Here is a 72,089-nt window from a genome sequence, read left to right as displayed (position 1 = left end):
GACTTACCAAGGACGCAAAAAAATTGCCAGCGTGGGATAGTAACCTGTCTGAATAATAATAAGTGCATATTTGAATTTCCATGCTAAAGGTAGCCAATCTCGTGAAAGCCAGAAAAGAGTATCGGATAAACTTCTGTCTATTGGTAACACATTCCAATCTATGGTTCTCAGATCCTGATCCATTGCTGAACCATTCCAATCTATTGTTCTCAGATTCTGATGCATTATTGAAACATTCCAATCTATTGTTCTCAGATTCTGATCTCTCCTTCCCTTCTCTCTGAAGTCGTTGACCTATGTTAGTATCGGCGGTGTTGGTCCCACTGACACTACTGGAACACACGTTGAATGCAACCCCTTATTAACAGAAGATAGAAAACCTCCAGTGACACAATTGGAATCCATGGAGACTGACATGAGTTACAACCACTTAACAAACAAGTTCAGTTAACCCCTTTCATTTCAACAGTTATTTCACAATATAGTAGAAAATTTACCCGGCCTCGATGGGATGTATGGGGGTCACTGAAAAAAAAGAATGCTGGAAATAGCAGTGGTGTAGAACATAATCTTTCAATCCTCATTGGATTTTTCAGCGATGTCAGAAAATTGGAGGCTTATTAATGTTGCACCTGTCTTCAAAAATATGAGATGAATAAAATCTATTGCTACAGATCAGTCAGATTGATTGCAGTGAAACAATGGGGAAACTTATAAATTCTATTGTCAGAGGAAATAATGTGTGCCTTGAAAATCCATGTGTTTCCAAATTACTAGCAAGACAAATATTGTAACTGGAATTCATGTCAGTTAAGCATGATGGACTCATTTGATGATGTAATGGACAGCGCTGATGAGAGAGTGCTTTTGAAGTTATAGATATGGATTTTCAAACAGTGTGTTTTCAAATGTAATTTAATGGAGTTGTTATTAAAACTGCCCCCATGGATTAAAGGAACAGTGACAGTGTGGATATGGTAGTAGCTAAAACAGAGAAAGCAGAGAGAAGTGGCAAACGATTACTAATCAGACTGCTGAGTTTTATAAAGAGATAGTCCTCATTTGTCAATATTAAGGCCACTATTCTTAATGATGCAAATTTAAAACAAAGAATTTTACATAAATAAGAATATTTCAAGAACTAGTTGCTCAGTACAAAGAGGAATTATCCAATTAGAAGGCAGCTGATAGAAATTATTTCTTCTGAGATGGTTGTGCAAATGTTTAACTCTGCATCAGAAGGCAGTGGAGGCTTGGTCACTGAATTACTTTTAGGCAGAGATTGGCAGATTCTCTTTAGCCAAGGGAATCAAAGTTAATCGGGTTAAATGGGGGTGTAGAATTTAAAACAAAAAACAGATCATCCATGACCTAATTTAATAGCGGAGCGGGTTGAGGCATTGAATGGGCTTTTGAGGTACAATGTCATATGTTCTTAATAGCAGAAACAGGAAGTCCGGACCGTTAAGAGTTACGAAAATAGTTCTAAGTTTCAGAAGGTTATGCACAGATTGTTGATCTGGAGTGAAACGGGGAATGGAAATTTAATTAAGAGAAGTGTGAAGGATATTTTTGAAGGATAATGAGGAGGATCGATATATCGTTAAATGCGACAATATTAACCAGTGCACAGGAACAGGGAAGATACACATTCATTATTTATAGCATAAGGTCAATGCGCTAAGATTGTTAAAATACATAGAGGAGGTTTGAGCTTATAAATAAAATCAGCACAGAAACAAATAATTGTCTTAGTATTTCATATGTCATGGTTCCTCCTCAGCTGCGAAATTGTTCGTAACTCTGTTCACAACATGTTAGAAATTATATATTGTTTATTCCTTCATGAAATGTGGTCCTCTCTGGCTAGACAAGCATTTATTGTTCATCTGTAATTACCCTAGAGAAATTGTCGCTAAGCTCCCTCCTTGAAAACCTGCAGTCCATGTGCTGTGTGTGCACCAACAGCGTAGTGAGTAAGGGAGTTCCAGGATTTTAACCGAACCACAACGACGGAATGGCAACATATTTCTAAGTCAGGATGATGAGTGACTAGGAGGGGAAATTCCAGCTGCTTGCGATCCCATGTGCATCCATCACTTGTCCTTCTTGGAGACAGTACAGCAGAGAATTACTGGAATGGTGTCAGGGAAAACTGGTTTCAGTTTCAGTGGTTGGACCAGGAAAGCTGATATTGTGTTCCCTCAGTCAATCTCGTAAAGTGGAACAGAAAAGCGTTTTCCAAATTAACCTGGAATTTAGTTAGAGTAAGTACAAGCTTATTCGACTGGAACACGGACATAATCGTTTTACTTTTCTATATTTCCATTGCACTGTGTATTTAAAACGGCAATGGCTGCACTACTGGAATAGGATAAAAGATATGTTTTGGTCCAGGTAAAGTATGCACCAAGATAGGCAGGATAGTGCCAGAAATTTGCCCTGGCCCAAGCGGGGTGCGTGACAAGAGCTGGTGTATCGCTCCTCAGCAGGTGACCATAGCTCGGTCTTTTCAGTGCAGCATAAAATGCTGGCCTGCAAAAACAAAACATCTAAATTCTATTATCCTCATGTATCCACAAACTGCTCTCGGTTTGAGGAAAGCACCGTCAAAAGAAAAAGATGAAACGGGATATTAGAAACAGTGAAAAGCATGTTCTCAGCTAATAAAATAAACACTGAAATTGTTGGAAGACCACCTCTTGTTATGAACAAGGAACTGAAAGGAAATTAGAAAACATTGATCAAAATCAACTGTTTGAATTCCGTACTTTGGGTTGATACTGTTTTATCCCTTTGCTAAATTCCATGTTTTGTGGGTACATTGTGCCGTGCGTGCGTGTGTCTCTGTATTAGTATTTAAAAGGATGGTAGAGTATAATTTATAGTGTTATAAAGTAGCAGATATATCGTTCTTTTGCTCCTGGTTAAAGACAATGTTGTCAATTAACAGTTTTTAACTTATCAAACTTACCAATCTCCGCCCGTATTTTGTTAACCTTAACGAAACATTTACGTAGAATTCGGGCAATCTCGTGGTTTGTTCAAACATTTCACACTTGCCGTGACTCGGGGAACAGTGGGGCTCGATATTGGAGCACGCTTTCCCCTTGGAAGCCCTGACAACAATAAATAGGTTCACAGCAATTGTTGAAAGAATCTCAGCTGAATAAAATTAGCATCTTTTTAATGCAGAGCTGTTAGTATCTGGAATACGCTGCTGTAAGATATGGTGGAAGATGCTTCAATAGTGAGTCTCAAAAAGAGAACTGGTTAACTACTGATATGGGGGATTTGCAGAGCCATGGACAACGAGCAGGGAAAGGGAAAATATAGACTCATTTCTTAAATAACGCAAATACACGAGGCACAAAATGTATTCAATGCAAGCTGAATGATTCCCCGATTCTGTCATTAAATAATCCATTGATTCCGTGTTTCCTGTGAACTATAGACATTCTGCAGTTCTTCAGTCTGAGATTGATCGTTGCTTCTTCTCTGATAAAAGTGTCAGTGGATCAGCAAGGCAAGGAGTTGGTGCGGCAACGTCTGTTGGCAATACGTTCAGTGGAGAATGACGTTCCCTCTGATCACATAACTCACCTGTTGTCATTCAGTGAAATTTAAACTCATTGATGCCATTCATGTTTCCGGTCTTACTGTTCTCAGGATATGGGTCACATTGACGAGGATGTCTTTTCGATAGACTCTTACCGAGGTCTCAGTTGCCTGGTTGGGCTGAATGAGAGGAAATAATGACACTATTTCGGAGAAGAGCCAAGAACAGATTGGAGAATGGAAAATGTAACCGAAACATATTTATAAAAGAAGGACGGAACGAGAAAACATCAGATTACAGTCCAGTTAAACTAACATCAATATTAGGGGTAAAACTGAATTCAATTGTGAAGGATGTGAAAATAGGGCACTTAGTTAATATCAATAGGGTTCGTCAGAATCAAAGTGGATTTATGAAAGCAAAATCATATTTGACAAACATAATGTAGCACTTTGGGCTAGCAGAATAGATCAGGGATAACCAGTGGGTGTGTTGTATTTGGATGTCCAGATAGCGTTCGATCAAGTTACTATTATGGCACAATGGATGGGAATGCCGAGATGCTCAATTGTAGAGGAAGACTTGAAACAGATGCCAAACAGCATGTGATAAATTTACATAAAAATGTACACTTTTTTAAAAGTATAAAGAATAAAACAAACAGATGAACTTTAACACAAAATTGCCTTCAGACGGAAAACAGTATTTTATAACAGTTCCACAAGATCTTAATTTAACTACCCTCAGAACCAATCGTCCCCTTTTCTGTTCAGCATCAATCCTTATAGAAATAAAATCTATATAATTCCACTTATTTTAAAACAGAGTGCCTTATTCTCTGGTCTGTCCGTCAAGACTGACAGATAATTGGTTCCTCCAATCTGGCCTTCTTCACACAGTATTCTAGATAACTGGCGAGCTACCCTTTGTATTCTGGGAGATCTGGCATGCTTCCCCACGTCTTATAGGGGATCTGACCAGCTACCCTCTCACATAAGCCTTATTAATAACTCAAATGCGCTCATTCATTTTGTAATTTCAATTGTCTCAACAAGTACCTTTAGTTATGTTTTCTTTCCAGGCTCGAGGAGACCGTTCACTTGTTTAGTTCTTAGGTTTTTTGGGGGTTTTTTTGCGTATTGCAAACCTATCCTAACTTGAAACTTCTTTCCTGACAACTTTTTTGCAGACTGCATATATCTCCCTTTACATAAAACAACTTAAATGAAAAATATTTCTGCTATTTTGTTTTTTTAAGCTCTGATTGAAGGTCTTCTTGGATCAATAACATATCAAACCCACTTCTTACTGTTGGATTTAGGGCCTTGTAGTTATTCCAGCGCGAACTGCCAAGTATTACTGTTATATCCAAAAACAGCCTGAATTCGATATCACACGTAGAAACAATGAAATATATTACAGTTCCTTGTTTTCTTGACATTCCCCTATAAGGGGTTTGTGTGGTAAAATTGAAGAACGAGGAATTGGTGTGTACTATATTCAAATGGATAAAAAAATGTATAGCAGCCAGTGGGACTAGACAGGCTTTTTTCATAGTGTGAGGCGGTGGCTAGACGGATACCGCAGGGTTCAGAGATTGGGGTCCAACAATTTGCCTTATTTATCAATGATTTGGATGAGGGGACGACATATAATAGTTCCAAGTTTGCTGCCGACACAAAGCTTGCTGGGAATGTAAGCGATGAGGAGGAGGATAAAAGATTACAGTGCATTTCAGATAAGTTGAATTAGTGGGCAAATACATGACAAATGTAGTATAACGTAGACACTTGTGAATTTAAACACTTTGTAGGAAAAACAGAATGTCAGATTATTAATTCAATAATAATTGATTGATGAATGTTGAAAAAAAATCAACAGGCTATCTTTGTACTATAATCTCCGAAACCAGGTATGCAGGTGCAGCAAGCAGTTAAGAATGCAAATTGCATGTTAAACCTTATTACAAAAAAAAAAAGACTTGAGTGCAGGAGCAAGGATCTCTTACCGCAGGTGTACACGACCTTGTCAAGTGCACACCTCGTTTTGTGTTCAGTTTTCGTCTTCTAACATAAAAATGGAAATGTTTGCATAGAAGGATTGCAGTGGAGGTTCACCAAACTGATCCTGGGATTGCAGGATTTTCATAGGGGGAGAGATTGTGTTGAATAGTACTGTATGTTTTGGAGTTCAGTAGATTCAGAGGGGATCCAATTGAAACGTGTAGTATCCTGTCACGGTAGGGTGGACTGCATGAGGCGATGGTGTTTCATCTGGCTAGGTGGCCTGAACCTCCGGTCACAGTCCCTCGATACTGGTACACCATGTAGGACTGAGATGAGGATAATCCTCTTCTCTCGGACCTTGAACCTATGGAATACTCTACCAGAGAAGACAGTGGAGGTGAAGACACTGGTTATACTAATAAGTATATCGGTAGATATCTTGATTTCTACAGGCATTACAGGGTATAGGGATATTGCGGGACGATGGCGTTCATATGGAGGAACAGTTGTGATCATACTGACTGGCAGTGCAACCTCGAAGGGCCGAATGACCAAACCTGGTCCCTATTTTCTATTTTCTATGTTCTCTATTGCCAACAATCCGGGTGAGCAAACCAGGTACAATGAAAAGTGTACGAGGGAATGCCTGGACAAGTAGCAGGCATAGCAAATAATGAGCTGCAAACCTGCTGAAGCTACAACACAAGGCTACTTGCATAAAAAAAAAACTTCAAAAGAATGAAGTGAAAGACAGAGGTCAGCGACTCCACATTCATTAGATCATGTCTAAACATTGCAGGCCTGCCACTTCTATTCGTGAATGATGGCGGACAATTAGGCAATTATGTGGAGGAGCAGGCTCCACAAATACCCTCACGCACAATGGTGGAGGAGCCCAGCACGTCAGCGCAAGAAAATAAGGCTGAATTATTTGCAACAACCTTCAATAAGAAGTGACATTTTGGCCTACACTTAAAGTCCCCTGCATCAGAAATATCAGTCTTCAGCTAATTCAATGCACTCCATGTAATAACAGGAAATGACTGAAGGTAATGGATACAGTAAAGGCGAAGGAACATGATAACATTCTGACAGCCGTACTGGAGATTAATGCTCCAGATTTAGCCGTGCCCTGCCTGACCCAAGCTTTTCATTACAAGTGGAAGACTGGAATCTTCCTAATGTGGAAAAAAAACTGTGCAGCAATGTCCTGTCCACAAAAATCACATCTAGTCCAAGCCAGACAATCACCACTCTTTTGGACTGCTGTCGATAATTAGGAGAGGAATGGATGGGCTCATGGACAGTCCTATCATGTCGCACTTACTCAGCAATAAGCTGTTCGCTGACGCAGAGCTTAGCTTCCACTAGAGACGCTTAATTCCAGGCCTCATTGCAGCCACAGTCCTAAAATGGAAATAAGAACTGAAGATGGTGGTAGTAGTTGCAGGTCCCCCAACGTACACAAGGATTGGGTTGTATGTTATGCTCAGAAAAATATCTAATTTCCATCAATCTTCAATTGTTTCATCAGTGACCTCCCCTCAATCATAACTTTTGAAGTTTAATTTTTTGATGATAATGTACAATGCTCAACATCATTTATAACTCCTTTGAAACACCAGCAGTCTGTTCTCATGTGCATCAAGACCTGTACAACATTCCCTCTCAGGTTTCCAAGTGGTAAGTATCAATTCAGCCACCGCGCCTACACCAATTAAAATACAAAATGGCAGCAGCAGTTTGCAGGCTCTCGGCCACAGGAGAGTCATTAATATGTAAATGTGTATGCAATCATTATCATACTGCAGCGCTAATGCTCTGAGCTGGAGGAATGAAAGTCTAGAATGAAATCAAGCTGACTCCAGCATTGTCTCCTAGATGGAGCTACACAAATCTTCCTTTTGTACAAAATATTTCCATTAACTTCACAGATATGAAAACACAAAAATATTGAACGGTTTATTTACACACATAGATACAAAGATAAACAAGTATGTTCACACATAGACGTAAACAATAAACAAGTGTTGAAGTAAATGTTTTCACACAAACGTTTAGAAAGCGTCTTTGTACAAACAAAAAACAAACATTAAGCATACGGACTTGTACACGCATGCACAATGAAAAACAAAAAAATAACACTTCAAGAAAATATAGGTGGTTTGGAAAGGGCACGTGACTGATTGTGGATAACACTAATAAACTTCAACCATTTTCCGCCCAATGTATATATGTTTTTAAATTGTTTAATATGCCAGTATAAATGTAAGTATGTCACTGAGCCAATAGCTCTCACATCCACTCACTCAGTTGTTGTTGTTTTTGGTAGTTGTGACAAACATATTAGCATAGTTGCATATCGTAATCTAGTTTCACATAGGATCGTCTAACTGAAGAGTTTTACTGAGCTCCCTTTCAGATATCATCAATAATGAACTTTTACAAAAAATGAAATACTCCTTCATACATTACAATAAGGATCATTTGAAATATACCTAGTTAGTGTTTTTGCAATGTTTTTGTTATTTTAATAAGCAATTGCAATGGCTTGGATTTTGGACTCCATCCACAGCGGGTTTGAGCTTGCCAACAAGTAATGTGTCCAAACCCAGCAAGGCGACTTCCCTCCAGCCACCCCGAGCTTCCTGAAACTTTAAGAGGGATTAGCTGGGAGTAAGATTGCACTTTTCCCCTAACGGTTGGGCATACTAAGCACCTCACGTGGCCATTGAATGCCAACCTCAGGCCTCATTTCCGCCCAGCCCTTATTCTGCACGCAGCAGAGTGAGGCCCAATCCAGGTTTACCAGCAGCTCCCACACCCAATACCTTACCCCATTAAATTTAACCTTTTAAACCAATTAATCTAGGGCCCTTCTTTACTGATTCACGTTATTACGCAATATACAATCAATAATCCACTAAATTACCTTAAACTATAAGAGAAAAATGTAAGAAATAAGTACCCCACTTCTGTCCCTTCTGACCCTTCTGGTCTCCGCTGCTGCAACAGAGCAAGACCACTCTCTGACGATTTAAAGAAGTTGGAGAGCAAATAAAGAGTGCAAATAACACATTTTCCCCTCAGTGCCGCGTTACTGTGCACCAGATTGCCAATGGACGCTGTCACACAGGATGTGTCTCACTGAGGATGAGTTCTCTCTCCTGCTCATGTTCAAGTTTATTGATCGAGTGTTTGTAATAGCCCCTTTTTTAAAAAGAGCTGAGGTGAGCAGCTTGTGACAAACCCCACCTGTCGAATGCAAGGCTTTGATCTATTTCGGCTACAGTGGTCATTGCTAAACACGTTGAGCATAATCAAGGTCTCTGTGTAGCCATCCTACGCAGCTGAGGCCTTAGTACGAACTTTTGAAATAGTAGGGTTATATTAGCTACCCTACAACCAGTGCCAGTAGGAACTGTTCCAGAGTCTATGGAATCTCGTAACATGATCACCAATGCATCCAATATGCTCTGGGTTGTATGCTATCAGTCCCTGAGAATTTACCGTCCTTCAATGCAATCAACTTCGCCAACACCATTCCCCTACTAAAATTGACTTCTTCAGTCCTTGCCTCTCACTAAACCCTGTCTTCCCCAGCATTACTGTTATGTTTTCTCTGTTCTCCTTTGTCAAGGCAGAACCAACGTTTGCATTTAGTTGATGATCTATTCCTTTGCACAACATTATAAATTCCCCGAGAAGGTCTCAATTGGTCTGTTAGCACAAATTCGGAATCTTATCCAGCTTGAATATAATCCATTTGGTCCATCGTGTCTGTGTGGAATTTCGGGGATATATTGTCCTTCTTCTGTCCTGTTTTAGCATAGCACTGTCACATTGATAATATTTATCCAGTTCCCTTTTTAAACTCACTTTTGTATCAGCTTCCATCATCTCTTCAGATGGTATATTCCAGATTATAACAGCTCTGTATAATAAATTGTATCTTTATGCCCCCTCCGTCTCTTTTACCAATTACTGTAATTCCTGTTATTGTTTCTTGTTCCAGAGGAAAAAACAAATGTTCTTTTCTGTCTGTAAACTGCACTTGTGGGAAAGCAGCATGTTAGCGGGTGGGTGGGTGGATTCAAATCCATGTAAAATTATGAAAAACTTGGCAAGAATGGAGAGTCCAGGAGAGGCTATTAAAGTTCCGAGAACACAAAATTGGACAGAGTGTTTGGAAAGCGCTAGGAATCTAACTTCAAGCACATCAGAGAATGGGACAACAATGAGAAAGCGGACGGGAAATACAATACTGAAGGTGTTGTATCTGAATGGACGCAGTTTACGGAATAAGATAAATGAGCTTGTGGCGTAGATTGAAATTGGTAGGTATGGTGTGGTGTGCATCACGGAGACATTGGCTGCAAGGGGATCAGGACTGGGAGCTAAATATCCAATGATATATATCCTATCGATAAGATAAGCAGGTTGGCAGAGGGGGTGAGGTTTCTCTGTTAGTAAGAAATTAAATTTAACCGATAGCAAGGAGTGACGTTGGGTCAGATGATGTAGAATCTGTGTGGGTAGAGTTGAGGAACCGCAAATGTAAAAAACAACATAATGGGAGAAATGTACAGGCCTCTGAACAGTATTCAGTATGTGGGTCACAAGATACACCAGGAGTTGGAAAAAGCATGTAAGAAAGGCAACGTTACAGTGATCATGGTCGATTTCAATATGCAGGTACCCTGGGAAAATTAGGTTCGTAGTGGATCTCAAGAAAAGGAATTTGTAGAATGTCTACGAGATGGCTTTTTGGAGCAGCTTGTGGTGGAGCCCACTAGGGAACAGGCAATTCTAGACTTATTGATGTATAATGAGGCATATTTGATGAGGGAGCTTAAGGTGAAGAAAACCTTTGGATGAAGTGACCATAATATGATAGAATTTACCATGCAATTTAAGAGCAAAGAGCTGAAATCAGATAGAATGGAATTACAGTTGAATAAAGGCAAATACAGAGGCATGAGGGAAGAGCTGGCCAGAATTGACTGGGAGATGAGCGTAGCAGGAAAGGCAGTGGGACAGCAATGTCAGGAGTTTCTGGGAGTAATTTGGGAGACAGAGAAAAAATTCACCTCTAGGAAGGAAACGCATACTAAAAGGAGGACGAGGCAACCATGGCTAACAAGGGAAGTCAGGGACAGCATAAAAGCTAAAGAGAAAGCATGCAATACGGCGTAGAGCTCGGGGAAACCAGGGGAATGGGTAGCCTACGAAGATCAACAGAGGACAACTAAAAAATAAATAAGGAGGGAGGAGATTAAATGTGAGGTTCAACAAGCCAGTAATCAAAAATAAGATTGCAGTGTTTTTTTTAGATATATAAAGTGTAAGAGAGAGGCAAAAGTGGAAATTGGACCGCTGGGAAATGACGCTGGAGAAGTAGTATTGGGGAACAATGAAATGGTGGATAAACTAAATAGATAATTTGCGTCAGTCCTCACGATGGAAGACAAAGAGTAACATCCCCAAAGTTCAAGAGAGCCAGCGGGGCAGAGGTGAGTATGGTGGCCATTACAAAGGAGAAGGTGCTAGGAAAGCGGAAATGTCTGAAGGTGGATAAATTACCTGGACCAGATGGATTACACCCCAGAGTTCTGCAGGAGATAGCTGAATAGATAGTACAGGCGTTAGTGGTGATCTTTCAGGAATCAGTAGACTCAGGGAGAGGGCCAAAGGAATGGTAAATCGCAAATATAACCCCCCTGTTTATGAAGGGAGTGACGTAAAATACAGGACATTACAGGCCGTTTAGCCTGACCTCGGTCGTTGGTAAGATTTTAGAGTCCATTATTAATTTTGAGATTTCAGAATACTTGGAAGTGCATGGTAAAATAGTGCAAAGTCAGCATGGTTTCATGAAGGGGAGGTCATGCCTGACAAATCTGTTAGAATTATTTGAGGAGGTAAGGAATAGGTTCAACAAAGGAGAGCAAATGGATGTTATCTACTTGGACTTCCTGAAGGCAATTGACAAGGTGCAGCACAGGAGGCTGCTGAGTAAGATAAGAGCCCATTGTGTTAGAGGCAATGTACTAGCATGGATAGAAAATTGGCTGTCTGGAAGGAGGCAGAGAGTGGGGATAATGGGCCTCCTTCACCTGATGGCGGCCGGTGACTAGTGGAGTTCCACAGGTGTCAGTGTTCGGACCACAACATTTGACTTTATGCATTAAAAATCTAGATGAAGGAACTGTGGGCATCCTGGCTAAGTTTGCAGATGGTACAAAGATAGATGGAGGGACAGGTAGTGCTGAGCAGGCTGGGAGGCTGCAGAAGGATTTGGACTGGTTAGGGGAATTGGCAAAGAAGTGGCAGATGGAATACAACGTGGGGAACTGTGAGGTCATGCACTTTGGTAGGAATATTAGAGGCATAGACTATTTTCTAAATGGGGAGAGAATTCAGAAATCTGGAGTGAAAAGTGCCTTGGGAGTTCCGTCCAGGATTCTCTCAAGGTTAACTTGAAGGGATAGACAGTTTTTTAGGAAGGCAAATGCAATGTTGGCATTTATTTGGAGAGGACTAGAATATAAAAGCAGGGATGTGCTGCTGACGCTTTATAAGGCTCTGTTCAGAACACATTTAAACTATTGTAAGCAATTTAGGGCCCTGTATCTCAGGAAAGATGTGCTGGCTCCGGAGAGGGTCCAGAGGAGGTTCACAAGGACGATCCCAGGAATGAAAAGCTTCAGGTTTGAGGAACGTTTGCGGACTCTGGTTCTATACTCGATGGAGATTAGAAGGATTAGGGGAGGATCTGATTGAAACTCATAGAATACTGAAAGGCCTGGATAGAGTGGTCGTGTGGAGATGTTTCCACTAGTAGGAGAGAATAGGACCCGAGGCAAAGCCTCAGAGTAAAGGGAAGATATTTTAGAACAGAGATGAGGAGTAACTTCTTAAGCCAGAGAGTGGTGAACCTATGGAATTCATTGCCACAGAAGGTTGTGGAGGCCAGGTCATTGAGTTTATTTCAGACCGAGATGGATAGGTTCTTGATTGGTACAGGGATCAACGGTTTTGAGGAGAAGGCGGGAGAACGGGGTTGAGAAACATGATTGAATGGCGGATCAGAATCGATGGGACAAATGGCCTAATGTGTGCTCCTATGGCTTATGGTCTTAATTTGGGACCCTCCTTCAAATTTCCCTTTACCATGACTGATGAATTGAGGTCAAATCCTGCTTCTCCAGTCTCCACATTGAACTGAAATCACTCATTCCTGTCACCATTCCAATACATCACTCCTGTGATCTCTCCAAGAATCTCACATTATTGCTAAAATATAGTGACGTGAATTGGATACAATTCATCAGCCGGACACTAACAGTGATATATGAATCTTTAACATGAATTCCTTGTGTGCTCGCTGCCTCTATTTATAAAATCAAACATCCTCTGTGCATTATAAACAATCCTATCAACTTGCAGTTCCAGTTATAAACAATTGTGTTCATCTATCCGCACTATGCCAGTATTCTGTTAAAGATCCCCAATTATTAATATATTCTCCCTCCCCTCATATCTCCTTCCAGATTCATCCTCCATACATCCCTGAAATAAATTTCCATTCTCCGTGTCCCTCCATTTCACCTATGTGTGTACATCGTATTGAAGCTTACTAATATCCACTGCATTTTCCAATTTCGGATTTGTGTTAGCTGCAAAAACGAACATATGACATCGGAGAACAAATGGGCCTATCAGCCACTGGAGCCTCCTCCGCTATTCAAAACATAATGCCCGATCTGTTTGTGTTCGAATTCTACATTCCCAATTGCATCCGCTAAGCTTTGATTCCCTTGCCTCACATGGACCTCCCTATCTCAGTCTAAAAATGTTCAGTGAACCTTCCTCCACTGCGTTGTGAGGCAGAGAAATCCAGAAAAGCACAACCGTCTCAGTAAAATAGAATTCTCCTATTCTCCGTCCGAAAACAGAAACCTATAAATATAAAGCAATCCCCTCCTAGCTTTGAAATCATGCCCTTCATATAGAATCGTTAGTATTAATGTGTATCAAAAAGCGCCGCGGTCGTTATACAGACCTCCTAGTGAACATAACTGTATACTCCTGTTAAGCCTGAATATCCATCGTCCAGCTCTCCCCTTTGATATATGTTGCTTAGCCAATTTCATGCCCGCAGTGCCACTGGGGCCCATTTTATACAACAAATCCTTCAAATGTCACTTGATCAAAATATTTTCATATATATAACATAAACCTGACTTTCGTCATCAAGACTCATTACGTATACAAATATCTCCATTCAGGTTAATAGATATGACTTCCCATTAACATATTCGTGTTTCTGGTAATTTGAAAGCTTTTATTCTTTCCAATAAATTAACAAGAATTTCTCCCCAAGGTTATAGTCTCCACAAACGTCCCGACCAACGAACATTGCCCTGACTGTTCTTTAGTTCCAGGGTTTATCCTTCTCTCCTTATATAAACAGGGTTCAACATTTTCAATTATCCAGTCCTCTGACACCACGCCCATATACAGGGATGATTGAAAGATTATGGTCAGAGCTTAAATTATTTCCAAATTCCATCGTACACTGACACTCACAAATCCCATCCAGACCGGGTAAATGTTACACTTTTTTGTGATAGAATTTTCGGGAAAATACAGTAATAATATATTGAAAGGGAATGAATTACTTAAAATTTCCAGGCAGCCAGCGCTACCAAGCACATTAACAGTTAAAGGTAACCAGATGAACCTTGCACATCCTTAGGGCCTGCAATCAGCAGAAAGTCTTTGGCAGCCGGACTGGATGCCGTACTCAGATGATGGCAATAACATAGATTAACTAGATCTTCAACAGGTAAGGAAAGGGCATATTATCTCAGTTTAGATACAGGTGAAGATGTGTGCCTGGCTAAAAAGTGGGAAGTGCCTGATGCCAGAGATGAACGAGATCTGTAAATCATAAATATGCTGAACTTGTAATATGGCGGAGTGCTATCTCCAGCTGTCTTGACATGGAATTGCTCGAAAAAACGATCGTGAACTGTATCTGAGCCCCCTTTGGACCGATTGTCAAAGGTAACACAACAGTTTGGCATTGTTGGCAGGATACATCAATCTGTCCCACGGGAGGGTTCTGCAAAGTGGGTGAGTATAATTTATTTACTGCCATCCGTTGGTGCAGTAAGCCTACCCGAGAATAGTCCAGCCGAGTATCAGAGAATCGGGAGGAGGACTCAGTACAGGGCAGGGAAAATAGGTGCTGGGGTAGAAGGCGAGAGCTGCGCTGGCGGACTCGCGGTGCGGAAGCCACGCAGGGTTGCCAGGGCACTCCCCGAAGCGGGATGTGGAGCAGTACAGGCGCGTTACCTGGTGAATAATAAACACAACCGAAGCCTTGCATGGAGGCCAGACTCGTAAATAAATCGTGAGTAACTAAGTTGTCAGAGGCACATGAACAAATAGAATGTTCTCAGCAAAACTGCAAAGAGCTACGAAACGCTACAGGAGATTCACGGACTCCATCACCTGGTCCATAGAGGAACAATGGTCAATAATGATCAAGAACATATGGAAGGATGATTGGGAAACAAAAAGTCCGCTACTGAATTTTCTTAAACTTAAAAAAATGAATTGATCTAAGTTACAGAACTGCTTGTTCTGAAGAGGGAGAGAGAGACAGAGAGAGAGAGAGAGAGAGAGAGAGCAGGGGGTGCCCCTAGGGGGGGCTAATGAGCAGTGACATGCAGGAGCAGAGGGAATGCGTGCTTCAATCAATTTAATTGCCTCTATAGGTGGAGCCTTCAAGACTCATTTATTCCTCCCACTGCTCTTTGAAGTTTCGTTTAGATTATGAGAGGTTTAAAACGTGAAGCTAAGGATACAGCAACATAAATGCACACCTCCTAACATATGTCTGTTTGTGAGCAAGGAAGCATGTGCATGTGAGCTTTAATGTGATCCCTTCCTATAATTGACATTTATTTTATTAGATCAAAATTTTAGAGTTGAATACCCATATCAGATTGAAGGAAAAGTGTACAAAAATCATTACAAACTTTTGAGCATAAGGATTGAGTCGAGACTTATCGCAAAAATCGTACTTCCAATGTGTTTGAATGCTACAAAAGAGTTTGCTTTTGATTCAACTATTTGGGTTTGATACATACGAGTTACATTAGCTCATACGAGTTTAAATCAAAAGGAATAAACACGGTGAAGGTGGTTCTAATGGATAAAATGGGGTTCATTTTGAAGAGATGAATTACATAGGAATGGCAAACTGCATCAGAACAGCTCAGTGAGTTGAATTTGGCACAATCGTTAGAAATAAAGAGCAGTCTAATTTCACAGTTTAATTCTGAATATCTTGGACGCTATCTAAGATGAAGAATTCATTGATAAGCATATGGGGCATTTAATTTGGATAAAAATCAATACACATGAGAAAGAGTTAATTCTATGTTTTATCGTGTTAATTGCATTGCTTACAAAGTTTAACATTTTGAGATTTGGTTCGTGATAAACTTCTCAAAAGGTAATTTTCTTTTTCAAGAGTTTTTGCCATCAATTGACACAAATTCATATTCTGCAAGCTTTAGTAATTGTAGCAGTGGTTTTCTTCAGATTCGGTGCGGAGGTGTCGGGGATCTGAAATGTTCAGGAACATCAATGGTTAATTTGAATGATCTGGCAGTCGTTGATCAGAAGGTCCGGACCTTGAACTCCAAGCTTAAGGGATCTTAGAACGGGGACAGTGAATTCATAACGCCCAATTAAGCACAGACCAGGGCATGACACGATTATTCCAAAGCCTAACTACCATGCTCGAAAATCATGCTTCGGCTATCAATAAACTGATCAGGATAGAAAAAAAAATGTTCTAGCTGATGCAAGCAGAAATGGTGTTTGCAGCAGCTAAGGATCCTGGGCACTGCAAAAATCTCGAGAGAATTTAAGAAAGATTAATGTTCATTTATGGGTAACAAATGACCATTGATTTTATATTTCATGACATAGGGGCCATGACTTGACTGGTATCCAGCTCAGAGGTTTAACAGTGTACACAGCATTAATGTTGAAATCATAGTGAATAAAATATGCTCTTTGACATTGTCATAGTGATAACTGTTATAACTATGTTAACAACCGGCAGATTATTACATGAAGTGGAGAACATTGCGGTGATAAATTGGCGGTTGGGAGGGTGGCATGTAAGGGAATATAGTTAGCACAACATTAGAAGGGTGTAATACAGTGAACACCGCAGTAGTATGTATATATTTAATATATGAGACAAAAGAAGCAAGGTGCACATATAAAGCAGCAATAAATTATACAATTGAAACCAAGTGGGCTACAAATGAAATGGACCATGTGGCGTACCTGGGGAATGGGAGATATTGTATTACCATGTGGCAGCAAAAGATCCAATATGGGAACAACCGGATATGAACCATCCACAATCATACAGTTTGCCTCCGTGTGCAGGTGCCAGCAAGGGTAAGGAAAGTGGAACTGGCCGAAATATGCAAGAATGTAACGACTACTATGCAGGTCAAGGAAAGCCTTGAAGATACGCTGACACAGGAATTGAACCATTTGTCCTTTGTAATTCCCTATCACGACAACACCTAACCGTGATTCGCAAACAGGTTCAGCAAATGTTTGGAACTTAGTATATACTGCAGCAACATATTAGTACATTGCAAAGGGATATCAAGCAAATACGTCGATCTGCATGGTGGAATAGGCGCACAAAGGGACAAATACGCTGGTGGATTCGGATTAACCCCCATGCCCTGATTGTGTTTCAGCGGATATTAATTATATATACTTGATTAATCGTAACCGAATGTCACAGTTGATGTAGCGCAGGGGTTTTTATAGCAGGTGGAGAAGAAATGTATTAAACCAGCGGCCTGAATTGAAGGGCCAGGCGTTGCAAATGGTCTGACCAGAACTTCTACAACCCAAAGTTGGATGCCTGCCCAGCATCAATGGGCGGCGCTGCGTAAAGGAACTGACAATACCACTCTTTGCCAAGGCCCAAAGGTGGGGGTGGTGGCGGGATGGGTAGCGTGAAAAAACTAAGTGTGAATTCATATTAAGAGAATTATATCCTTAAATTAGATTCTACAGGTAGGCCAGCGCAAAGCAGTAAAGCAACAGTTAAAACTTTAAGCTAGATGAACATTGTAAACCCTCAAGAGTTGCAGTCAGCAGCAATGTCCTGGGAGCTAGACTGCACATGAACGAATTAAGAAAACGATAGCTTGGGTGATCAGGGAGGTAGGCTGGAGAATTAGGTTGGAAACTATCGAAGATTAAGTGTGCTCTTTAACAGCTAGTTGAAGGACAGGTTTTCCCAGCTTAGATAGGAGGGGAGTTCTCCGTCTGGGTGAAAACGGGATGCAACTGATGCCAGGGATGTACGTGATCACTCAAGTATAAATATGTGAAACCCTTGTGTGGGAGAATAAAATACCTCTAAAGGATAACTAAGGGTTAAGTTGTTAAAACCATCGTGGAATACAACAACAAGGCTCCTTGCCCCAGCAGCAGACAAACTTGCGCTGTCAGCTATTGTGCAGGAAGAAAAACAAGTATCATAAACAAGCTACCGAGTGTCCTTGAGACAATGCTAGGATGGCTGTAATCAGCACAAGAGATAGGTCCTAGTCAGGCTATCTGTTGTCTGTTCTGCTGGCGAATCGCCAGATGGGCTACTCAAGGTTATTGCGGAACTACTCATGGTTCTGAATAATTATAAACTATGGTAGAACAATTGTATGCATGCCATAGATAATGAATTTCAATGTTATTAATTACTAAGAGCCAAGCAGTTTATGCCACTTGCTTGACCTCTGTTACGCTCGCTTTTACTATAACTATTTGTGTACTCTGATGCTTTCTCATAGCTCCGGCTAGCTCCGTTGTATGCTGCTGGGCTCTCCTTGATATCACGATTCAATAAAGGCATCCGAGGCAAACCTCCTGGGTCTGAGTGTACACTCCGTTTTCCGCGACAAAATGCCGACGAGGATGGGATCCGATTGAAGTCCAGTAACCTCTTAAGTTGGAGAGGTGATACTTAGCGTCCCAGCTAATTCTTAACTTGGAGATCTCGCCTCTTAAGTGGGAGAGTTGAAAGGGGGACGATAAAAAAGTCTGGACTGTCGGATCTCAAAAAAATAACAACCCACGCGGAAACAGGGTGGAACTACTCTCCGAAGTTGGGATTTTACGAACTGCCTCCTAGCTGAAAGGGGGAGTACAGGTAAATAGCGTCCCAGCAACCTCTTAAGTTGGAGAGGTTGTCTCTTAAGTTGGGGAGGTGAATGGGTGACGAAAAGCATCCTAACTGAAAGGGGGAGTGCTTGAAAAAGGGGAGGTACCTCCCGGACTCAAACGACCCAAGGAACTGGAGGACTTGTTCAGTAACTCTTAAACACCCGTGAGTGGAGCGGATAGGAAACATGCCGCGCTGTTAATTGTGTTTGCTTTTCAGAAAAAGTGGAGGTCGCAACAGCAGAGCGGGCTCTGCCACTCCCCCCGCTTCTCAAAGTACTAACAAAAAACCGAAACCTGAACTTAAAACAGGAACCTTAAAGATGGTTAAGAAAACGGAAAAACGAATAATAATGGTAACCAAAGCTCCTCAACAGGTAGGAGATCCGCTGGTCCCTCCGGGGTCGCCAGCCGACGTTGTTATAAGAGAAACGGGCGATGACTGGTATGCGGTGCCTTTTAGCAGTGACCTGTACGGAAAGAAGCAGGGAGAATGGCGGTATGGGGGGAAATTAAAATACCCCTTATTCAGGCCTGGTGGGATGGAGTAGCTAATGGGGCCGGAGACCGACGTGGGATTTTGATTATATGATAGGTTGTTTTGATAAATGGATGGAGGTGGCGAAACACCACCAACCCCCCAAGCAAAAGAATAAAAAGGAAAATCGGGCTGCAGGTAATGAAATCCCGACACATCTAGAACGGGCCGCCGAAACCGCTCGCATAAATTCGTTCTCTGCTTTATCATCTTCCCCTCCACTATATCCCCTTAACACCAGCCCATTGAGACCTTATACCCTGTTTCTAAGACTCCCGGCATTCCGACGACCCTCACTGGCCTCCCCTTCCTGATCCTCTAACCGACGAACTTATAGAAATAGCGGCGGCTTGGAGACAATCCGGTATAGTTGAGGGAACGAGAGCGGGACAATCAAATCTTGTTCCAGACAGTACCCACCCTGATCCCGACCCCCAAGCAGGGAAATCAAGAGTCGATAGTCAGAGCAATGCCTAACCTCAATTGATGGTCACACGAAGCCTTTCTCAGAAGGCAACCTCTGATACTACCTTTCATTAATTCGGAACCCTAAAATAATGATTTGTGACACGGCTATACTCATACCCTGTACTCTAGCGGAAGCTCGAGCTATGATAGCCGAAGTGCCCATCCCCATAAAACGCCCAGCTGTCTTTTTAAATTGGCTAGAACAGATGTGTGCAATTTATCAGCCCCTTCCATGGACTTGCAAGCCTTGTTAAAATTTGCTTATGGTTGTTCCTGGGCCGCATGAAACATACTATTCCGGTGTCGCGTGGGGGAAATGGGGATTGGCGAAAAGATGATGTGCAAGCGGGATCTGGGAATTAAAGTTTGAAACATTGGCTCCTTTAAAGGGGCCGAAATACCATCATGGCAGCAGCACAAAAGCACGGGGATATGGGGGAAGTAACTCGTTGCTTACAAAGGAAAGAGGAAAGCGACCTTGATTTTATTGCCCTATTTCGTAACGCTTGGGAGGAGCACGCGGGCGTTCCCCTGAAAGACAACGGACCCTTAGCCATACAAGCGCTGCTGAATTGCATGCTGCCCCAACATGCCCAGACTTTCAAAATGCGAAACCTAAATTGGCAAACCAAGCAATGGTCTGAAATCACCACTACTTTGGTTAATTTGGACCGGGAAGGGTTATTCGTTAACAGCCTGGAGGGCCCCAAACAAAAGACCCAATTTAATCATCAAGGTCAGGATAAAAATAAGGGACAGGCAGACACCTGGGAAAAGGGGGCACTGGGCTAGAGAATGTCGATCTGGTTCCCCTAGGGAACCTGTTGTGCCTTTTGGCCAGCAGACCGAAACGATTCCCTCCCTTACTTACAATAATCCGTTTCCCCAAGATTAGTGGGGCCCAGGAGAGGTTATGGTACAGGGAGCAGTTATATTCACTTTCCCAAGACACTGAAGCACAATATATGGTAACTCTTAGAATAGGAGACACACATTTACGAACCTTGGTGGAAACTGACGCTACACTATCATCCGTTCCTCCCTCCCTGGGATTACTCCTTAGTCAAAAAAGGGTGGTAACTGTAGGGGTGGCAGGCGTTCCCCTGTCGGAACCTCTATCCAAGCAGGTTGCCTTGTCACTGGAAGACAGCCGTGTGGAAGAGACATTGATAGTTTCGGAAACCACTCCCTTACCCCTGCTAGGACGCCAAACTGTGTGCAAATTGGGAGCCACTATTTACTGCACGCCACAAGGCATGTATATGGAAGTGCCCTCACCCCAAACTCATCAGTTAACGTCCCTGCTCCTTACCCCTGAAGCTAAGCCTGAACCAATCTTATACTGTTGGCAACTCTAGAATCATCCTTACACCACTGGGATGGGCCGATTATGCCAGGAAATTGATAGATTACCTAGTTCACCGCCTGTTAAAACTCTAAATAGCTTGTTTCAGGTAGTGCTGAATTACTCTCGTCTCCACTGTACCGCATGGTATACATTGGAAGACGACCCCGAATATTATCAAAGGGTCAGCACTCCCATTGAAAAAGCGACCCCTGTCTGCCCTGATCCCTATCTTTATTTCGGCGAGGCAGGTTTGGGCGTCCCGGTGCATTTGACCACGGAGCACCAGCCTCTGTTTCAAATGGACTCTGATTCTGTACCCCATCTGACCCTTTCTTTACCGCCCCCCTTTCCGGCAGACCATATAGGTCCCAAGATCAAAAGGTTACATTAGAACCCTACCTCTGAGTGCATCGGATCATTTGAATGGTTCGGACTGCTGAGGGTAGATTCTATCTCCCAGGAATTTCTTGGGCCTCCTGTCAAATAATCGACCCCCCCCCCCCCACCCCCCCCGCCAAATTCCAGCGACAACAGCTCCCCGAGCAGCCTGGTTTTGTCAGTCCATGGGCGTTAGACATAGTCGAATCAGACCTGTGGGCTTTGCATATCATGTCTGTCGAGTACTTTCTGCCCCAGATCACTGTGTTGTGCAGTGAAAGAATGCTGTCCTGCCTTTCGTTCGGCAATACCGATTAACTCCTGACGCTGAGACAGGCATATCTCCAGTCATAAACGCCCTGCTTCAACAAGGGGTCCTTAAGCCCACTGTTAGCCCCGGCATCACACCCATACTAACTATATCTAAAATTGGACGGCCAAAGGAATGGTGTTTTGTACAGGACTTGCGAGCTGTAAATATCATTGTGGTCCCCATAGCACCGGTAGTACCCGATGTAAATGTGATCCTCTCCTCTATCCCGACTACCGCTGTAGACTATACCTTAACAGACCTGTGTTCCGCTTTCTTTTCTAACCCCCTCCATCCCGACAGTCAATATTTGTTCGCTTTTACATATAAAGGACAACAGTTTACCTGGACGAGGCTTCCGCAGGGCTACACTGAGAGCCCTGCTGTATACGCAGCTGCAGTAAAACGTGACTTAGATGAGTGCTATTTGAATGGAAACTCTACTCTCGTACAGTATGCCGATGACCTTTTCATGGCCTCCCCTATATTAGCAGACTACGGGGAGGACTCAGTAACATTACTGCGATTCTTAGCAACAAGAGGACATAGAGTATCAAGATCTAAATTGCAGTTCTGCCAGCCGCTAGTTCAGTAGCTGGGATTCACTTTAAAAACAGGGACTCGGCAGATCGGACCCGAACGAGTACAAGCCATCCTGCGGATTCCAATCCCTAACACAAAGAAAGAGATTATTTCTTTTCTAGGTATAGTGGGCTATTGCAGATAATGGATTCCCGATTATCGCTTACACGATTTTGTCCTCTGTGCAGCTACGATGAAGGATGCTCCTGCACTTGCCCAATGGACCTCAAAACAGGAGTCGGGGTTTAAAACTCTCAAATCATCTGTAACCACGGCCCCGGCTCTGGGTTTACCCAACTCTGAGCGTCCTTTTCAGCTACACGTTTGCGAACAGAAAGGATTCAACACCGGAGTACTTAATCAAGACCATAATGGAGGTAGACGGTCGATTGCTTAATATTCTACGGCTCTTCCCGCTGTGGTGCTAGGGATGCCTGCGTGTCTCCGTTCTGTCGCCGCTGCTGCTACAATGGTTGAAAAATCCTTGCCATTAGTCCTCGATCACCATTGTGAGGTACGAGTACCCCACGCCGTTATGCAGCTACTAAACTCCGCTGCTACAGAACCTTTTAGTGTCTCACGACGCACTGGGAACAATGTGATTTTATTATCGCATCCAAATTACACTTATCGTCGATCGCCGGCCATCAATCTTTTGTTCCTGAGTCCTCTGAGGAGGCGGAAAATGACTGTATTGCAATGGTCGAACAGCCCACTTCTCCAAAATAGATCTGCAAAAGGACCCTCTTCGCGACCTAGATGTTACCTTTAACACCGACGGCTCCACTCATCGACCAAGAGACTATTTGCTCATCGCCGGTTATGCTGTCGTGAATCAACACCACATGGTGCAAGCTTACGCACTACCTCCTGGTACTTCGGCCCAGGCAAGAGAACTTTTTGCCCTAACCAGAGCTTGTATCCTGGCTAAAGATCGAGCAGCCAATATTTACACCGATTCCTTAAACGGTTTTGGCGTTGTCCATGATTTCGGCCCAATATGGAAAAAGCGGGGTTTCATTACGTCAGCAGTCCAGTCCATTAAACATTCGCAACTTGTGCTGAACCTCCTAGAAGCGATTCAATTGCCTAAACGTCTGGCAGTCATCAAATGCGAAGCACATACTAAAGTGACCGATGATGTCTCTATAGGGAATGCTCGCGCGGACCAAGCAGACAAAGAAGTAGCAGCTGCGCAAACAGCTCTTTTACAAGCGCTCCGTTTCGCAAATCGCCATCCCCTGCCTGCTTTAGAGTCTGCCGAACTACAGGGAGCCCAACAAAACTGTTCAATGCAGGAAAAACGATCATGGGAAAAGGCACAATGCTATTATAAAGACGGATTTTTCTTCCATTCGGATGGCCGACTGGTTTGTCCTTGCAGTCTGTTTTTTTTTCCTGTGTCGCCTAATGCATGCACAGGCACACATGGGCAAAGGGGGGATGCAACATGTAATTAGCTATAAATGGTTTGCACCTGCTATCAATCCAAATATACAGAAAATCACAAGTTCTTGTCTAATTTGCAAGCAGAATAATAAGAGGACAGCGGCAGCCAAGTATGATCACCTACCAATGCCTAAAATGCCTTTTCAAAACTGGCAAATTGATTTCGTACTTATGCCTCCGGCCGCAGGGTATAAGTACTTATTGGCAATAGTAGATATGTTCACCCGAATGCTTGAAGCCTACGTTAAACGAAGAGATGATGCGCGAACAGTAGTGAGAATATTGTGGAAAGAACTAACACCTAGGTATGGCTTACCTATGGGGATAAACAGCGACCGAGGAACTCATTTTACCGGGAAAATAGTAAAGGACTTAGTACAGATTATGGGTTTTCAGTGGAAGCTGCATATCCCTTACCAAAGACAGTCCTCAGGAATGATTGAAAGGGTGAATGGGGAACTAAAGAACACCCTATCTAACGTTTGTCAGGATAATAATCTCTCGTGGCCCAAGGCGCTCCCAGTAGTACTCTTTGCTATGTGAAACGGAAAGAATAGAGTTAATGGAATAACACCCCATGAAGCCCTTATGGGACATCCCATGACTTCCGGAGCCCAAACTCCTGTATGTGCAGGAAAAATAGCCTGAATTTGGAATGATGAACAGTCCATGGCTTACGCCCAGGCATTTTGTAAAATAGCAGCTGAACTACATGAGAGGGTCAGGTAGGCTCAGGTAATCATGGGGGATACACCTATACACACCTTTCAGCCAGGTGATCAAGAATTTTAACAAAGATTTTCGTTCTCCTAGGTGGATAGGACCCTATCTGGTATTGCTGAAAACTCGAACGGCCATGAAGATTGAAGGGAATGAAGATTTTATACACGCCACTCGTTATAAAAAACATTCCCCAGCAGTCCTATAACCATCGTTATCTGTTTATTAATTTGCACTATGTATCGAATACTGCTTTTTGCTATATTTTGTCTTTTTCCTATTTTTTGTGGAGTATACCCAAAGGATTCTCACCCGAACACTTTTTTGTCTTTATGCCGCGCTTATGCTAGACAAGTAGGACAGGGCGCCTGTTGGATAGGTGCCCAGACCCCCCAACATGGAGGTGAGTCAAACACCTATCAGGCAAACCAAATGACTGAGGAAGAAGTGGAGGATCTCACAAATTTCCATTTCCAGTCAGATGATGCAGAACCCAATATGTTTAGGGGAAGATTCCGTCGCTCTCCACCTGCTAATGGGTGGAACTATACAAATCATGGGATAAGAATCAAGCCTCCTCAGGAGCTGATAAATGCCACCTATTGGTGTTCGGACCTTGCAACCGGTAGCTATAACCTGGGAAATATTAGTTTCCAAAACACCATATCTACTAGTCCTGGTAGTTATGATCATCAATATTCTCTAAATGGTACCTACTGGGTTTGTGGGTAAAAAGCATATCCGTGGCTGCCTGGGATGCCACAATTATCTTCCCTCTTTAATCAAGGTACCGGATGTTTGGGCAAGGGCGATACCACTCCCACCTGGAGCCCTGCTGCTACCTCGCATACTTGAATCCTTATCTTCACTATATACGTAAATTAGATATTCACCCACATCTGCATCTACATCGCCTTGGCATCTCAGAATCCGAGCGATTCTGGATGATTATGATCCGCTCTTATGGAGCTGCTCGTAATTCCCGAGTGATTATCAAACTGGCAGTTACACTTGAAAAAAGTTACTAATTCCACGGTTGATGCTTTGATTGAGGCAGAGAAACAGGTTTCAGCTACCACTGCTGAAATGATAGCCCTACGCCTGACTGCCTTACAAAACAGAATGGCCCTTCATTTCCTCCTAACTGAAAAAGGTGGCGCTTGTGCCATAAGAGGTTCAGAGTGCTGCACCTATGTACCTCATGTTTCTGAGAACATTACTAACCTGGGACAGCATGTTAAGGATAAAGTGCAAGAAATAAAGAAAGTTGGGCAAAGATTGAGTAATTTTTATACCAAGTATTCCTGGTGCTCGCCAATAATGGAGTTTTTCTCCGGTTGGGGAAGTTGGCTGCTGTATGTTTTAATTGGGTTGTTCATCGCATGTGTTATAGGGTGTTGTGCATGTGTTGCTCTGCGAATTTGCTGTTTCCAGGTTATTAACAGTTTATCTGCTGGATTAGGACGAACTCATGCCGTTCCCCAAATGATGTGCACTGGTCCCAATGAGGCCCACTGGTGGGGAGAAAAGGTTTACCCTGCGAGAGATCGGCCTTTTCCTTATGGTTATGAGCGCCCTTATGAGAATGAAGATGCTATTCCTCATTGGTATTAATCTAAAGGATTAACAAGAAGGGATGTGCTAGAATAAAATACATCTACACGATAACTAAGAGTTAATTGGTTAAAACCATAGTGGACTACTACAACAAAGTCTCCTTGCCCCAGTAGCAGACAAACCTGCACTGTCAGCTATTATGCACGAAGAAAAACAAGTATCATAAGCAAGCAGCCCAGAGTCCTTAAGACAATGCTAGGATGTCTGTTATGAGCACAAGAGATAGGGCCTAGTCAGGCTCTCTGGTGTCTGTTCTGCTGACTAATCGTCAGATGGGCTACTCAAGGTTTCTGCGTAACTACTCAAGGTTCTGTGTAATTATAAACTAAGGTAGAACAATTGTATGCATGCCATAGATAATGAATTTCAATGTTATTAATTATTAATGGTCAAGTAGTTTTTGTCACTTGCTTGACCTCTGTTACGCACGCTTTTTCTATAAATATGTGTGTACTCTGATGCTTCCTCAGAGTGCTAGCTCAGTTGTATGCTGCTGCACTCTCCAGGATATCACGATTCAATAAAGCCTTCCGAGACAAAGCTCCTGGGTCTGAGTGTTCACTCTGTTTTCCGCGACACCTTTTAATTTAGCAGAGTGCTAGCTGAAGGTGCATTGAGATGGTTCACTCCTTGCAGTTATTCGAACAAAAGTTTGTGACCTGGACCAGAGACTGCTGTCGTCCGTTTGTCAACGATAAATAATGAAATATATTTTCCTACCCTGTCTTAACATCAGCTATCACCAAAGACACTCTACTCTGGCAGTTCCCAGGGTGTGGTGCTTGGGACCTCACTGTGAGCGAATACCCACAGTATTTTTAAAAGTATTCTGTAACCACGCTTTAATGAGAGTGAATTTATCGACTGCAATGCAATTGGGATGGCCTGATGTTAAAGTTGTTAATGTGAAGATATCATAATTGAATACTAATGATAGTGTCATAGAAAATGCGATGGATTGATGGTTTAATCACATTTCAAATCATTTTATTCAGATCCAAGACATCGTTCTCACTACCTTTCAGCATATCAATTCAATGGCACGTGAAGGACAGCGAGAGACAGGGACAGATAAATACATACGGGTTGGGTAGATGTTTGTGGCAGATTGCGAGAAGAGGGAGAAATTGCGGGAATGACAGAAAGACAGGTAAGGGAGAACTTGAGGATAAAGTGAGAGTCGGAGCGAGAAAGCAGAGCTTGAGGGGAGGAAAATGAGATAGGTTAGAGCGATACAGACAACAACAGAGAGCGAGAGAGAGAGAGAGAGAGTCAGGAGAGGGAGAGATGGAATGCATTGAGAAAATCTAGGAGGAGGGAGGGATGGAGAGTCAGAGAAATTGAAGATACCGTGAGGGAGCCAGAGCGAGAGAGATAGACAGAGATGCAGAGGGAGACAGTCAGAAAGATTGATTTTGAGGAAACAATGAGAGGGGCATAGAAGTAGACAGACAGAGAGCAGAGAGAGGAAAGATCGAGGAAACAGTGACAGGGGCAGGGAGTGAGGGCGGCAGACAGAGAAAGGGAGAATGGACGGATTGATGGAAACACTGAGGGAGAAGTGAAGATCGGGGAACAAATGAGGATAGAAGGCTGAAGGAATAAAAAACAGTATCTGGAGTCTGGGGTTTTCCCAATTTTCCCAATGTGCCAATGTCGCTGGTGCTTCTGCCAGTCGGATCTTGCTCTGCACAATTCCCTGTAACGTTTTTTTTTGCACTGCACATTTAATAAACACATTGATTCATTCTCTTGCAGAATCTTTCCATGGGCGTTGAATTAAGCCTCGAAATGTGATGCGGCTCCGTAAAGGTATGCCTTCATCCAGGAATAATTAATGGGTTTTTGGCCCAGTGACATGTTGACTTGGTGAAATATGTTGCTGCGGAGGATGATGTGGGGGTGGTTTTTGGAAGCCGCCAACAGTTTCATCCCCCACCCCATGCAGAAACGTCTGAGGGTTGCTTCCTTTCCCCCCGCCCCGGCGATACTCCCTCCACTCCTTCAAACCTCTAGGTTAATTAATGGTATATATAAAACATAGCCACACGGATGTGTGCCATTATTAAAGCTGTGAGATTGGACACTCTTGGGAGCGCATTTCCATCAAGATAAGCCCGATATCTGGAGGAAAGGCGCAATATACATCATTTAGACTGAGCAGGTATGGGAACGGTTGCAATGCATGGGAGGCGGACAATCCCGGATCGAGTGGGTAAAGGATGACATCAATGGCATGGATGAGTGTTGGAAAAATGGCAAATAGATCTCAATCCGTTGCAGTGTGAGGTGCTGCCTTTGGAGAGGGCAATCAAAGCAATGGAATTGTCAATAAACTGGGAGGATATCGAGTTGGGTAGTTGAAGTGAGAGACATTGACGTTCATGTCAAAAGGTTCCTGAATATGGTAGGACAGGTGGATAAGTTCATAAAGAGATCATATGGATTTTATTTTTATTCAACGCGGTATTGAATACAATAGCAAAGATGTAACGTTGGAAAAGTAACTTAATAAAATGATGTATTTCCACAGCTGGATTATGTTTTGATTAATTCAGACCACCGCATGACGGCAAAGACATATATGTCCTGTAGAGAGTGCGGAGATTTTCATGAATGTTGCCTGGGGTGGAAAATTGCAGCTGTAAGGAATATGTGTATAGGCTCGTTTTCTTGGAAGTGAGGGGACTGAGAGGTGACATGATTGAGGTGTACACTATCATAAGGTGTCTAGTTAGGGAAGACAGTAAAGGCTTGTTATTCCAGGTTGAGAATTTAATTAACAGGTGATACAGGTTCAAGGGAATTGGTAGAAGGATTAGTGTTGACAAGAACAAAAACGTTTTCACCAGTTCATGAAGCTATTACTATATAAAATACTATAGGTAATAATTTTCTTTTAAAAATGATCTTTCGTCTGTGGGCGTGTCTTATTTCGATGAAGGCCAGCTAGTTAGGGTGCTTTGGTATGTAAAGTTTATGACATGTAAACAGAGGTTCAGATTATTTTCATGTTTTGAATATAGAATTCAAGAAGAGGGGCGAATGCTGACTCCCATCTAGCAGATAACAAGCCATATTTTGGCATTACTATTAAAATAGATGCTATGAAAGGGGTTTCATTGTTAGAGTGGTTTCGTTCAAACTTTTGTGATATAAGGAGAATTTACATTAATTGGGGCTAATAGATATAAAACAGAACTTTTGTGTGTTCAGGGCAGGGAAAATGTGAGATCAAAAGGCAGCTGTAATCCTCCCACTGTCGTTACAGGAAGAAAATTGAATAAAACCTTATTTTGAATGTGTAATTTAAAAATGCTGTGTCTGGTATTTGGTTAAATCTGGTGGTTACTCGCTGTTTCTTTAATAGAGCTTAGTGTGGGAATTTATTAACAGTATTGATAGTAATAATTTGCAGCCATGTGCATATATATTTTAAACAGTGTAAATTACTAAAATGTTTCATTTAGTTTTAAGTAAAATCTCGAGAACTGGTGGTCTTATTGCTGAATGTTGAGTCGCACCTCATGCATAACACTTAAATGTACAGGTTATGACAGTCGTTAATAGTTTCCCTCTGGGATTTTATAGTAAACCAGCTGTACCAGTTGCATCAGTCTTAACAACCCAGAGGGTGGTGGTTGTCTGGAATTCGCCGTTCGGATTTTTGACGGAGGAATAAAAGCTGAAAAAGGTGCCTGGATCTGAAACATCATGTTCTGCAGCTTAAAAGGCTATGGCCCGAGTGCTGGTGTGTCGGATTAGACTAGTCAACTATATAACGTCTACCATCTTGGACAGGATGGAATCAATTACCTTTTCCTATGCTCTAACGTTTCTGTGATTCAATCGATTGTGAGGGGGCAGTTATGAAACGATTTTGGGTGAGATCACATGAGGAGGGTTTGGTAGTGAATGGCAGAGGGGCAGAGATAAATCTTCATTGCCTGTGCAATCATTATGCAAGGAGACAGTAAGCCAAAAAGGGGGTGGGGCGTCCTCGTATTTTATTAGGGAGGTCTGAATGAATGAAAGGTGTTGGAATTAATGAGGCTTGAACCAAATTAATGGAGGACTCATCATAATAAATGGTGTGGTTGGGGTGGGGGCTTCTTGGGGGAACAGAAGGGGAACCACAAAGGTTGAGGAGGATACATGGATTTCAGTGTCAGCAATTAAACAAAAACAATGTTTCTCTGTATATGTACCTGGCAGTATGCGATACTCCATATTGCTATCTCTAACTCGGGCTCTAATTATCTCTTGCTCTACAACTCTGTATCCATTCTGTAAAACTCACAGTCTCCTCCCACCCCGGGCCTTTCGTTTCAGTTCTCTCTCTCTCTCTCTGTTTCTCTCTCTCTCTCCCTCTCCCTCATACACATTCTCTCCTTCTCTATATCTCTCTAACTCTATCTCACCGTCGCTTCCAATCCGCCCATTTCTTTCTCTGCTTTTTTCACTCCATTTCTCTTTATGTTACTCTCCATGTCCCTCGATCTGTTTCACTCTTTCTCTTTCTGTCTCCCCCTTCTTTCACTGCCCCGCCTCCTTAAATTTCTACATCTCTCTCTTGTGCGCATTGTACCAGGCTATATATCTCTGTCTTGCCCCCTCCCTCTATCTGTCTCTCTCTCCCTCTCTGTCTCATTCTCTCCATTTCTCTTTCTCGCACTCCCTTCTTCCCTCCATCTGTATGTTTCTGTCTCCGTCTCTGACTGTGTTCCCCTAACTGTCTGTGTCACCAAAATACCCTTAAACTCCAAATGTTGATCCTGAGTTCGTCCCTGAACGCTTAACGCTTACCCTCCAACTACTTTCCTCTTTATGACCTGAATTCCTTCGACCATTCACCCTCGTGCTCTCTGGGTATTGCTTTCCCATATTCCGATAGAAGGAGCCTTCTCCAATCATTGTGAAATATTGCAGTGATGGAGATGCAGCACGGACAAAATGCAGGCAGAGCTGTCAGGAGTTGGGCATTTTTGTCCTATTTGAGAGTGATGACAATGATGGACAATCAGCACAGACAATGGAACGACAGATAAGCTAAGGGTTGGGCTCTTTCCTTTCCAGTAAATCTGATGGATCGCGATGATTGAAAGGAGGTCCACGTAATGGGGTTTGGGGATGTTTAGAGTTTGGTATCATGTCAAATCCCTGACCGACAGTGATGATGCAAAGGCAGGCCGGCCTATTTGGTGGTGGGGGGGCGGGGGGTGGGGGGTGGGGGGGTGGGGGTTGGGTTTGGAGGAGGCCAGTCACTTCATGCTGTGTGTTTTTATGTCAAGGTAGTGAGAGCTATGCATGCTGGGGAAATGATCGGCAAATGGGAGGATAGATACGATGGGAGTTGTTTATTACCTGTCCTATCAGTGAGGGATATCAATGATGAACCAATAGGAGGGCTGGAATGTTAGGAGTTTTCATATTTATCTGCCCAATCAGTGAGGGGTGCCCAAGATGCACTGGGACCACGGCCAATGGAAACTCTCAGTATTGGCTTCTTCTCATCGTAAAGTCAATTGTAGAATTAGATTAAAAGGCTATTACAGCATTTTCCTAAGCAGCTGTCTGAACAGATTCTGTGTCACGGCAAAAATCACAGTGTTAGTGCAGCAGATCAGGAGTTGCAACATGAAGCCCAACTCCATCACAAACATTTCCAAATACATAGAATAGAAACCCGAATCCCACATTCATCCCCATAGAAAATAAAACAGTAACGTCGACCATAGCAGCCTGAAATTGGCCGAGATCACAAACACTAACATTATAGATTTCCGTCGACTCTCCATCTCTGGGTCTCTGGGACTCTCCCCACTGCTGTGAGCCTTGAGTCTCCTGCGGGCTCTGCTGCTCACTAAAATGTGTATGATGGTGAGAACATTAGACAGCAGAATCAAGACAAATGGGACACATGGGTTTAGGACGTGATGGAGGAACTCAAATGTTATCCAGAACAGAGAGATCTGAACACTGAATATGGCATAACCAAAAAAAAAGGAGATTTATCAGCAAATAAGTACCTTCGAACATAAAATGCCATGTTTTTCTTTTAACAGTTCAGAACATTCACTGTTCCCAGAACCTAAGCCGCTGTTTTCTTGTTACAATATTGAATTTTCAGCTTTGGGCAATAAATGTCCACCAGTCGATCAAAGGTGCAAGAGATGGTGAACCAGACAGAACAGTCGGTGACTGCAATAAGCCGGACGGTGTGGATATTACACACGGGGATAGACTCCAGGAAACGAAATTGTTCATCAAACACAATCGTAATGTGTCTTAATATCAGATCGAGGATAACGACCAGTAGATCAGCCACTGCCATGGCCACGAGGTAATAAGTGATGCATTTGGTCAGGCGACAGCTTTTGAACTTTAGTATCAGAATTGTGGTCAAGTTCCCTGCACAGAATAAAATAAACAAAGAAATTAATAATCAGGTTGGAGAAGATGTTACTAGTTTGATACAGGAGTGTTTGTTATTTTCAAACTTGTGATTGCACCCAATGATGCAATGAAATAAATTGTCAAAAGGAACAACACGAAATTTCTTGATACATTGGAAGGATGGCAGATATCAAATAACATGCACTGTGAAAGGGGACGGAGGAGGGGGAGGGACAATTCTGGTTCCAGACGAAAGAGGGTGTCCCATAGACGATAAGAGCGAAGGGATAACTGGAGTACTCAGGTTTATTTAGCGTAGTCATGAGAGGCGGGCTGTCATGAGTGATGGGAAGAACCTGAGGTTTTGGGTGTGTTCCGGCAACGAGAGTGTAGTAGGAAAAATTCTCCTTTTCCTCGCTTCTCTACTGAATGAAAGCAGATATGTTTTTGAGAAGGAGTTTTCATCTCCTCCAGTGCTGTAGTTTTTCAGAACAATCGCAAATCAGAACTTCTTGTAAGTTTATACAATCATGTGAAAAGATAAACACTTAATATTACAAAACCAGAGAAGCAAAACATAAGCAATCCCTCCCTAAATACAGAGGCAGACATTTAAGACAATATTTTTCCAACAAGTATGATATTCACTTTGATTTCTAAAAAAAAAAATAGCATATAAAAAGTTCACATTTCTGCAGTCCGTCAGGTCGTGCTTGAAAAATATGCAGGCCTGAAGGGTTAATTGCTCCTTTTCTAAAGACAACCAATATCAGTTGCAGAATGCTTTAACGAAACCCGATTTAGCATGTCATTTATCCAATGCCTTATATTGTCATCCTAAAATGTCTCCCTGCACTGTGAGAATGTTGTCAGGTTTCCATAGTGTACACAAATTAGCATTCCCGTTATGAACAAATTCCCAATCTCTCCTCAATCACCCAACAATTCCTCGGGAACGTGAGGTGACAGTAACAGGAGAATTGGGAGGAGAAGGAGGGGGGTAATACAGGGAGCCAGAAGTGACAGGGAAAACCGAGTTCGCACGTCCAGCTGAAATGCCCTCAGCCACAAAGATCCTCGACCTCATCCAGTTGGGGAGAGCTCCTCCCCTAATGTGGGAATTACAAACAAACAAGAATACTCACACACAAAATAGCACGCGTGCGCGCGCGCACACACACACAGACACACACAGGCACACAAACGTGCGGTCTTAAATAATCACACACAGGCACCAAAAAACACTATGGAATAAACACACAATTCGCACAGAAACACACAAACATTCACATACAAATACACAAGCACACTAACACAGAAACATACCATTTAAATATATCTCTGAAAATATGTTCCTGAAAGTTTTAGTTGCACAAAGGGACATCATGTTCCCTTATGGGTCCAGATTGCCTCCGAAGTCGCGGGAGACAGCAGAGTCCCGCTTCAAGAAGCACGGCCTAGATATCCTCCTAACATTTGGTTACACACACTGGGACATCCTGTTCACGGAAGGATTCAAGTTACCTCCACCCACCACAAAAATTGTTGGGGGAGTATAGTGGGGTTCATTAGCCCCAGTGCTGACCATCAGAAGACCTGGATATCGTGTGGAAAACGCTTCAATGTCCTTCCTCCCTCCACCAATATGATTGAAAAGTCTCGACTGTGCGTACAGCCTGGCAGCGCTGCTTACAGCCTCTCCTGCCTCTATAATGGCAAATCGCACATGATGTTTAGCCAGCTACAGGTGCCTGTGCCCAGGGCCAAGGTGAAACAGGCTATTTCAATGCTAAAGGATGTCAATGAGTAATAAAAACTATAGGTATTTTGGAGTAATCTCCAATCACCGTCACTCAGTGAGATATACTTCACCCATCAACAATTGTCAGTGCTGGAGCAGAGGGTGTGCGACGGCCGGTAGATGCAAAGGACCGTGGAAGGCATCCCAAATATCTGATATATTGGATCTGCGGAGGAGGGGACAATGCATTTTGCCTGAATACTAACCGCATAACATATGGGTGACTGTGATTTTCCTATTCCATGTTCAAACGGCCCTAGTTTTGATGAAATTGTGCAAGTGGTGACGTTGGTAGCTAGCATTACTGGTGTACCTGTGAATGTTGCTGGGATTTGTGATTGGCCGCACGAGTCAGAATGGAAATGTGTAATGCCACCACACCCCTACCCCGAAGAGGATTCAGCACTCGGGCATAAAGATGATTTGGACGTGACCAAGGAAGCAGCATCACCATCATTGTACTCTGCCAGCATCAGCCCCCAGTCTTAAGCTCCAATATGTGTAATTTTGGACATCGATTGGGGAGCAACGGGTGTTGAGCACAGCAACAATGTACAACATGAGGTATCAGAGGCAGAGTTTTCTGTGCTCACCATCGGTCCTCCACTTTTAAATCTTCCCCCGTGGAAGGAATATGCCATCTTTTTCCACTCTAACCGACATTTGACTGTGTGAATACCGCGTCACCCCTCCACCCTGTGGGCAGCATTCAGCAAGCCTTGTTAATTTGTGACATGCCATCGGAAAAACGATGGACAAATGCCGTGACCTTTGTCCTGTGAACTCGCACCTCTCCCTTCCAGGCTTTGCTTCACACCCTTCTAAAGCAGTCTTTGTGTGAAGCAATGCTGGACGAAAAGTTTATTGCCCATGATGACGTCCTGCATGCACTGACGTGAGGTTGTTGTACGGGAGAAGGAGGTTAAGCAGGCACTCTCCTACAGAAAGTCTGGTTTTAAGGCATTCAGCAATGTTTTCCGTGCCTCCTCAGATTCCTCCTGAGTTGTCCTCCTGATTCGTGGTGACAATGCCTTTGTCCTCATGAAGATCATGATATTAAGGTTGCAGTGGAACACCATGAACTTGAGCAGCTGCTGCAGCGTGCAATGGAGGGTTCACTCCGAGTTGTTCAGAATCAGAATTTTTGTTGCATTTCCTATATCATCTGCTCCACGATGTTGCTGGGGGCTCCGTTGCTCTCGGTATAAATGTGTCACGCCTACGTGATTTTTTGGCTGCGGGAAGTGTGCGGGGGTGTATTTTTGGGTGGGGCCATGTATCGGGAAGCCAGGCATTACCCACGAGAGGCCACCTTCTGCTTCTCCGAAAAGGTCTGAAGACGGTGGCTATGGATGACTGCTGCGGAACGTAACTCCAGAAGGTATCTTGGCTGCTGCCAGGAAAGTGGGCATTCATCATTATGATGTACTGTTCATGGCCACACATCAGCTGTACATTATGGCTGCTTATCGCCACCTTCTCAAGGGCATCATGCCAGGCATTCCAATATCCGTGAACAAATGTAACAGGAAACAGTTTTGGAGTGAGAATTATTTCAGTCCCTCTACCTCTCCCAGTTGACATGGGTGTCCAACAGATTCACGTGCACCATCGGGAACCCCACTACTCTGGGAGCACCAAGGGACTGCTCAACATGCTTCTCCTTGCTGAGGGAAAAGTGATGTGTTTACCAAACCCAGTAAAGATGGTTTCCGTCACCTCACGGATACAGCGATGGGCAGCATATTGAGAGATGATAGATATGTCAGCCTTCCTGTCTGGAAATTTTCCAGATCCAGAGAAGTTCATGAAAGTTTGACTTCAACGCATACTGACAGCATGGCCCTCGCCCTGGTTTGAGGCTCCAGGTCTTCTTGAATCAGGGTCGCCTCCTGGTTTTGGTGTACCTTTCTACAATGTTGTTGAAAAAAATCGAGTTGAATACGGAACATTTCAACTCCTTGTCCATTTTTTTTTACCGAGCTTCCCTCTCTGCTGCCTCTGCTGCAGCATTACAAAGATCCGGATGCTCTGTGAATACAGTCCCCTCTTACCGCCTCCAGAACTTGGTCACTAAAACCTCTGTCCTCCCTGAATGTCCGCAGCAGCTCAATCAAATCCTTCAGAGAACCATTCACAGCCCCTCCACTTTATTTTTTTGCAACAAATAATTTACAAAAGAAGGAAAGGGGGAAAAAATGCAGAATTATTGAAATCAATAGATAGACGTGATTGACTTGAGTGCCGAGGCAATGGAGCGAGCAAATCATAAGAATGATAACATTAAAATTGAGGAGCTGCAAAATCGTTTATCTGTGTCGGTCTGTGAGCACAGCTAAGGTTGGAGAACGGGATTTGGTGTGAGTTAGGATAGGGACAGGAGGGCTTTGGATGAACTGAATTCATGTAGATTTGTAACAGTAATTCTGCGGCCAAGGATAACATTTGAATAGACAAGCCTCCATTTAATAAAAAACGCAAATGAGCGTTCATTCAGCAGCTGGGATGTGGCAGGAGTGCTGACGGCTGCTAATGTTATGGAGCTAGCTTAAACTGGTTTCTGAGCTTGCGCAGAGCTGACAGTCTATATACGGCTGTCCCTCGGTGTGGTTTGATTGTTTCGAGTGTGAAGCCGGGAATTCGGTGAGTGTGTGAATTCGGTTAAGTGGAAAAGTGTTAATCAATTCAGAAGAATTCAAGAAATGAACACATAAAAGATAGCCGGAAGCGTGATGTGCCTCAGTTGCACCATGTGGGCGGTCCTGAGGCCAATGAATTCTATGGCAAGCAAATTTTATGTAAATGTCAGTGACTTCGGAGTGGAAGGAGCAGAGCAAAATCAAAAAACGGGCCAGCTCGCAAATCGGTATTCCGTTTTGGAGGATAATAAGCGTGATAGTTGCTCCAAGGAGTGCAAAAAAATGCAAGCATCTGGCACAACAAACAGTCTGTGTGTACAGGAGAGGAGGAAGAGAGGAAGAGCAATAATAATGGGGAATTCTATAGTCAAGGAAGAGAAAGGCGCTACTACGGCCGGTAACGTGATCACAGGATGGCGTGTTGCCTCCCTCGGGTCAGGTTCCGGGATGACACTGAACGGTGGCAGGCCATTCTGAAGAGGGTGTGGGTGGGCTGGTGATAAGGCAGAGGTCATGGTACATTTTGGTACCAAAGACATAGATAGAAAGAGGGATGAGGACTTCGATCAAGAATTGAGGGAGTTATTCAGTAGAATAGAAGCAAGACCTCGTGGGTTGTAATATATGGATTCCACAAAGTGCCACGTGTTAGCGAGGGTAGAAATATGAGAATAGCACAGATGAATACGCGGCTTAAGAATGGGTGCAGGAGGTAGTAGCTAAGGTTCCTGGATCACGGCGACAGTTTCAGGGTAAGATGGGACCTGTACAAGTATCCCTGTCTACATCTGTACCACGGTTAGACTAATATCCTTGCGGGGGAGGGGTGTGTGTGTGGGGGGAGGGGGTGGTGGGGGGGGGGGGGGGGAGGGAGGGGGGGCAAGTGCTGTTGGGATGAGTTTAAACTAATTCAGCAGGGGCAGAAATGCAGAATGTTACCAGAATATGGACACATCATAACACATTAAAACAATCAAGTCAGAGGGATTCCAGCTGCATTACGTTTCAGATGTGTAAGGCAAGGCTGGATGGCCTCTACATTAATGCCATGATTATTACAGGTAAAACGGATGAACTAAGGGTGAGGATTGACACATGGAATTGTGATATAGCAGCCATCACTGAGACGTCGTTGAGGGAAGGGATGGATTGGCAGCTGGGCATTCTGGGGTAAACAATCTTCAGGCGAGATAAGGGAGGGAGTAAAATAGGAGGAGGCATTGCATTATTAGTTATGCTGTCAGGGACTGCAGTAAGGGGAGATCTTGGAGGAGGCATAGAATGAAGCTTTGTGGGTGGAGCGTAGGAAAGAAAAAGGGGCAGCCACATTGTAAGGAGTTTATTAAAGACCACCAGAGAGTCAGCGGGAAATTGAGCAGCAAGTATATGCACAATTTGCAGAAATTTGTAAAGGCAATAAAAATAGGGTAATTATATTAGGTGATTTCAACTTTCCCAAATTAATTGGGATTGAAATAGCGTTGATGGCTTGGATGTAATGGATTTCATGAAATGTGTCCAGGAGAACTTGTGGGTCAATATGTAGAGGGTCCAACAAAGGATGGAGCAGTGATAGAGTTATTTTGGTGATCACAGCCAGACAGGTGGTTGAGCTAGTGGCTGGTGAGAATTGTAGTGAGATTGAGCACAATGTGGTACAGTTTAAAGATAAAAACAAAAAGCTAAAAGCTACTGCGGATGCTGGAAATCCAAAACAAAACAAAAACAGAATTACCTGGAAAAACTCAGCAAGTCTGGCAGCATCGGCGGAGAAGAAATCAGTCAACGTTTCGAGCCTTCATGGCCCTTCGGCAGAACTGCAGCATAGTTTCAACTAGGGAGAAATATAAATTGGTTTAAGGTGGGTGGGGGGGGGGGGGGGGGGGGGGGGGGGGGGGGGGGGAAAGAGACAATAATTTATATAGATTCTTCTTTCCCCACCTATTTCCATTATTTTTAAATCTAAAACTAAAACCTTTAGTCTTTCCACCCCACCCCCACTAGAGCTGTACTTTGAATATCCTGTTTTCCATTCTTAATTAGCACTTTTCTCAGACAAAGACCACCACCTTCAACACCTCTTAGACCCTTTTGTCTGTGACATCTTTTGATTATTATCTGCTCACACCACACCCTCAATGTGTCTCTCTCTCTCCCCCCCCCCCCCCCCCCCCCCACCCCACCCACCTTAAACCAATTTATATTTCTCCCTTGTTGAAACTATGCTGCAGTTCTGCCGAAGGGCCATGAAGGCTCGAAACGTTGACTGATTTCTTCTCCGCCGATGCTGCCAGACTTGCTGAGTTTTTCCAGGTAATTCTGTTTTTGTTTTGTTTTGGATTTCCAGCATCCGCAGTAGCTTTTAGCTTTTTTGTTTTTATCTTTCTATTTGATTGACTGACACCGCTCTTCAAAAAAATGCCCTCTTGGCAGAAGTATGGTTCTGTCCTCTGACAGGATTTCCGACTGTCTCTTCTGCCCTGCTCACCTTCATTGCTTTCCATTTCTCTCCTGGTGTTTGACAAGGTGTTTACTAAAACCCGCTTTCACAGCCATATCTCCTTTCTCAGTGACTGTCTCCGTCTCCGACTCACCCCACGTGGATTTCAACTGAAATTCCATCCCTCTTGTTTCGAACCCACCCAGGATTACAGGTATCTCCGGGACATAAAACGTTTCTCGGACTGCTGTTCCCGTCGCATTCTGAGATCCACACTCAGTGCCATGCGCCGCCATATGAACACACTCGACCTCTCCCTCCAGCAGCACCGCCGCACCCTTTTTCAAAGCTGCGCGTGCCCCCAGTTTCATTTTATTCTTCACCTCACCCGTCGCCTCAACAAGAAACTTTTTCTCTTTCTCTCAAGTGCTAAGGAACGCAATTCCAACAACTCATCGACTCCAACACCCATCTGGGACCCTCCACCCCTGCTTGTCCCTCCGTCCTCACCCCATCTTCCAATCCCAGCCCCAGCCGCGTATTCACTATACCCCCTGACCTTCCCCTCTCCGATGCTGAACGTTCAGTGCTCAGCAAAGGACTTAGTTTCATACCCTTACGCCCTCGTCTCAATGAATTTCGGGCTCGGCATGATGCTGAACTCTTCTTCCGCCGTCTTCATCTCCGTGCTCACTTCTTTGGGCAGGAGTCCTCTCCCCGTTCAACGGATCCTTTTACCCACCTCCAATATTCTCCATCCACTTGGACCCCTCCCTCTGGATTCTTACCTTCACTTGATCTTTTCATTGAGAACTGTCGGCGTGACATTAGCCGTCTCAATTTCTCTGCTCCTCTCACCCATTCTAATCTGTCTCTCTCTGAACTCACTGCACTCCGTTCTCTCAGGATCAACCCCAACATTGTCATCAAACCCGCTGACAAGGGTGGTACTGTTGTTGTCTGGCGCATTGACCTCTACCTCGCGGAGGCTGAGCATCAACTTGCAGACGTTTCCTCCTACCTCTCCCTGGACCATGACCCCACCACAGAACATCAAGCCATTGTTTCCAGGACTGTCACTGACCTCATCTCCTCTGGAGATCTTCCTCCCACAGCTTCCAACTTGATAGTCGCCCAACCTCGGACGGCCCGCTTCTACCTCCTACCCAAAATCCACAAACAGAACTGTCCTGGCAGACCGATCGTGTCAGCCTGTTCCTGCCCCACGGAACTCATTTCTCGTTATCTTGACTCCCTTCTCTCTCCCCTTGTCCAGTCCCTTCCCACCTACATCCGTGATTCCTCTGACACCTTACATCAAATCAACAATTTCCAGTTCCCTGGCCCCAACCGCTTCCTCTTCACCATGGATGTCCAATCCCTCTACACCTCCATCCCCCACCAGGATGGTCTGAGGGCCCTTAGCTTCTTCCATGAACAGAGGCCCCAACAATCCCCATCCACCACTACTTTCCTCCGTCTGGCTGAACTTGTTCTCACACTGAACAATTTCTCCTTTAACTCCTCTCACTTCCTCCAAATAAAAGGTGTGGCTATGGGTACCCGCATGGGCCCCAGCTATGCCTGTCTCTTTATGGGGTATGTGGAACATTCCTTGTTCCAGTCCTACTCCGGCCCCCTCCCACAATTCTTTCTCCGGTACATCGATGATTACTTCGGTGCTGCTTCATGCTCTCGTCGGGACCTGGAAAAATGTATTAATTTTGCTTCCAATCTCCACCCCTCCATCATCTTCACATGGTCCATCTCTTACACTTCTCTTCCCTTCCTTGACCTCTCTGTCTCAATTTCTGATGATAGACTGTCCACCAATATCCATTACAATCCTACCGACTCCCACAGCTACCTCGACTACAGCTCCTCACACCCCGCTTCCTGTAAAGACTCCATCCCATTCTCTCAGTTCCTTCGCCTCCGTCGCATCTGTTCTGATGACGCTACCTTCAAAAACAGCTCCTCTGACATGTCCTCCTTCTTCCTTAACCGAGGTTTTCCATCCACGGTCGTTGACAGGGCCCTCAACCGTGTCCGGCCCATATCCCGCGCATCCTCCCTCACGCCTTCTCCTCCTTCCCAGAAAAATGATAGGGTCCCCCTTGTCCTCACTTATCACCCCACCAGCCTCCGCATTCAAAGGATCATCCTCCGCCATTTCCGCCAACTCCAGCATGATGCCACCACCAAACACATCTTCCCTTCACCCCCCTTGACGGCATTCCGTAGGGATCGTTCCCTCCGGGACACCCTGGTCCACTCCTCCATCACCCCCTACTCCTCAACCCCCACTTATGGCACCTCCCCATGCCCACGCCGAAGATGCAACACCTGCCCCTTCACTTCCTCTCTCCTCACCGTCCAAGGGCCCAAACACTCCTTTCAAGTGAAGCAGCATTTCACTTGCATTTCCCCTAACTTAGTCTACTGCATTCGTTGCTCCCAATGCGGTCTCCTCTACATTGGAGAGACCAAACGCAAACTGGGCGACCGTTTTGCGGAACACCTGCGGTCTGTCCGCAAGAAAGACCCAAACCTCCCTGTCGCTTGCCATTTTAACACTCCACCCTATTCTCTTCCCAACATTTCTGTCCTTGGCTTGCTGCATTGTTCCAGTGAAGCCCAACGCAAACTGGAGGAACAGCACCTCATCTTCTGACTAGGCACTTTACAGCCCTCTGGGCTGAATATTGAATTCAACAACTTTAGATCTTAAACTCCCCCTCGCCCCATCCCCACCCCGTTTCTTTTCCCCCCCCCACCCGCTTTTTTTTTTCAATAATTTATATAGATTCTTCTTTCCCCACCTATTTCCATTATTTTTAAAACTAAAACTAAAACCTTTAGTCTTTCCACCCCACCCCCACTAGAGCTGTACTTTGAATATCCTGTTTTCCATTCTTAATTAGCACTTTTCTCAGACAAAGACCACCACCTTCAATACCTCTTTGACCCTTTTGTCTGTGACATCTTTTGATTATTATCTGCTCACACCACACCCTCAATGTGTCTATCTCCCCCCCACCCACACCACCCCCACCCCCCCACCCACCTTAAACCAATTTATATTTCTACCTTGTTGAAACTATGCTGCAGTTCTGCCGAAGGGCCATGAAGGCTCGAAACGTTGACTCATTTCTTCTCCACCGATTTTGCCAGACTTGCTGAGTTTTTCCAGGTAATTCTGTTTTTGTTTTGTTGTGGTACAGTTTAAGCTTGTTTTGGTCAAATAAATGAACTGGATGCAAAAAAGCTTTTAGCATAGTGGAGAATGGATTTTAGTAATATAAGGTATGGTCTAGCCAGAGTAGACGGGAAAGTCTAGAGAGGAGCAGTCGGGAATGGCCGTGCGGGGAGGGGCGACGGTCTAGGGGGGGAGGGTGCTCAAAAAGTAAATGGGAAGATTACAGTCTCAACAAGCTTCCTCTAAGGTTTTAGGGAGGAGAAGATAAGCCAGACAACCAAGGTTGACCAGAGGTTTTCAGGTTACGATGAGAATGAAAAGAGGGGTCTTGAGAAGTTAAAAGGCAAGCAAATCAGCGGAGGCATTAATGAAGTACATAACGTGCAGGGTGGAGCACAGGAAGGCAATTTGAAGAGCATAGAGGGCATATGAGAAAGCTCTGGCAGGTGAAAGCAGGCAAAATTCCAGTATTTTCTATAAATATCACAATGGAATGAGAATAACCACGGAAAGAGTAGGGCCCATAAAGGACAAAAGCTGCAATCTCCGGGTGGAGCTAGATGACATCGCCAGGGTTTTTCATGAATACTTTACATCATTCTTCACGCCAGAGAACTCGGGGAGAGAGACTGGGAGGTCCTTAAGCAAATTGTAATAGGTTGTGACAAGTTATTGGAACTGTTGGCAGACTTTAGAGAAGGCAAATCACGAGGTCCGGATGATGTGTGCTGCAGACAGCTGAAGGAAGCAAGGGAGGAAATTGCAGAGGCTCTGATCGAGATTTTTAATTCAACTCTGACCACGGGGTCGGTGCCAGAAGACTGGAGAACAGCGAATGTGGTGCGGCTGTTAATGAAGGGTTGTAGAGTTAAGTAAGGAAACAATAGGCCAATGAGTCTCATGGCAGTGGCAGATAAACTATTGTCGAAAATTCTGAAGGATAGAACATATCTCAACTTTGAGAGGCAATATTTGAAAATGATATTCAGCATGGCTTTGTCAGAGGGAGAAATGCCTAGCAAATGTGTTTGAATTTTTCGTGATGGTGACCTGATGTATAGTTGAGGGATCTGCAGTTGATGAACTTTGTATGCATTTCAGCAAAGCCTATGACAAGGTCCCACATGGGGGATTTATAAAGAAGGCAAATGCACGTGGGATTCAGGGTAAATTCACTTAACCTGTCTATGTCCCCCTGCAGACTCTTTGTGTCAATATAATGTCAGATTAAAGGGACGCTCATTTTAAAACGCGTTGAGGATGAATTCCATCTCTGAGAGCCTAGTCAGCCTTTGGAATTCTTCAACATAATGTTCAATACATTGGCCATTAACTATGTTGAAGGCAGAGATCGCCATACTTTTGATCAATAAGGATATCAGGGATTATGGCGAAAAGAAAGGCATGTGTACTTGAAGGCTATTAGGTGAGCCATGACGTCTCTGAACAGCGCAGCATACTCCCTAGGAGGAATGGCTCGTAAGTCAAATAGTCTTATAGTAACCACCTGCGTTCCCACTTTTCCTTGTGTCATTTGCAAATTTGTCAATGGTGCATTCACATACCTCAGCTAAGTCATTGATATATATTACAAATTATTCTTACCCCAGTAAAGATCCCTGTGGCACTCCACGAGTTTCAGTCTGTCATTCTGAAAATGCCCTCGTGTTCCCAACTCTTTCTCTTTTATTAATTATGAGGTCCTCTACCAATGCCAATATACTGCCCCAACAAAATGAGGTGCTGTATTACTATTCAGCCTTATTTGCACTATCCTTTCGAATAACTTTTGAAAATCCAGGTACATTTCATCTCCAGGTTCATCTTTACCTATCATGCTCTTTACCTCCTCAAGTAGTTATGAAGCATTTGTCAGGCATCATTTTGCCGTCATGAAGCAGTGCTGTTTCTGCTTGTTTAGATTTTAAGCTAAGCTCAGTGACATTGCACCGCACTCACAGCGTTGACGATTGGTATTCAAAGGTGAGGCGTGTAGTGGGACAGGGTGTGGTAGGCTTACCAGCTGCTGAGTTGAATTGTGGAGGGAGAAGTGCAGCGCTGTGGCGGGGGCAGGGATGCTCTGCTTTTGGCCCGACTTGGTGTGGGACAAAGAGTGCACAGCATTTAATGGTAGTGCAATAGCATGTGTGGGTTGCAGCCGGGAGGGGGGTCATGGCGAGGTACGCGGCCATTCATTATTGAAATCTTTTATAATGTAATAATTCGTATGCATCTGAGACAGCTCAGATGTCGCCACATTAATATGCTTGGAGTCGGACCTTTCACTTATCTACCTATCAGGTAACACAGAGACAAGACAATGTGCTCCGTAGCTGTTGACCCTCCGGGCAAAGGCAGCACGATAACTAAAGCCTCAGTGGAGTTCAGAACATTCAAAATACTGAGTAATCAGTAAAATCTCTGTGCTAATACTGGTCTTGAAGCTCACAGCTCCTTCTAATGCAATAATCTAGTTTTGAGCGAACCCAATGGGCGAAGCTGCCACCAAACTGCTAGCTGAAGTTGGGTGGAAGTGAATGGGGTTTCTGGCAGCCACAAAGCGCAATAAACTTGTGCATTCAATTGGTGGCCCGCGCTCTCCAGTATGCATTAAGGTGCCTTCTGCCCGAGCAAATAGATTTTATTAGAACTCCAAAGCTAAGCCAAGCTTCTCTCTTTTTCGTGCTGAAGAGGAGTGCACCAAGAGTATTGAAATGTTTTTAATTGACTCAAAGTCTCGTGGCTTTCAGAGTGGGAAGATGATGCACGAGAAAGTTATGGATGTGCCTGTTTGGCCAGAGTGATGAGTAGAGACCTCAGCATTAAAGGACCTTCACAACCCGCTGTAGAAACACAGAGCAATTCCTGCCGGGCACCTAGCTAGGTCTATATTTCAACGAATTACTGAGAACCTGTTTTGTTGAAGTCTGGACATGTCCAGCGAACTGGCAAGTCTTATCTGGCACCTGCTGCGGGATTTGACAAAACGAGGGCGTGGATGTTATCCTGTTCCTGTGACTAGGGAAGTGACGGTGGCACTCAATTATTATATCAGAATCTCCTTTCTGGACTTCACAGGTGATTTCAGGGGGTTTTCGCTACACCCCACCTACAAATGCATCGATGAGTTCGCGGATGCCATTCCTTCAAGTGCAAATATAAATATCCATTTCACCCCCTGTCCAGGAATGCCAGGATACAAGAGCACTGGGATTTGTCCAGGTCTCAGGTTTCCCACAGGTGCAGGGTGCGATGAACAGTATTCACCTGGCGCTCAGATCTCTGTCACAACACTCTGTCAACGATGCCAATAGCAAGGTTTACCATTCACTGAAATTTCAGCAGTTATGTGTCCAGCACCAACGCATCTAGTAGGTAGGTTCATGTTTCCTGGGACTGTCCACGATAGCTGCATTCTCAGACATGAAATTGTAATCTCCGTCGGTCAGTTTCCTGACGTCTTCCATGACACACCGAGGTTGCAGGGATTGCCCCTCAGGGGCAAGCGCTACCCACAAAACACGTTACTAGCTCAGACTGCCCCAGAGCAAAGCTTAAATAATAAAGCTTATGTTACAACTCGCTACATGGCGGAGGAAACCATCGAGATGATGTACATTAAGGTCCCGGTGCTTGAAATGGTTTGGTGGAGCACTGCAAAACAGTCCCCAGACTGTGGCACGCATTGACATCGCCTGCTGCAGCCTTCACAACCTGGTATTGCTGCGGAGGGAGGAGATGGCTCAGTAGGAGTTGGAGATCTCCTCTAATGTGGAGGATGAAAACCATGATGCGGTTGAAGAGACCCTGTAAGAAAACGACGATGGCAATGAATTATGTGGAAGCCACTTATATTTGCAGTATTTGCAGAGGATGATGGATAGGTGCAGTAAGGAGAGACCAGAGACTCTCCCAATGCACCAGTGAACAATGGATTCCAATCTGGCTTATGATAGCACATGTACCCTCGGTGATAATGTTCCTCTCATCGAAGCGCATGGAGACACCAATAAACGTTCGATTCCAGGTGGTAATGAGGCATTAAGGGTGTACACACCCTAGAAATCACAATACCTCTGTGATTGACTTACTGCTGTCTTGCCAAGTGCAGCTCCCTTGTGTTCTGTGATCAGGGCCATTTCATAGAGGTCAGCCGTGAAACTTAAAATACACCTGATCATTTTCCATCCATAAGAAACTGACCCCTTCAGCTGCACAGCGCAAACGTTCAAAGGTGCTGACGAGGTGGTGGCCAACCACACATTAATTAGGCTGACTGGAAACAGAGAGGCTGACAGAGCCATTTGGCAACTGACAAGGACATTTTGTGACCAATGGCCATCACCATAGAGGCAGCAGAAATGTATCCACTTAATGTGAAGCTGTTCCATAACTTTGGTTTGAAACACAGGGAAGAGGCCCGTGAATGTCATACTTGCCCTTACATTGTGCAGAACAAAGGTTATGGGCCAGACTGAAAAGAATACTGCTCATCAGATCAGGAATCCATCAGCAGGGAGAAATTCTAGGAAGCCTACTTACATTGTTGAAGGCACGTGTGGTTAATACCCGTTCAACCACATCTTCCTAACCTTACTAAACCTGCCGCTACATCTTAGTGTTTCCGAGATATCCATAGAGAAGCTGCAGGTAACATGCTGACTTATTTCCCTGTATATGGTGGACTTTGGCGGCGCTTCTCTGGAGGGCCAAGACTTGGGTGGCCCTGGACTGCATTCAGCGACCTGCTGTGTGGCAGTGGCACTATACTCGGTATGTGGAGTTGGAATTTCTGAGCTCAGATGAAGACTGGATTCATATGAGGTGAGAGTTTGTGCCCTTTAAATCAAGGAAGCAACTGACTTTGCATAGTATCAAGGAGCCTCATCACAATTGGAGTTAATGGGAATCAGGAGGGAAAGTCTCCGTTATTTGTGGACATGCAACGCAATAGGGAAGATGATTGTGGTTGGTGCCAGTCAGTCATCTCAGCAGGAGTTCCTCAGGATAGTGTCCTCAAACAATTATCTTCAGCTGCTTCGTCAATGGCCTTCCATCCAACCTAATGTCAGAGTTTGGGAAGTTCGCTCATGATTTCACGCTGTCCAGCACGATTTGCGTCTTAACAGAAAAAGAATGCAGCAACACCTGGTCAATATGAAGGCTTAGCGTGACAAGTGACAAATAACATTCGGGCCACACAAGTATCAGGAACTGGCCATCTTCAACAAGAAATGATCGAAACATCGCTCCTTGGTGTCAAATTGCATTACCAATATTTAATCCCCCACTATCAACCACCTGATGTTACCATTGACCAGAATCTTGCCTCGGTTTTCCATATTAATTCTGTGGCAACTGGAGCTCGTATGAGGCTAGAAATTTTTTGATGCGTAACAAACTTCCTGACTCCCAAAAGCCTTTCCACCAACTATAAGGCACAACTCAGTAGTGTTGTGGAATACTACGCACAGGCCTGGATGAACGCAGCTCCAACCACTCTCAAGAAGGTTGACCATCCTGGAAAAAGGTTGACATGAAAAGCATTCACAATCATTCAATCAGCCCATCGCTGAAGCACAGGAGCAGAAGGGTGCACCATCGGCAAGATGAAAAGCAACATCTGACCAGGCTCCGCAGGCGGCACCTTCCAAATCCACCGCCGCTGCTACATGCAAGGAAAATGGCCGCAGGTTGAAGATCCCCACCATGTCACTCACCATCCTCACTTGGAAATATAGGGGCCGCTCTTTCACTGATGCTACGACAAATTCCTGGAACGACTTCCCTTAGATAAATGTTGATGTGCTTACACTACACCGGCTGCAGCAGTTTAAGAGCGTAGCTCACCTCGACTTTCTCAAGGATAAATAAGAATGGGAAATGAATGCCTGCCCTGCTAGTGAAGCCCACATCATCTGATTCAACAATAAGAAAGATGATGTGCTGTAAACTACTAGAGTCTAATAGGTTGTTGCCCAAGTAGGTTAAAAGTGCTGATCCGCCTCACTATGGTTGTGTCATGGCCTCTTGAATATTTATTTAGCTGGAGTGAGATCGAACTGCCCCGCACTCCTCACGAATGCACACTTCTGGAGACTAACTAGGGCATCATGATTGCTGATCAGCCCGTGCAGTAGTACAGGAACGATTTATTGGACCATCGTCTACTTGTTAGACGCCATTCCACCATCATTGAACTCTCCGGGTTGGGATACCACGCTGATTTCATTAGCCTGAAGGCGGACAGACTCCTACATCCTCCATGCTATCTGAGGATGCAATGGACATAAGTCCCTGAAGTTTCCGAACTTTCCTTTGGAGCTCCATCCACTGAGGTTCGACAGAGTAAAGCCGACCATCCTCTAACATTTACTGAGAAAATGCCTGGCCTCCAGCAGTTCTTCGAGTGCCAGTGACCTGGGAAGTTCCTGTCCCCGCCTGCTGTGGATCAAACAATGCGATGTGCTCCACAGATTGCGACCACAAGTCTGTCCTAGAACTCCTTCTCAGCGAGTTGTGCGCCTTTGCTATGGGGAAGGGCCTGGATAGTTCTATGACTAGCCATCTATGAGGGTCATTTAAAATGCCACTCCACATGATTCTTCAGTGCTTGTTTGGAGTCTCTAATTCATGGACTCCATCGGTTTTATTTTCAGATGGGCCTGTGAAAGCAAGGAGAGATAATTAGAGATTTGAGTTGGCCTGTGAAACAGATAAATCACTCACAGCATGGTTGTTCAATGGATTTTGCACTACCTGTCGTCACTTGGTAATGCAGTGCGAACCTCACCTTCAGCTTCGGAAATGTTCAGATTCTCGTCAGCCATCTGGTTGGGTCCGTTTTCAAAGTCCATGAAGGTCTAAACTGCAAACATTCGTCCTCAAATCTTTAACCTATTTCACTTGTTGTTTGCCACCTTGTCCTGCTTGAATCCACAGGGAGAAATTGTAATCTGGACGCACTTCAGGTCTGAAGATAATTGAGCTTGGCATCTACGGGTGTTAACTGGTTCCATGACAGTGTGTGTGACAAAGTGAATGGTGATGTGCACTGAACTGACAGCCAGTTTGGTCACTGTGAATGTGAGATGATTTTACGTGCGTGAGTTGAGAGTGATGAAAATAGTGAGAGATCCTGGCGGAACCGAGGATATCATTGTGGGTTGTTGTCCTCTTTTTGTGGGCTTTGGGCGGACCACCACTTCCATCGCCTCTCAAGTCAAAGTTGTGATGGTCCTCTTCATCCTACCACCAGGGCGGGGATAGAGGCTACCACGGCATGAATCAACTGCTTCCAAAAATAACTCTAGGGATGCTAAACGAAATCAGGGGGATGCAGACGTCATACATTTTGTCGCCACATCTTCTGAGCAGCAGTCCTGGGTTGGAAGCACAGAGGGGTTTACCTGTGGCTGCACTTTAAATATGGTATGCAGCATGATTAAGCAGCGAGGTGACAACACGGCTGGTTAATGGGAGGCTGCCCTCCATGGAAAGGGTCTTTTGCAAGAATGCATAATTAAAGAGGTGGGAATAGTTCAATAGGGAATTAAAAGCTGCCATCGCAGACGTATGGTAAAACATCATTTTACTCTCCAACAGCATAAAATCTTCGATTCCACCCAGAGCGTGCATATAATATTTTGCAAATAGTTTCTTTGAATAGCAGATTCTGGATCCAATCCGAGAGAAATCTACTCGTGACCTCTTATGGGGCAAAAAGGTAGGAATAACGGATAACCTCATAGTGAAGCCAAAATTAAGTCGCAGCGATCAATATATATTATGGATCGTATATACATTTTGAGGAAGAAAGGGATGCTTCCAAGGCTTGTATTTTAAATTGAAATAAAGGATACTATGAATGGCATGAAAATAGAGCTAGCGAAAGTAAACTGTCAAAGGAGGTAAAAGGATAGTTCATCAGATGTTCAGTGAAGCCGCTTAAGCGGATATTTCAGAATTCAAAGAATATAAACAAGCCATTGAGAAATGTAAATTCCAAGGGGAGGGCCCAGCATCCGTGGATACTGAAAAAAGTTGGAGAGAGCATCAAACGTAATGTAAACAAAAACGTCAAATTGCAGAAAGACATGTGACAGGTCAGAAGATTGGTAAGTATGTAAACAACAGCAGATAATGACACAATTATGAGTAATGGGAGAAAATTTGGTCACAGGAGAATGCTAGTTGGAAATATAAAGGCAGACTGCCACAAAAAATATATATAGACTTTTAAATAAGAAGAGTGTTAACAAAATGTGCCTTGGTCCGATTACAAAGTGCGTCTGAATAATTGATAATCGAAACCGGAGAAACGACTACTGAATTAAACAGTTGCTCTGCATCGAGATTCAATATTGAGAATACATGCGTCATCCTAGAATTAACTTTAACTTAGGAACAGGGAAGGAGGGAGGAACGCTGAAAAATTACAGTCATCAGGTGAATGATATTCAGCCAATTGTTAGAGCTGCTGCCTGACATACCCAAGGTCCAGATGGTCTCCACCGTATGATCATGATATAAGTGGCTAGCGTAATCCGTTAAATCTCCATTTCGCCAGATTCGGTAAGTTTCCATTACATTGGAAAATAGCAGATGTAACTGCTTTAATGAATAAGCCTGTTAGAAAGAATGAAATATAATACAGTTCATTTAGACTATCGTCAATCACAGGGAATTTGTCAGAAGCTATCATTAAAGAAGTGAGATCAGGGCACTTAGTTTAAATCAGTGCAATAAGGGTGACTCAACATGGTTTCGAGAATGGCAAACCATGTTTCACCAAATTATTTGAGTTATTTGATGGAGCCAAATGTGGATAAATGGGAATCAGTGGATGTGCACCACTCATATATCCAGATGGCATTTGGTACGGTGCCTGTTCAAACATTATTCCGGAAATTAAAAGCTCAAAGTATAGGGGTTCATATAGTGGCTTGGATAAAAGACTGGCGAGCTAAATGGCAGCAGAGTGTTGGCATAAATGTGTACCAGCTATATGGCAGGGTGCAATGAGTGTTCTGCCACAGTCGCCTTTACCAAACATGTTGCCTTTGCAAGTTGCAGTCCTTTGCAAAGCTCCCGCACACCCAACGTGCTGGCAAATAATCTTACTTTGGATCGGTTTAGGAAACCGTGCTCATATGCCCCACTTGAGATGTTCTGCTCAGGTCACAATTGAGTGGAGGGTTTTCTGTAAGGGGCGAGGTTGGAATTGTTCACTGTTGGAAAAGTCTCTGCGATTCATTCCCTCTCAACTATTGCTGCTCCCGAAATCCTGGAGCTGGGGCGCACTGGCCTCTTTTAGTTGTCGTTGAAGCTGGAATGCGCTGGTCTCTTTGTTGTATCAAGTGCTCCGGAGCTCGGGTCCTTCCTCCTCCGGCTCCCTAGAATATTGCCGCAACATCTGTAGATGCCACACTTGCCCCTATCCGTCTGAAGAGCAGCACAACTTGTCAAACGTGCCAAATGAGAGACACATTTTGCAATTTGTCCAGGAAGTCCCATGATCCAGTCATAGCCTTTTCTTCTTTTTGGCCTTCAACAGAAGCTGCCACTCCCCCAGCTGATCGTCTGCTGGTACCTCATCTATTGATTCGCTCTATTGAGCTGTGGTAGGTTAAGTGGGAGGCGCAATTGTTTGGCATTCTGCTGCCTCAATTTTTCCCTTGCTCCTGTATTTCACTGAGCCCCTCGTTGTCCAAATGCGCTCACTGGAGGCCTTGTTGCTGGAGGTTTGCAAATCTCCTTGTCGGTCTTGAAATAGCTTCTGGCCTGTGTGCTCTCCTTTATTTTGGGCCGCCTGTGTATAAGTGAGACAACGTTTCGGCCAGGCATTGTTGAATTGGCATGCGACCCCACACAGATGGCCGTAATTACTCTGCCTGCTTCCTTGATTTAGTCATCTTCCTCTTTGCAATTATTGCAGAGAACGTCCTGCATTTTCCGCATTTTAGACAAACGTTGCGCTGCCCAGTGTATATTAGGCAGCTGCGACTTCCCCAGATAGTGATGCTGGAGGGAGTGAAGATTTGCTTCCTTCCTATCCACCTTGACAGTCATCTTGAAGTGCCGTTTGCTGGTCCATTCCCGAAGAATACATGATTTTGTTGCAGTTCCCAAATTTGTCGACGGACCTGGCGAGGAAGTTAAGCACATCAGCGATGGGGAAATGGTTATTGCAGAAGTGCACAGTCACCCACACTGTCCCGCTGTTATGGCAGAGAAAAGTGTGGCTTCAAAGTGAGAATTCCTATCTGTGGGTTGTCTCTGTTCGCCCTGAGCATATTCAGGATAATAACGCAGGCAACAAGATTCCGGAAGGTCAGTTCGAAATATCCAGCGTAAGCCCGGTACAGTGTATTTCTCCACAGCTTCAAATCCACAAAACTAGAAAAAGCTTCTAAAAAAAAATACAGTTGTACCTACTTCGCTGCCCATCACTGCTTCCATCAAAATGTTAGATACCCCCTGGTTTGTGGCTCGACTGGTTGCTACCATCACCTTTGTCCATTTCCGTTGTTAGGCACTGAAGCCTGCACATGCAGAAACAAATGATAAGAACATACGATACCGTTGATCATAGCCAAACATTATCAAAATACGAAAACAGCATCATTCTGTGTGAGCTGAGAGGTTTGTTCAAGATAAATCCTGCACAAATCGATTGTAAAAAAGAAAGTGTGAAGTTGCTGGCGTTGGCACTTTACTTTCCGGTTATAGGACATTAGCTGACACCACGTCCGATAAATAGGGTGGACAGTATCGAGGTGTCTGAGTAGCATTACCATGTACAGTATAATGATATGTTACCGCATGCAGCCAATCTCCTGAAACATATAATAAGATCCATCCTGGCGAGTTGTTACGCTCGAAGGGGTAACACAATGTGTCCCTATAGGATGGAAAGGCCGGGTCAGTTGACATGAGTGTTTAATACCGCAGAAGGAAATTGCACCATCAAGATAGTGATTGACAATGTTTAAGCTTAATCTTCTAGTTTATATAGTGGATGGAGTATGTATAGTTACCAACAGTAAATTGTGTCAATATGGGTTCAATTTGAAATGCCCAGTAACCACACGTGCAGTCTGTTTTACACCGTTGAGAGCCACATGATTTGGGTGAGAGGCAATTGAATAATTGTCCATTACAGAGCTGCCCTATTCAGATATGTGATGCGACTGGAGAAGTAAAGAGTTCACTCTTAGGAACGAATCATCTCTCACGTGTTATTTGTTCTGCATTTGATCATTGTCATATATTTGTTGTATAATTTATGTCGCCGACATAGAGAGCTGGATCAATGGGTGAAGAGCACAAGGCCGATGAAGAAAAGTTGACGTGAGAGTAGTTAATTTCTCAGAAATCCATACTAAACACATAAAGGGTGGATGCTTTGGGGACGTGCATCATTTTAATTTTACATTATTAATTGATTTTCATGTAGAAACTGTGCTTTTACTTCGTTAATATTTATGAATGTAAACAGTCTGTTGAAAAGTGCTGTTGGTAACGTTTGCCTGATGCTGGTGAGAAGATGGAGCTGTGGGGGAGGCATTTTTTCTCAGGACATCCATGAGGATGACACTGAACGTTTGAGGATAAATATTGTTTTAAATAAACAAGCGCACAGAAGCACACACACACATCGAAAATATAACACATAGAAACACATTAGAGGGCAGATCCACAATGTATGTATTGCAACCGATACTTTGTCTACAGAAATTAAACGCGAAAGTAACCATTCGGTAATATGTGACTTTCCCTCTTTCAGTCCCAAGGCACTGTGATGTCACCCATTGTTATCATGCAGCTGAAGGCAATGCTTACTGCAGGAAGAGAAGAAGAGGAACAGAAATAAAGAGAGAGGGGGCGTTGAAAGCGAGGGAGAGGGATACGGTAGAAGAGTATGGATGAAAGAGAAGAGAAGAAAGAGAGAGAGAAGAAAGAGAGACAGAGAGAGAGAGAGAGAGAGACAGAGAGAGAGAGAGAGAGAGAGACAGAAAGAGCTGCTGGCATGGAACGTAATACAATGTTTAAGGCAGTGTATGCCCATGTAGGTTTGGAAATGGACGGCCAGGTTGTGGTTAATAATTCAGTTGTACTTCCGTGTGTAAAGTATCTGCTTAGATAACAAGGGCCAGGTACAGAAGGGTGAATAAAGAAAATGGCCTTTAGGTCATTGTTATTGCAGTTGGTAGAATGGTTTGGGCAGCAATTGCGACGTTGTGCAGCCAGATGTCTTGAAGGAACTAACACCTGATTCGGGTCGCAGCACGAGGGCTTGCTAAGCAGCCTGTATCATTGAAATGATGTACTATTGTTTAGAGATTTAGCAAAGTGTTTCACATTTACAGAAACTCTATCCAACAATGTGCCTGCCATCGAGAATGTAAATCGGAACGTTTAAACAAGAGAGAAGGGGATCTCACATATGGCATTTTGAATATCGTTTTAGGATGCGGTGGATATAAAGTTTATATTTGAAATTGCAGTCGCCATTTTAATTCTGTCTGTCTATCTGTAAAATGTCCCTACGCTAGAGATTGAGGCAGGATGAGTGATACAGACCGGGAAAAGTGGTGGGCGAGAGAAAGAGAGAGAGAGAGAGACAGGCAGAGGGAAAGTGAGAGAGTAAGAGAAGGGAAAAGTACCGGGAAAGGAACAGCGAAAGTCGGTCAAAAGCAGAGGGAAAGAGAGGACGGGAGCGAAATGGGCGTAAATAAAAGTGAAAAGGAAGGACAAAGCGAGAGTGAGGGAAAGAGTGGAAAATGGAAACTGTCAGACAGAGAGATAGAGAGAGAGAGAGAGAGAGAAAGTGAGAGTGTGCCAGAAAAAACAAATAGAGATAGCGAGAGAAAGCGAGAGAGAGTTAAACAGAAAGAGAAAGAGTCGTAGAAATAGAGCGAGGAGAGAGATGGAGAGAAAGAGGGAGAATGGAAAGTAATTACAAAATCAGAGGCAAAAAAAAAACTGAAGTCTCGACGGACAGTAAGGTCTTATTGCTAACATGTTTTGGGTATAAACAGTAAACTTAATTTACAGGGGCCACGTGAGGTGCTAGATGCATGAATTGTGACAAGAGGAGTGAAGCCCAGGCTCCCCTATCGGCCGCGCTAAGAATTCATCGGTCAGAGGCTTCACAATGTCAGGTGACACATGAGCGTCAGTAGCAGAGGATATACTTTTCAAACAACTGCAGAATGTGCGGTCACTGTTAGGCTGCTGCAGTGCACAAAAAATATTCAACACTAGGAACTGATTGCCGCTTGTGTGATCTTGCTGTGCTCAAACTTCTCGTGTGTCTGTTGTTCTGATTTCTCTATATCTCCCACTCACTCTCGCTCTACTCATTTTCCCTGTCCCCCTTTCTTAATGCTATTATAAATATAAAAAAACAAACACCAATGTGATTTGTCAATATTTTAATTGGGGGTAGGATGGGAGGGGTTTCGAACTTGTTTGGAAGGAGTTTGCTCCTTTTGCCACTTTTCCATTCAGGCCTTGTGTGTGAGCGTTTGGTTTTGATCAGTGAATAGAAGGGATTGTTCAGTTTGACTGGTCCGCTTTCTTGTTCATGAGGGTTTCTTGCAGCTCTATGAGGAAGGTTCAACCAGTCACAATGATTCAAACTGAGGCTTCCTTTTCTGCATTACGTTCCGGACAAGATTTATACCTTTCAAACGAAGTTGCTGATACAGGCTTATTTGTAGATTAACACCTTGCCCCTTGTGGGACCTTGTTGTGTGCAAAACCTGCCTGCAACATTCCCTGCTGAAAGAGGAAATTGCGGGAGAACAGGACGAGTGAGAGCAAAAAAGAGAGGGGACAGCGAGGGGGTAATGGAGAAGCGGCTGAGGGACATGTATCTGGAGGTCTCTGTGTGGATAGTCACCGTTCAGCTCCCAGGCTTAGAGAAAAATTCTTCCAGAAGTGTGAATCAGTCACGAAAATAATGCTTAGACATTCAGAGGGTGAATCCCGGGCTCTTGTTGCGATTTTGTGTTTAAATGATATTTTCATCTCCCAAACCCCACCCACACAACCCGCATCACCACATCCCCTGCCATTTCATCAATTCGTACCCAAAAAATATTTTATCTGGCAGTTCTCCAGATGCTGATTGTGGGGGATATCTCTGCACAAGCACACAGTTAATCAGGTAAAGTACGTCCGTGACCACACTTTAAATAAATAATTTGTTGACTGACAAACAGTTTGGAGGGCTCGAAGTTATAGTTCATAACGGAAAGATGTTATAATTCCCGAAAACTGCTGCCGTCTTATACAATGCATTGGATTGAGGATTTAATTAAATTTCAAATTAATTTATTCCAATCCTGGACGCCTTTCTGCACCTCTATCCAATGTCTTCTTAGAGGGAGACGGGGGGAGAGAGGGTTGGGGAGAAAGCAAGAGGGAGAGAGTACGAGGGATTGAGAAGAAAATGAGAAAATGACCGGGAGACAGAGAGAGGCGAAATTCTTTGAAATAGTGGGAGTTAGAAAGATACAAATAATGCAAAGCTTGAGGGAAGGGATACAGGAAAGATAGACGAAAGAAAGTGAGAGAGCAGAAAGAAAAGAGCAGGAGAGAGTGAGAGAGACACACAAAAACAAAAGTTGAATTGAGGAAGCATAGAGGGAGAAATAGAAAGGGAGAGTGAGAGGTTGAAGACACAGTGAGAGGCACCTAACGCTATATTTATAATGAGAGAGAGCAGGAGACATGAAAGCAAAGGGGGAGAGAGTGATTGATGGAAACAGTGAGAGAGGGAATGATAGAGAGAGGAACAACTGAAGGGGAGGGGCTGAATTGACACATTGTATCTTTTGGGGTGTTGAGAGGAACAAGGAAACACGTTTTCTAATGCACGAAAGCCTCTGGTGCTACTGTCTGTGGGATCTTGCTGTGTAGAGTTGTCAGAGGGCACAGATTGAAGGCGATAGGTAAACGGATTAAGGAAGATATGAAGAAAAACTTTTTACACCCTGACGGTGGTAGGTATCTGGAGTTCATTGTCCGGTTTGGTGAAGGACGCAGAATCGCTCAACTAATTGAAAGGTGCCTAGATCAGTACTGGGAGTGCACTGACATGCAAGGAATAGGACCAGGTGCTGGATAGTCGAATTAGAAAGTGCGGCTATATATTATCAGCATTTGCATACATGATGGACTGAATGACCTATTTCTGTGCCAAAATGTTCTATGGGTGCATAAAATGGTAGAAGGATGGTACTGGGCTGACTGCATATGGAGTAGTTGGTGAGGTTTGGGGCTGGTAAAGGGATAGGGACAATCGTGGACTGAGTGGACATGTGAAAGTTGTGGATTGAATGGCTGATGTATAGTCCTGATTCGATGTATATGTTGGGTTTGGTGGGGTTGGGTTCATCAATGTGAGATGTATCGCCCTCGGGTAAGTGGGCATTGGGAGGGTTCCGGGAGTGTGAATGGGAGAGAGACAGTCTTGGTGTAAGTGGGTATGAGGAGTGTTGTTTGGGTCTCATTCGGACAGAGACAGTTCTGAGGGTGGTTCTGTTTTTTCAATGGCCGATCATTGAGGAACGTGCATGATGTACGGGCATCAATGCCCATTCGATTGCAGAGCTTTTAGGAGGCTGCTTTCCTTTCAGTCCAAACAGTGATGTGTATCCATGATGGACAGGAAACTCAGACAGTGGAACCTGAATGTGACTGAGTACTTCATATCATTGAATAAATTTAATAAATGGAGCAAGGGGATATTTCATCACATTCTTCAATTGCTGTCTGAACGGAGTCTGTGTCACAGCGTAAATTGCAGTGTTAGTGCAGCAGCTCAGGAGCTGCAGCATGAAGCCCAATTCCAAAACAAACATATCTATCCATACAGAAACAAACTCAAAATTCCACATCCTGTACCAGAGAGAGTAAACCATAAACGTTGACCATAAAAGAATGAAATTGGCCGAGATCATAAATAGTAAAATTATGGTTTTCCTTCGACTCTTCATTGCTGGGTCTCTGGACCTGTTCCCACTGCTGTCAGCTCGGAGTCTCTTGCGGGCTCTGCTGCTCACCAAAATGTGCCTGACGATCAGAGCATTGAGCAGCAGAATCAGGAAAACTGGGAGGGCTGGGGTTAGAATATAGTGCAGGAACTCCATTGTTGTCCAGAACGGGGAGTCTCGAACATTGCCTGTGACATCACAAAACCAAGGGGTGTTCCTGAGAAAATACCTACTTGTGAACATAAAATACCAGAAAATGTTCTTGACACAGCTCAACAACGTCACTGTTCCCAGAACCACAGCCGCCGTTTTCTCGCTGCAATATTTACTTTTCAGTATTGGGCAACAAATGCCCACAAATCGATCAAAGGTGCAAGTTACGGTGAACCAGACAGAACAGTCAGTAGCTGCATAAAGCAGGACGGCGTGGATATTACCCATCGGTACGTAATACAGGAAAATAAACTGCTCGCGAAAAATGATTGGAATATGTCTTAAAATCAGGTCCAGGATAACGACCAGCAGATCCGCCACAGCCATGGCCACCAGGTAACAAGTGATACATTTGGTCAGACCGCAGTTTTTGCACTTTAGTATAGCAGTTGTGATTAAGTTGACTGTAAGGCAATGAGATAAGCAACAAAATTATTCATCAGACTGAGGCAGATAATACCACTTTGATTGAGGAATTGCTGATGTTTTCAAATGTGCGACTGCATTTAGTGATGTTTTGAATTAAATGCACATTAAATAATCCACGATTTTTTTTCATATTGGAAAGAAGCAGAGATAATATACCAAACAATGCCTGTGAGGAAGGAGGGATGCGAAGAGTGACGGGGAATTCAGACATAATATGGAGGCTCAATAGTGACTTGGTATCGGAGGCATAACGGGAGGACTCAGGGGTGGTGCAGGATCAATCATGACTGATGGCTTGCCGAGTCTGACTGGGTCAAACAAGAACTTTATAGCAGGCGCTGCAGATATTTGGAAACAATTCTCATTTTTATCTCTTCTCTACTGACTTACACAAATGCATTTACGCAAATCATGATTGAACTCCTCCAATGCATGTAGGTTTTTAAAATCAGTCACAAAACAGACTTACTTGTCGTTTTTAAAATCAATTGAAAGGACAAAATTATATTTATTACAAAACCAGAGGTGCAATTGAAAACCAATACTTACTCCATTGACACACAGACACACACATAAGAAAAGGTTTCAAGAAATGTAATATGCACTTAGATTATTAGAATTGTAGGTTAGGAACCGGTCAGTTTTCTGCAGTCCTTCAGCCGGTGGTTGAACACTTTGAGTGCCTGAAGGATTCTTTCCATGTTTTTTGAAGACAAGTCATGTCAGTTACAGAATGCTTAAATAAAACTTTCTCTACAAATGCCATTATCTAATTCATTTTTCATCACAAAAGTTTTCCCCGCTCTGTGACCAGGATGTCGGATCTCCATTGTTAAACATTCGCATTCCCGTTATGAAGAAACTCCAAAACTCTGCTCCATTCTAGTAACAAGTTCCATTGTTCTCACACACTGGCATACAAAATCTCACGAAAAACATTTTCTTTCACACACAAGCAACGAAACACACATGCTGAAGCAAACACGCACAACATCATAAACACACACAAACACAAATGCACACACTCACACACACACAAACACACAATCACTCACGCACAGGTGTTTGAAGACAAGCAAAACACAAACACACTCACTCTTTCATAATTGTGCACACACACACACACATACATAGGCTTAAATAATCTCCCACAAACACATGCACAAGAGCATTCGTCGCTGACTCGAACTTCAACGTCTAAAGTTAATGCTTTTGGGGCCTGTGTTCGAAACACAGCAGCGCAGGTGTCGGAATTTGAATAAAATACAACACTCAAATCAAACTTATAACAAAGTCGATGAAACCATGGTCATATTTAAAAAGCCCATCTGGTCCTACAATGGCTTTTGTGCAAGGAAATTTGCTCTCCTTACCTGATGTGGTCCACACGTACCTCCAGACCCACAACAGTGTCGTTCACTCTTAAAAAGCCTCTGAAATGGCCTAGCAAGATACTCATTTGCAATAAACCATTAGAGAGTAACAAAAAATGATTGAATCCCGGCAGAATATCTGGCTTCGACCTAGGCACCGGACAGAAAAACGACAATCTCAGCCATACCGGCCCTGCAAAGTCCACCTTACTAACATCTGGGGGCTAGTGCCAAAATTGGGAGAGCTATTTCACAGGTTATTCAAGAAACCGTGGAAAATAGTCATTCTCACGAAATTATGCCTTACAGGTAATGCCCCAGAAAACACCATGAACATTCTGATGTATGTCCCATCCCAACAGTTGGACAGGGCAAGGAGAGGTGGCAACACATAGGTCGCCACTCGGGCGGGGGTTGGCCTGGGAGTCCTCAACATCGACTCCAGATCCCATGAAGTCTTAGGTCATCAGGATAATCATGGGGAAGTAAACCTCCTGCTGGTCACCAAGCAACGCCATCCATCAGCTGACGATTCAATGCTCTCCATTATGCACATCACGTGAAGGAAACACTGAGGCTGGAAAGGATGCGTAATGTACTCTGGATTGGGGACTTCAATGTCAAACTCCAAGAGTGGCTCGGCAGCAGCATTACTGACTGAGCTCCCGAGACCAAAGTTGCTGCTAGGCTGGGTCTGAGTTAGCTTGTGGGTTTTAATCAGGAGTGGAAGGCATATTTCACCACAACATCACCAACGTCCCTGCCGCATATGCGGCTGTCCATCACAGAATGATTAGCGGCTGTGGACACAATGACCAGCCTTCACATTGAGAAAACACTCCACGGCACAACAACCGGCCGGAATTGAATGGATTTCAAACTGGTCTGCCTGCTCAAGACTGCGCACCCATGAGACGTGTGGGGCAGCATCAGCAGCAGAATTGCATGAAGAAAAATCTGCATTCTTGTGGTCTGGCATATCCCTCACTGTAACATTACCAGCAAGGCAGTGGACGATCACTGATAAAATGAAGAGCGCAGGAGGGCATATCAAGAGCAGCACCAGGCATACCTAAAGATGAAGTGACATTCTGTTGATACTAAAAAAACAGGTATATTTGCGTGCCGACAGCATAAACAGCAAGTTATAGACAGAGCCAAGCGATTCCACAAGCAACGGATCAAGCATAAGTTCTGCAGTCCCAGCAAACCCATTCTGGAATGCTAGTAGACAATGAGAATGCTCACCTGAGGAAGAGGCATTAAGCGCCAAGAGATTGATCAATCTCGGCCACCTCTGGTGATCCCAGCATCTTAGCTATGCCAGTATTCAGCCAATTTGATTGAATCCACATGATATCAAGAAGAGGCTGAAGGCATTGGATACTGCAAAAGCTATAGTCCCTGGCATCATAACAAAAGAAGGACTGAAGCATTGAACTCCAATTTGGCCGTGCACCAAAACAAGTTGTTCCTGAACAACTAAAAGAAAGGAATCCCGGCTATGTGGAAAATTGACCAGTTTTGTCCTGTGGTCAATACTGTAGGACAAATCTAAAAAGGCCAAATATCGCCCCATCAGTCTAATCTCCATCATTAGTAAAGAAACAGAAGTGGTCATCAACAGTGCCATAAAATGGCACTTGCTCAGCAAACGCTTGCTATCGACGTTTAGTTTGTGAGTTGCCTGGATCATTCAGCCCCTGACCTCTTAGAGCCTTGGTTCACACATGGGCAAAGTAGAGGAACTCTCGAGGTGAATTGAAAATGACTGCCTTTGACATTAAGGAAGCATTTGATCGAGTATGGCATCAAGGAGCCCGAGCAAAAGTGGTGGCAATGGTAATCAGGGGGCAAGCTCTCCAATGGTTGGAGTCAGATCTAGCACAAAGTGAAATGTCTGTGATTGTTGGAAGTCAGTTCTCTCAGCTCCAGAAAATCACTGCAGCTGCTATTCATGGTAGTTTCCTCGGCCCAAACATCTTCAGCTGCTTCATCGAACACCTTCCTTCCAACATAAGGTCAAAAGTGTGGAGAATCGCTGCTGAATGCAGGATATTCAGCAGCACCATTAGCGACTGCTCTGATGCTGAAGCAGTTCCGGTCCAAATACAACAAGACTTGTATAAAATACAGACTTGGACTGAGAAGTGGCAAGTAACATTGACACCACGCAAGTGCCAGGCAGTGACTATCTCGGGCAAGGGAGAAAGCAGATTTTGCACCTTGGCATTCAATGGCATGACCATCACTGAATCATCCACTATGAAGTAACTGCGGGGTAACATTGACCTGGAAAAGAACTGGACTGGCCATATAAACACTGTGGCTTCAATAGAAGTTTGAGGCTTGGGTTGATGCGACGTGCAACTCACAGCCTTACTTCCTAAAGTCTGCTCAACATCTTCATGGCACACGTCAGCAGCGTGATGGAATATCCTCCAATTGCCAGAATGAGTGCTAATCCCGGAAATCTCACAAAGCTTGGCAACATCCAGGACAAAGCAGCCAGCTTGATTGGGACCACATCCCCAAACATGCAATCCCTCCAGACGGACAGTTGTAGCATTGTGTACCATCTACAAGATGTACTGATTGAATTCAGTAAGGTTGCTTCGACAGCACATTTGAAACTCATGTAGCAGAGCATCTAGAAGGACAAGGGCATCAGACAGATGGGGTCATCACCACATAGATTATCTCCTTCAAGTCACTCACCATGTCAGATTACAAACATTTTTCCGTTCATTTTGTGCCGCCACGGGGTTAAAATCTCCAAACTCCCTTCCTTACAGCGTTATTGGGTGTGCATATGCAACGTACACTGCAGCGGTATAAGAAGGAAGGTCACCCCCAAATTCCTTTGGGCCACTAGGAATTTGCATTAAATGCTGGCAACGTCAGCGAATCCCACATACACGAATGAATAAAACAAAACCGGCAATTACACACATACACAAACACACTCACACACACAAACATACACACACACACACACGCACACACAAGCACACACACGCACAAAGTAATGCACAGACACACACACTGACTCAGAGTGAAAGACTTGAATTCCGAAGAACTCCCAAACATGCTGGTGCTCAACCTTATGCACGCATGGATACACACACAAATGCAGGCCGAAAAAAACAATCAAATACTCTCTCATTCTCTTTTACACACACTCAAATGTACACTCACATGCACATAAAAGAACACGAACTGACTGGCACACACTTTCACACAAACACATTCTCTCCCTTACACAAACACAAACATACACACGGAATCTCAAAACAAACAAACTCTCATCAAAAGGCACACGCACTGACACGCACACACAATCAAACACACACATATCCGCACCCGCCCACACAGAAGCAGTCACACCCATACACATATGCAAGCTCTCAGTCTCTCTCTGTCCTTCAAACACATACACACACGTACAGGCAGAAAGTGAGAGACTCTCTCCCTGACACACATGCACACACTCAACAAAATACACACAGAGAGATACGCACAGGCAGAGACACACACATACGTAAAATGAGCAGACACACAAACGGAATCAAACAGGCTAACACACTAATCATAACGCACACACAGAATCGTCATTCTCCCAACTCCCTCAATCTATTTATCTCGCTCTCTGTGCCCCCACACCTCTCTCCCTCTCCCTTTCCCTCTCTCTCTCTCCCCACAACCCCTCCCTAGTCTCTCTCTCCCTCTCTCTCTCTCTCTATCTATCTGTATATACTCTCCCCCTCACTCTCAGACGCAGACACACACCTTCACGCACACACCCACAAACGCAAACTCAAGCATTTTCATACACAGCCTCTCAGGTGTATATAGGTTCAAAAATAGTCGTACTCACTGGCAAACAAAAGCACTCATGGAGAAACACAAACATACATAAACTTGCACCCATACATACACACACACGAACTCAGACACTCACACAGGCATACGGAAACATTATCTCTCTCTCTTACACAATCTCATGCAATCACACACACACACTGCGATGCAATCTGGCACACACGCACACACATTCAATCACATAAACATGGATATAAGTGACCAGGCGCACTAACACATAAGGAATGCGCACGCCTGCACACAATCTCTCACACACACAGTCACACAGAAGGAACCAACAGCCACATGCACACACACAATCTCACAAATACACACATGCTCAAATGTACATACATGCACACGCACACACAAACACAAACGCACAAATATGCACAAGCATACATTCTCACATGCACACCAATGCCTACTCACTCTCACAGCAGATGCTAAGGGATACAGAAATTCATATATTCATAAACACCCACACAAACACATACACACACACTCATGCAAAACGTCGCAGTCTCCCTCGCACAGACACATGCAAATGCACATACTCAGTCGCATGCACACACAGAGGCATGCACAGACAGAGACATACATGCAAACACTGAACAGGCAAACAGACAGAATCAAACAAACTAAGCCACCGTAATGACCGTAACACGAACACAAAAATGTAATTTCCCCTCTCTCTCTCTCTCTCTCTCCCTCTCTCTCTCTCTTTCTCAGACACAGGCACAGAAAAACACACATTCACGCTCGCACCCACAAGTATAATTAGAATGTCTCAGAAGCACTCTCTCAGATGTGGAAAGGCACAGGAACAAACACACACACACAGGCAAACAGAAACATATGCAGCACCACACACGCAGAAACATACACATACACATACACTCGCACAAAGGCACGGTCACACAAACACACGCACAGGCACACGCATAGGTGAACACACGCACACAGACACTGACACATATTCACAAAAGTACACAGGTGAGGTCACACACAAACACAAAATTTAGTGCAGAACCAAACACACACGCACAGACACACACACATGCGCAAATCCACAGATTCTTTCTGACACACATATACACATGCACACAGGCAATCACGTAAATGTGCAGACATGTGCCAGGGAAGATTGGCATATTGGCAAAAAAATGAACAGCTACACATATAGAATCAAACAGACTATGCAAACTGGCAGCAGTACCCACACCGAAACATCATTTTTTTTCTCTCTCTCTCTTTGTCTCTCCATCTCTCTCTCTCTCCATCTCTTATTTTTCCATCTCCCCTCATCACTTTATTTCTCTATCTCTACACCTCTCTCTCTCTCTCTCTCTCTCTCTCTCTCTCTCTCTCTCTCTCTCTCTCTCTCTCTCTCTCTCTCTCTCTCTCTCTCTTCCTCTCTCTCTCTCTCTCTCTCTCTACCAATCTTTCTCTATTTCACGCAAACACAGACACATGCATGCACACACCCACAAAAACAAAGACAAATCCTCAGAAGCTCTCCCTCAGACATGGACAGGCACAGAAACAACCACACACATGCTCAAACAGAAGTACACGCAGAAACGCACATGCACACATGAGGAAAAATTCACAGGCTCGCTCCTTTATACACATGCACATGCACACTCACTATTTCATACACAGGCAGGGATATGCACATGCAGTTATGCATATATCCAAAAACTGAACAGTTACAGAATCAATCACCCTATACACACTGACCATAACACTCACACAGAATCATCATTGTCCTCTCCCTCTCTCTGACACACACACATTCACACACACACACAAACACATTATCTCACAATCACTCTCTCAGACGCGCAGAGGCACAGAATCAAAAAAGCACAGACCGCAAACAGAAGCTCTCACACATAATCACACACACACACACATAGACACACACACACACACACACACACACACACACACACACACACACACACACACACACACGCAGGCACAGTGAAACTCACATGCATACGCATATAAGAACATACACACAATCTCTCACGGACACTTTCTCTCTTACACAAACTCACATAAGCGCAAACGCAGAAAAAACTTTTTAACAAACACATAAAGACACACACAAACGCGCACACACCCAGCATATACACAGAAACCTAAAAGAGACAGTTAGACACAAGCACATCCCACAAGCTTATATTTAAACAAGCTTTCACTCGCACATCAAACACACACAAACACATATGCAACACAGAAACAAATATGCAAAGGAACAAACACAGAAGCACACACACACGCACAGATACAGATAAAGGCACACAAACAAATACAGTGTCACAGGCACACAGGTACGCTCAGGCAGACAAAAACCTACAAACGCACTCAAGCAAAAATGCATGCATGCATAGAAACGTTCTTACATTTCTCAAGAAATATTAGGGAGAGAAAATAAATGCTGTCATAGCCAGCAATGCCCACATCCCCTAAAAATGAATTTTAAACCTCACAAGCACACCCTCATGCACACAGATATACATGCATACACAGACATTGACATGTGTGTATGCAAACACACAACACTCGCTCACATGCAAAAATCAACACAAATATGCAAACACAAAACAGTCATGCAACCATCCCTATGCACATTAATACCACAAGTTCACACGGGCTCTCAGAGAAAAACTCACACACACTTACGCTTGCACACATGTACATACACTCGGTCACATTTTCACACACACACACAAAGACGAAAAACAAGCACACAAAAGCACTGACTTACACAATTCATTCACAGGAATATACACACGTAAACACACACAAACACTCGCGAGCACACACGCAGACACATATAGACACAACAGAACTGGTGGACGCACGTTCACACTCAGACAAATATAAGCTCTTGCTTTAACACGCTGTCAAACACAAACTCACACACACTCAGAGGAACATACAAGTTCCCACACTCAAGGCACAGACATACACACACACACACACACAAATACAGGGACACAAACAGACAGATGAAAAAAGTGAAACACATGCAACAACATACACTCTCAGGGCAATGCCCATTTGGAAGCTGATATACGCATACACGGTCTCACATTCGGACACACAAGGTCAATTGTGTCACGCTCTTCCTCTCTTATGCAATCTCACACACAAGCACACAGAGATGGATGCACTGACACTCACACACAAATTGCCACACAAACTATTTCTCTCTCTCTCTCTCTCTCTCTCTCTCTCTGTCTCCCTCTCTCTATCTCTCTCTCTCTCTCTCTCTCTCTCTCTCTCTCTCTCCCTCTCTATCTCTCACACATGTACACGCAAACACACAAATCCAGAGGATATGTGCACGTATGCACACATACTCACGCGCAGAATTATGCACACATACGCATACATACTTGCAGAAAAGTAAACACTCACATTCACAAACAGGCAGATTCTCATTATCACTTTCTGGAACACAAACGCTCAGAAGCACGCTGAAACACAAGCGCACAAGCACGCACTTGTGCATGTACAAACGCACACACAGGAAATTAATACGTTTAAAACACGGATTCAAGCTCACACAGAAATGTTCACACGCAGAGAGGCGTTCTCACAAATGCCCGCACTCACACGCAGTAATGCATACATACAAACACTCAAAGCTCTCTTTCACTGTCTCTCTCTTTCTCGTTCTCTCTGTTACTCAAATACACATTTATGAACGCGCACATACACATACACACACACATACACACACACGTACACGCAAATGCAAATACACATAAATCCCCAGAAAAGCATTCACACAATCTCACGTGCAGACTCAAATGCAGACACAGACAGGCATACACATGTACACACACACAAAGAGGAACCAATGCAAACACCAGCACTTTCAAACATGCATAAACACATCCATATCCACGTAGAAACGTACACAGAATCATATGCAGACGTGCACACAAAATTTATCAATCTCATACTCCCTTATTCACTATCTCATGAACACACACATGCACACACTGAGGCAGGCAGAATCACACACATACACGATGTCACACAAACTCTCTCTCCATCTCAAACAAACAGATACACACACACAAACAAAGTCACACACACATAGACACATTCAAATAAATAGACACACATACGGATGCACACGCACTCACGCAGATAAGGATGCACACATGGTCTCAAATTTAATTAAACAAAACGACGCACACATGCACACAAAAACAAACAATCACAAATACTCTCTGACACACAACCGCCCATAAAACAGCACAGACATTCAACAACAAACATGAAACAGGCACAGAAAAATAAACGTAATCGTTCACGCATACAAAAACGTTCACACAAACACACACTCTCTCACACAAAGTAATACACTCAGGACTACACAATCGGCTCCCCCACTTCCTCTCTTTCTCTTACGCACACACACAATCATGAACACTCAGGCACACTCACATACACACACAAACATACACACATACAGAGGCACACGCAGACACCAACACACACAATTACTCACACACACCAGAAACTAATCAGCCATGGTCCTTCAGGCATTGACAGGGCGGATGATTCGCAGATGCACAAGAGCACGTCTATTCACTCTGGTGACTCAGGGGGATTCTGGCCTAACCTAATCGCCTATTCCTGTCATCTAACCAACTCCAACTCCAAATTATGATTAGAGTGCCGCAGCACATAGCAGGGTCCTGAAAGCAACCCGAGGACATGCAGGCTTCGGCTCATTAGTGCGTCGCTAAACGGAATTACGATCATTAGGCTGCCTCCACCTCTGTTCTGTGTTTCAGGATCCCCCAAGGTGTTACAGTAGAGTTGGTCGTCTTAGGATGTTGAAGTTGCACAGCCTGTAAAAATTTTATTAATAACTTCTAATTCACTGGTGTAAATTAGCTTCCCGAATGCTCCTTTCCTATGACTTCTTGATAAAATGACCAGTATTCATGTCACGCAGTTCTGGACCATTGTTTCAAGCGCAAAAGGATGGCAGATGACTCCGGGTAGGGCCTCTTCCATGTGCTTTGACAAGCCTTCAAACCCAAGTGATGGTCCACCTTCAAACTCAGTGAATGCATCACTGGAGCCTGCTTTTCAACGGTGCTTGTAATTGCTGCCAGAATGTTATGGGTAGGCGTCAAAGAGATCCATGATTCCCTCCCTATGATCTCAGCTCTTTAAATTGGGGCTGGAACCAATCTCTTCAACATCTGTGACCGATGAGGCAATGCTCCTTTTGGGGTCAGATGCCTTATGCTGAAAATATATCAGTTAACATTCAAGTTTTACAGCTGCAATTCCCTGGACTGATCTCCATCACACAAGGGAAATGAGCTGCTCTCTGCCAGGCAGAAGATAGACATACGTAGAACTGCTATGAAGGTCTATGGAGTGTTCTCACACGCCGTGACGTCATCGTCCTCCTGGAATCGAGAAACCCCTGAAACAGGAACCTCCACTGCACCTCCGTGCCAGGAGCATTATCACAGAATATGTGCAGTGCCATCAGCTAACCCGGAACCAAACGTTCACAAATGCAACGTGAGGATCCATGGCCTCACCTCACTACCGTTTGTACTCATCCTTCACATGCCTAGCAGCTAAGAGCCCCTCCCGATAGTGCCTGGCCAGTGCGATGGCCTTATAGTCATTTCCTCGCCTCTAATGATCTCCCCAACCTCATGGCCGTCGATGCCTGCTTCATGAGAGGAGTAATCCTGCTCAACCATCTCCTCATCATCCAGAACCTCTGCCCATAGAAGCACGAGGTTGTAAAGAGTGCAGCAGGCAACGATGATGCGTAACACAATCTTGTCGACTAGATTGCAGCTCTCCACCACACAGGTGCAGGCACCAGAACCTAATTTTGGAAACTCTAATGGTTTCTTCCATCAAGCTGCATGTTGCAACATGAGCTTCATTATAGTTTTGCTCTGTTACATTCTGAGGCTTTCACACAAATGCCATCAGTCACATCTTCCTTTGGTAGTCTTTGCTGCTGAGGGGCTATCCCTGCAGCCTTTTTGGAACATGAAAGTCGTCAGTGATCTGAGACCAACTGGGAAAACCTCCTTTCAGAAATCAACACAAACATGGAAATCCTGTTCCCTGAATTATACAGGTTCCCTCCCGAGAACTGGGAGGCAGTAGCTCCACGCTTCACGGAGCATGGCCTGCTCATCCCCCTGATATATCCAGATATACACCTTAAGGTTCCCTCCAAACAACAGAAAGAGATTTTGGTGACTACAGTGCTGGCCATCAACTCCGCTGGTAGCCATCAAAGGACTTGCATACAGTGTCAAATGCGCTTCTGCGACATTCTGCAAACTTCTAAGTTGAGGGAGATGTCTCGACTCTGCATGCAGTCTGGCATCGCTGCGAACAGTAAGCTAGGCCATGAGTGGGCTCATTGTACATGATGCATTGCTGCACTAAATTTTTTTGTACCCATGGCCAAGGATCTGAAAACATGCCAACGATAAAGTTTGGCAATGAGGAGAATGAATTGTAGATATCTTGGAGGAATCTCCAAAAAAAATTGATTCGAAGAGACACTACATCACACTTCACTTCTTCTAACTGCAGGACAATAAGGTGCACAATGCCCAAGAGCTACAGAGGATGGGGCGTAGGAGGACGGGGGGTGGGGTCAAGGGGGTGCGGTGGAGTGGGGGGAGTTGGAACAACGAATCTCAGTGCTAATCTAAATGTGGGGGACGTGGCAATATACAATGTAGGAATCTCATTTCCGGGACGCTTAGGATGCAGCGAGTAACCTCATTCCAGTTTCACACAGCCATAGTGTTGATGCAGATGTTCAAGAGGTGACGTGTGCTTTCAGGGGGTTCTTTGAGGGCGGTAGGGAATCGGGGTGTACTTGCTTTTGGGATTAGCAGCTCCGGCCAGAATGGTAATGTGCAACTTCATATTCTGAGAGTGCTTAGCTATGGATACAGTGAATGACATCAACCTAGTACTGGAAAACCTTTGGTGTAATTTCAGTGTGAAAGAGATGTCCTGCATCATCGCTTCTCATGACTCCTTTGTTTTTCTCCGACAGATCCCAGAGCTGCTGCCCCAAGCCCGGAGTTGGGTCAGGGCTTGCAAACTAGGATCAGCTACATGATTCGAAGCACCATCAACAACATAGCATTGAGCAGGCACAAGCCCTGGGACTCACACTGCTGGCGGTACAAGTTTGGACATAGAATGTGGAGCTCGGGCCGTTGAGAAAAGCACCAGTGTACATTGGGAGTAATCAGCGACAGGGGCTTCTATTCACATTTCACCCCAGGTGGAGGGAGGGAAATCACATGGATGCTCCTTGGGATATTTGTACAGAGTCTCTCTGTCTCAGTTTGGCCTTCAGTATTTACACCCACAAAGGCATATGAGTGGTAATGTGAATGCGCTCCCTGAGGTATTGAAATTTC

The sequence above is a fragment of the Cetorhinus maximus genome, chromosome 19 (assembly GCF_964194155.1).
Source record: "Cetorhinus maximus chromosome 19, sCetMax3.hap1.1, whole genome shotgun sequence".
NCBI classification, from domain to species: domain Eukaryota; kingdom Metazoa; phylum Chordata; class Chondrichthyes; order Lamniformes; family Cetorhinidae; genus Cetorhinus; species Cetorhinus maximus.
Note: the sequence above shows the minus strand (reverse complement) of the source record.